This window comes from Diorhabda sublineata, chromosome 7 (genome assembly GCF_026230105.1).
Source record: "Diorhabda sublineata isolate icDioSubl1.1 chromosome 7, icDioSubl1.1, whole genome shotgun sequence".
In the NCBI taxonomy this organism is placed as follows: Eukaryota; Metazoa; Arthropoda; class Insecta; order Coleoptera; family Chrysomelidae; genus Diorhabda; species Diorhabda sublineata.
Genome location: NC_079480.1, coordinates 14636367 through 14708455, shown reverse-complemented (window position 1 = coordinate 14708455; position 72089 = coordinate 14636367). Strand labels below are relative to the sequence as shown.

The window sequence follows — 72089 nt, the reverse complement described above, 5'->3', positions numbered from 1 at the left end:
TGTATACCAGCTTAAGTTAGGTTTTAGTTTACTAATCTCTGAAGACGATAACTTGGTTATCGAAATGGTAATTGTCAGTATTGATGCAATGGTAGTTTAAACAGTGTGTTCACTATTTTCTATTTTTTTATTTTTGATTTGTTTTTTTATTAATCTCTCTCTTGTAGCAAATTTTGTAACTCAATTTGATAAATTTTTTGACTTGGAGGTCGTTGGATGTATATTTTGATGAATCGAATTTCCAAACTCTAAAACAAATTTGAATCGTTTTAGGTTAATAGGTAATTCAGATATGTTCAAAGCTTATTGTTTGGCCTATTTTCTCATATTTTGTTATTACTAATATTTTTGAAATATTTGTTATTCATTTATAATTGCAATAATAAACTGTTTTGCTAGATTTTAATATCAACTTTGTGCGTCTTTCATATCAAGTAGTACGTCATATTTTCAGAATATTGAATTATTATTTTGACCAAAACGTCATAGATAATGTAATTTATTATGTATTTGGTTGCATTTTAAAAGGAATAATGATATAAAAAATAAAATTTTTAAGCAAAAACAATTGAAAAAATTGTGTTGAAAACGACCTACTTTTATTAGATAACAAATTATTTCATTGCTGATAATTAATTTCAAATTCGACCTCGACCGACACGTCAATTCGTTAAAAATAAAATGGATTTTCATTGGAAATTGTAAACAGAGTTTCCCGAACACAGATAATCTCATTTTCTCGTAGAAAATTTAATTAGGTCGTCATAAATATGTTTGGCAGATATATTATGAGTTTTTAGAAAAATGATTATTTAATAAAATTAAACGAAAAGTTTACTCATTATTTTTTGTCTTAGTTATTTTTGTTCGTTGTTTCTTTTATATGGCTAATAATATACGATCCACGTCAGTAATTTAAGCAAAAAAATTGAATAAAATGGTTTCAATAATCTACTGTACTAGAAGGAAGTCAAAACTATTAATAACACATTATGCGTGTATATGCTATCTTAAATACTAATCTTATTTTTATCTATCAAATTTTGAACATTAAACACAAAAACAGGATGGAGGCTGTTTGAGGCTACTGGTGTCCACCATTTTCAATAATTGAAAGATGTTTCGTTTGGGAGGAGAATCATTTGCGGAAGGCTCGAATACATCCCTACAAGATGGTATGAAAACTGGTCTTCACCATCCCAGCTGCAGCTAGGCAAACACAGGACTAAGTCCTCTAAAGGACTTCAGCAGCTCTGAAAGATCTTGAAAAGTATCGAAAAGAATTTGGAGATTCAAAAACGCAAGCCTCATCGGAGGAATATGAAATGATGTAATTTACTTGGACGAACTTCTCCAAGATCCTGAAAACTTGTTTAAGATAAATATATTGTATCGTGTATCATCATGAATAAAAGAAAATGTTTCCAGTTTCAGTAACTTGTAGCCTACCATTTTGGAAAATTTTGAATGATACCGATTTATTGGAAAAGGTTGGTTGTATGATTCGTCCAGGTAAAAATGAGGTATTACCTCCGATTTCCATGGAATTAAAGTTGACTTACTCTTATCTTCAAAATCTAAGCTAAGCCGATACGTGTTTATTACTCTTAGGGGTGAAAACTACCGCTTATTGCAAAAAATCGATAAAACTATAAATAAAAGCATTTAATGAATACAAAAAACATTTAAGGCTTGAATAAAAGTTGTTTAATGTTTTATTATAGTATTTATAATTTTTCGACCTTGTTTGATGTATTTTATCCCTTATAAAGCATCTCCGGTTAAAATAAAATTAATTACTTTGTGGTAGCTTACTTATAAATCATGGAATTATTTCGAAAAAAATTGAAAAAAACATTTGTAACGTTTCCATTCTTTTTGATGATTTATTTATTTTAATAGACATCTTTTTGGCTTAAATTTTATGTATTTAAAATTTTGAATCCCTACAAATCATCCCTAATGACAAAAAAATGAGAAAATTATTTACATCTCCCATGCATAATTTCACTTATATTTCAAAATCTAACTGCTCGAAAATTTGAAAAAAAAGTGTATTTAGTTTTTTGGCCAAATCCCGGTTAATTTTTAAGCCAATTAGTTGCTCAAAACGTAGATTTATAGGAAATTTCATAACCTATAACTTTATAAACAATTTAAATTTCTTTAACCATTTATTTTATAAAGGGCAACGTTTAAAGGGTTCGAAAATTGTATCAGGGTATGATTTGTAAGGTCATATCTCAGTTGTTTTAGAAGTTACAAAAAATTTGGAAAAAGCAAAATATTTGATAAAAAAAATACTGACTTTTTGTTCCGTATCAATTTTTATGTATATCCTATAGTTTTTCAGAAATTTTGAAAAAAGGAGAAATTATTAAACATTTCCAAAATGATTTTTCGACTTTAAACATAATTTTATTCGAAATTATGCATTCTAAATAGTTCAAACTTCCAGAAATTATTATTACTACGTGAATAAAATAGAAAATCATTGGATTATATTTTTATTGCAATTTGGGTACTATTGATAAGGGGAAATTGAGGTTTTTCTCTACAAAAAAATATAAATCAATTTTATTTCGACCATAATTTTCTTAGTTTACATTCTACAGAATTCTAAAGTTCCCCGTTTTTCAGTTACACCACGTTGAATTTTGAAAAATTTTCGTTCGATAAAAATATTCAACCTTCAATAAATCATAACTAGGTTTGTATTATATCTAAAGCAAATTTAGAGAAATTAATCTCTTTGTTATTTTATAAAATTCGTTTTTGTTTCTCATATTTTTTCTGATAAAATCGATAAAATCGACAAAAGTATTTGTGTTAATAATGAAAAATTGTTTAACAACGTGGTTTTTTCTCTTTCTCTTTCAATCGCGTATAACTAAAAAACTATTGATTTTACAAAAAAAATACTAAGAATATTCTTTGCTTGAAATTCGAACCTCTATCAATTTCCATGGTTATTATCAACCCCCTAATTGGGGGTTGATAAACTCACCCCTAGTGTAAAATTTTGAGCTATTCCTTAAATATACTTCATCAAAATCTCAATAATAATCATGTATTAAAAAAAAATTGTGATTTTGTGGTGAAATTTCTCGTCATATTAAGCCACTGATTGTGAAATTAACTATTTATTTGCGTCTACTTTATATTGCAGATCTCACATGTTTCACAACGAATATTCCGTCCAACTACACTTCTTAAAATCGATTTAAACTAGACGGAGTAAAAGGTTAACGCACCGACCTTCAGACAGCGAAATGCACGAGTTCATATACATAATTTCAAAGTTCAACAATCGTTTAATAATTATGTATCGGCTTATCAACATTTTAATAAAATGATTCATGTACTTCAAACTTCAAAACGTTTTTATCGTATTCATATACACGTTATGGCCGTTTCACACTTATCCGACTGTTGTTTTAACAACCACAAGAACAAGCATACACACTTAACCTACAAATCTCGAGATCGGTTAAACGATACTTGATTCTCGTACTAAAGGCAAGGTAAAGACGAGATCCTCACTAAAAAAAAACGAATATTTACATGTATATCATCAAAAGTTGATATGATCATCCTAAAACCCCCATCAATTCTCAAGTTTTCGAAAAGTAAAAACGCCCAAATCCAGTTCATCTTCTTCAAACGTCTGTTCAGTATTATCAACGCTAAAATATCATTGCGATCCATTACTCAACGATAACCTGTATAGAAAGAAGATCTGGTATCATTTACTCGACAACTGACATCCAGGTAAATGTGAAAACATCCAATTTCCATGTCGGGGTTTGCTACATGTCGTTTAAACAGAGGTTGGAGGATGAAAACTGCAGGAAATGGTCAGAAGATTTGAGATAAATCCTGTTAGGGCTTACCATGATGGAATAAAACGAGATCTTGATACTACCTTGTAGTTATATGATATTAAAATTGGTATCTCCACATCAGCTTTTCCAAAAAAAGTTGAGGCAATTCTAAGAACCGAAAAAACAGATGGAGAAAGTCGTCAGGGTATAGGTATAGGAAAACAGCCTCAGTAAGAATAAAACTAAACCAGGAAACAGACAATCTGCTTGATGACTTTAATGAAACTGAAGATGAAAGTATTGAAAATGTAGATAATAAATAAGCAAAGAAGGTTAAAGCTTTATCTAATTCATGTTTTTTGAGAATAAAAACTCCAGACAGTAATCGAGGGAAAGGCTTTTTCTTCTTTTTTCGTTTTTCTCAAGACTCAGTCTTGTTTCTTCTACTATTCAGCCTGTTGAGAAGTAGATGTCCTCTTCTAGGAGGTCGACCAAGAGGTCTGTTCAAAGCTTGTTTTTCATCCTTTACCCATTTAGCCCATCGATTTTCCATAATTCCGACGTCGTGAGATCGATGGAGAGTCGATTTAAGAAACATTCTCTTGACAGTTAAGAATAAGAGATTTGAAAAATGTTTCACCAGAAAAGATAACGAACAGTCACTTTTAACTATAGGGCTATAAACGATAAAACTGTTAAATTAAATGCATTGTGATGTAACCAATGATGGTTGAGCGTATTCTTTGTATTAAGACAAAACTATTTATCATGTAAGAAAATAACTAACTAAACTAGGTTTTAATAATCCGATTACCGTACTCGACGAATGCCAAACTACAAACTACACAAAATCTATGAATAATTATATTTATAATCGTAAGAGTCACATCAATATAAAATAAAAGCGATTAATTTGATACGTTAATGGAACTTTAAATGTCTAAGGGACGCTTGGAATCGCTTAACTATGACGTTGGTTCCCATTTGGAACTGTCAGTGTACAATAAATCTTAACGAATTTATGATTCTTCATAGTCACATTAATATAAGACAAAAATTAGGTAATCCGAGACGATATGTTAAATAATGGACACTTAGTGTCACTTAACTAGATTATTAATAGATCGTGATGGTTCCCAATACAAGAGGCTGTATTTTTATTTGGATTACATTCGCGCAATGCAGCACTGAATCCAACCTCTCTTCCAACGTTGGAACGTGAATGTTCGCACTAACTTTGGAAGGACCATTTACTTTTTACTGTATCTTTTCTGATTTTATTATTAATAAATATTCTGAGCAAAGATCTCGAGCGGAAGCTTTAACCTTTTCACTGCGACGCCCTTGTATAGTTGGGCAACTGAAACTTTCCCAGCTTTTCCCCATTCTAGTAAGTCTAGACAGTCGATGTTCTTGATATATAACAAATCATCTCGGAGAATTTTTATTTGGAAGTGTTTAAATGTTTCCATTTTCAACTATTTTTTGTATGTTAGCCAAGGATCTGGTCACCATCGCGTCGTCGGTTTTCTCGATAACTGTCAAGAGAATGTTTCTTAAATCGACTCTCCATCGATCCCACGACGACAGAATTGTAGAAAATCCATGGGTTAAATGGGTAAAGGATGAAAAACAAACTTCGAACAGACCTCTTGGTCGACCTCCTAGAAGAGGACATCTACTTCTCAACAGGCTAAATAGTAGAAGAAACAAGACTGAGTCTTGAGAAAAGCGAAAGAAGAAGAAAATGCCTTTCCCTCGATTACTGTCTAGAGTTTTCACTCTCACAAAACATGGATGGAACTTTGAATTAGATAAAGCTATAATCTTCTTTGCTTATTTATTATCTACATTTTCAATACTATCATCTTCAGTTTCATTAAAGTCATCAAGCAGAATGTCTGTTTCCTGGTTTAGTTTTGTTCTTGCTGAGGCTGTATTCTTATACCAAAATCCCTGACGACTTTCTCCAACTATTTTTTCGGTCCTTTGATTTGCGACAGTTTCTTTTGGAAAAGCTGATGTTGAGAGACAAATTTTAATATCATGTAACTACAAGGTAGTATCAAGATCCCGTTTTATTCATGGTAAGCCCTAACAGGATTTATCTTAAATTTTCTGACCATTTCCTGCAGTTTTCATCCTCCATCCACGTAATGAGCATATTTTGAAGTCAGTAGATATTCGATACGTCGATTGACATTAATTTTTTTACATTATTAAGAAATAATCAGTATCTTATAAGGTTTTTAGGGCATTGTAGTGAATTTGTTAGATAAAATAATTTTCTGAAATCGACGAAGATAGTTTTACAAACTTTTCCTCTTTGGAAATATGAATGGTTTCAAGAGAGCCCCTTGCTGATACATTTCCGCAATATTTTCAAAAATTCGTTAAACATTACGAAGATGATTTCTGAAGAAAGAAAATTACGTAGACCCCTGTATATCCCTGAGGATCCACCTGGGAAATACTGATCTAGAAGATCATTTGTAATAAATTACAAAAAAATTCACTTTTCATGGTGATAAATGAATAAAAACACGAAAAGTCATCACGATTAAATAATCGTAAAAAAAGTATTAGTAAAAATCACATTGACGTTCATAGGATTTCCCGTTTGAATTAATATTGCTAGTACGTAAGATACCTGATTTTATTCTAATCAAGGTCTCAAATTTACATGAAAAGATTGTTTAATAACAAAATTTCACACAAGGAATTTACGTTACGTTTATTAAAAACCATTTTAATTTCTTTACACACTATACACACTACACTTAACTTACAATAATTTACTTATTATAAGGAAAAGGCACCTTCCGATGTTTCAAAGTTATGGTAAAACCATGGGGGCATTCCTCTAAGGGTTAATTCCTCTCTATAGAAAGATTTGATTGAGCTCTGTTCTGTACACTTTGAAGATTCTTTTTCTTTAGTACTTCCGAAGGTTTTTAGGCCCTCCAGCGAAATAATTTAGATGATTGATAAGAGTTTGATTCAACCCCCGGTACAATAACTCCGTACTTCATAAGCAAGTGCTGAATTCACAAATTTCGACATCTCGAACGATTACTCAGTGAAGTTGTTTTGAAAAACGTTTCCCGAAATCACCTGTAGAAGGAGAGGAAGGACACTACGTGCGAAACAAAATGACAGGGAGTGATAGATTGTCCTGTTTAACATTCAATCGTCAACTTCGTCCGGGGATGGATGCCTTAAGGAACGGACTCTTGCCCTCTTATCAAGCAGAATCAACCACCAGGAGTGAAACGATGAAAAATGATCATTTTAAAATATTTTTACGAATAATTTCGCGCCTTTAATCTACTTTTTATAAACGACGGTCGCGCCTTTGATATTTTCTTTTAAAACTTTTTATTATAGTAGGCGGTATATTTATAGTATTTCTTTTAAATCTTAAGAAACTCCATTTATTGATTTGTTGTGTTTTTTTTATTCTAGAGGTTTGTCAAAAGTAATAGCAGTAATTATAAGTAAATTGTACTGTATACTATGTAAAGAAATTGAGAAGGTTTAAATAAATACGAAAGATAAGATTGTTAGCATGGCGCCAATGGAAATGGAATCGCCATAAGGTTGAAATGATTAACAAATAAAATTCATTGTACATCGTATTCCACGAAACGATAAAAATATGAAACGACAAGCTTGAAGTGATAACAATTTTCAAAATTTATAATTCAGTGATAACAAACATATGAATTAATAATATCGTCGATATAATACAAAAAACGCAATGTCACACATTTTTTTTGTTTTGTTTTTCATTGTAATTATTGCTTTATAAATGATGAATGGTGTGGCAAAGTCTCTGTTAATTTAAATTTTAAAAACATCCATCATCACCAGTCGACAAAGATTATGTAATGTTTTTATTACTTACTTATACGATTTATATTCGTGGGGTGGATTAATAAACACTATCTTTTGCGTTCTTAATTTATTTAAACATTATACACTACACTAACTTATAATAATTGACTTATCACTATCACTATAACTAATTTATTTAAATTCTTTGATTACTTTGTTGATTTGATCTATTTACTATGACTATTTATTATAAACTAACTAAACTGCGCTACAGATACTCCTTATGTATATCCACGAAGGATTCTAAGAGTTTTAGATAAATAAATAAATAAAACAAATAAATAAATAGACCTTACTAGAAATTATTCGAAAGAAACAATGTAAATAAACCGCCTGCTATAATAAAAAGTTATAAAAAGACATTTTAGAATTCAACTATATCCAGGCAGGGTGGAGACTCGTTCGTAAACATTATATTCAAATAAAACAAAATTGTGAAAATGGACAATTATAAAACAAATTGTCAAATTACTTCAAAAGCACGAAAAAATGAAAACTTGTGAGTTTTGAGAGAAAAAAACGGAGAGGATCTTAGTCAGTTATCTATTAATTTGAAATACTTTGTCATTTTTAATAAAGTTTTGTTCATAGCCTATAAAATTCTTATGAGTTGTCTTTGGGAACCTAGGTTTGTGGATTTACCGATGTTAAAATGCATAACTTTTGAAATTTGTTGTATAATAATTGAAAATTAGAAAGAAATGGGGCAATTTTCATTAGCAGCTGTTCAATTACAGCAGTCGCTATTTAAGTTTGAAGATATGGCAACAGTGATGTGTCAAATCTGGCTCTGCCAAGTTTGACATTTGACATTCATCTTAGTTAAAGAATAGAATTAAATCACGTCAGTCATGTGACATACCGTAAAAAACAATTTCTTCGCATAAATCCAACAAAAGCTCGCGCACGACGCAAAAAAAATAAAGCCGTATTCAATTTATAAATATTTGTTTTTATTTATTTATCTCAAAACTTCAAGAATAGCCCTCGTATTCAGTGGCTTCAAATTTGAACATAAGAACTTTTTTCCTTAAGATTTGTAATAAATGTCAGATGACTCTTCTCCTCTTAACATGATGAAATTTCATATTACGAGGGCTCCTATTCAAGTATTGAGACAGAAAAATATTTATAATTGCATATGAATGTTTCAAATGTCTGTAAACAATCGAATAGCACTCGTATGACAAAGCATTCTGAGTACGTTCACCATTAAAAACGTCAAATGTCATGATGACAATGTCACATTTGTCATATTCACATCAGTGATGCCATATCTCAAAAATATAACTAGCAACTGTCGTTTATCTATTTAATCATAAGTTGATATTTTTTACCTTGCATAAAGTCAATACATTCATGTTATTCCGAATAAAAATGAGGTTATCTATTTAAATTTAAATTGTTTCATCTATTTTTAAGAATCATTGAAAGTTTAGTCTGTGTCAGGGTTTTTTTCGAGTCTAAAATTAGAAGCAGTTCCCATGAACTCACTACTAGAATTAAATAACTCAATTCACCAACTTGCTGTTTTTAAAAACAATTTATTTAGCAAACTGAGAATTTAATAATTTAAAGTTACAAATAGTTACACTAATCTGACTGGCGTACTAGACGAATATCAGTTGAATGAACAAAATAATAGTTTCTTCATATAGTTCTTATCTTATACCATAATAATTATAAAATTAGATAAATATATTTATGGTTCATTATAATCACATAAATAATAATTAACTGAAGATGATACTTCAATGTGGTTGAAGTGGAATCTATAAAACTTACAGACAGACTGAATACAGACAATTTATAGCAACGATAACTTAATGAGGTTAGAGTTCATAATAATAAAGTAATTGATGATGATGCGCCGCTGTGAAGAGGGTTGTTTTAGATTACTTAACTCCTCCCTCCATAAGTTCAGAAAATCTGGGTCCGCAGTTTTTTTGAGTTCCTCTTTGTATTTTCTGATCAGGTAGGCCATTTATCCAAAGAATAGCAGTAAGCGGTAAGCAGTAAGACGCGAATCTACAAGACCTGTATCAGACCCATACTAACCTATGCCGCAGAAACAAGGGCAGACACAACACAAACAAAGAGAAAAATGAGAACAGCAGAGATGAAGATATTACGAACAATAAAGGGTACCACACTCCACGATAGAATACCCAACACAGATACCTTAAGAGAACTGGGAGTACAAGATGTCGTTAGATGGGTAAGAGCAAGACGCTGACAATGGAGAGACCATGTAGAACGAATGGCTCCATAACGGATTGCCAAATGGGCCAAAACATAGAAACAAGACACAAGACGCCCAATCGGTAGGCCCCCAAAACGCTGGTACGATAACTGGACATCGACGTCACAAGAGGGCAGATGACAGACCTGACAGGACCTCGTCCTACTACAAGAAGAAGAAGAAGAAGAAGACCATTGCGTATTTTCCTTAAGTAATACATAAGGATGAGGTAATATAATAGTTTAGTTCAGGGTGGGTATATGGTATATTTTATACAATGTAAACGCGATAGGATTTATAATTGGTATATATATCGAAAACAATACAATACTTCTTTTTATTGTAACTTGCGTACTGAAAAGAATGTAATAATTTAATAGTTCCTGGAATTTAATTATTCTATCTTTGCCGTACGTTGTTTGGAATTATTTATTTAGCAAAAGATATTGCGTTATCTATATTATTGATTAAATATTGAATTTTATTCAGCTGGTTTATAATGTTGTCTAAAAATTAAGGATAAGTAAAATGCATGAGAAACATTTAACATATGTTGATCTGTTTGTTGGAATTTATGGGTGATTGTGTTTTGATTGCTTTCGTCAATATGGAATATTCTTTTGCATATTCATTTTGTATTGTTTCTTCGTCAGTATAATTACTTAAAGTTATTTTAATGTTCACTAATATGTGGTTAAACTGCTCGAGACATAACTCTATATTGCTAATATTAATATGGTATGAAAATGTATGTTGAGGATTATTTATGTACGTGGGACTTAGGGAAGCGGGAAGAATTGGATTTTGAATTTTCTTGATTTAAATTGCAGTCGCTATTTGAAGCGTTAAGAGTAGAAGAAACATTTTTGTCGGTTTGTTGCGGTTTTATATTATTTTTATGTATTTATCTTTTATTTTGGTCTATAACATTATCGTTTTCCTCGATAGGAGTAGGGATTTTAGATGTTTTGAGAGAATTTCTTTTCGTATAAATGTTTATCGGGCTCGATAGTAATATTTTCGCTTCTATTTATGTTTCGTTTATTCAATATACTGTTTTGTTGAGATGTTGAATGTTTTCTAAATATTATTGCACGTAATTAGAGATAATTTGTTCTTCATTCAATTCGATAATCAAGTTTTCCTCAAAAATTTTTTCTTTTCTGATTTTTGTTACATTGTCATTTGAATATATAAACACGATTTGATTTTTACATATGTTTAATGGTTTTTTTATGTATGGACCTCCTATTATGGGATTCTCTGCATAAGTATGTATAGTCTCTAATTGGTTTCGTTGATTCTCGATGTTTTTAATGGGGTCTTTAGCTTTGTCGGGTTTAATTGTTATATCTGATAAAATTTTGATTTTTGGTTCTAATCTCACATCTAAGGTATATAAGATTTCGTATAAATCGGCAGTATCTAGGTAAGGTAAATCATTAGAATCGAAATTTGGAAAAAGGGAAATAATAATGACAATTATAATTGATTCATATAGTTTCTATGACTTATCTTTAAACTTATTTTATTTATTTATTAAACATTCCGAACTTAACAGAGTCATCTATGATATAATAGATGAAGCTGCTTCATTGAAAAATGTAAATAGATGATGTTATACTATAAAAAGAATTATATAAAGTTAAATATACAACTTTCAAATACATTTGAGGTATTATCCAAATTGGAAGAAAAATTGCAACAAACGATAACTTATATAATTAAATCAAAATTAAACCTCAAACTTTTTACATTCCATTAAATATTGTGTAAATAACAGAGTCATCTATGAGGTAATAGTGGATGCAACATTCACGGCAAAGTAGTTTTATTTATAACGTGTTTTGAGAAATGCAAATGGATGCTAATGAGCAGTTTCCTACAATAATAATCACATAAATTTAAATAGTGACTTCTCAAACACATTTTTAGTTGACTAAATAATCACAATTATAATTGATTCATATAGTTCCTATGACTTATGTTTAAACTTCTTTTATTAAACAATCTGTATATAACAGAGTCATCTGTTATATAATAGATGAAGCTGCTACATTGAAAAATATAAATAGATGATGTTATACTATAAAAAGAATTATATAAAGTTAAATATACAACTTTTAAATACATTTGAGGTATTATCCAAATCGGACGAGAAATTGCAACAAACGATAACTCATATAATTAAATCAAAATTAAACCTCAAACTTTTTACATTCCATTAAATATTGTGTAAATAACAGAGTCATCTATGAGGTAATAGTTGAAGCAACATTCACGGCAAAGTAGTTTTATTTATAACGTGTTTTGAGAAATGCAAATGGATGCTAATGAGCAGTTTCCTACAATAATAATCACATAAATTTAAATAGTGACTTCTCAAACACATTTTTAGTTGACTAAATAATCACAATTATAATTGATTCATATAGTTTCTATGACTTATGTTTAAACTTCTTTTATTAAACAATCTGTATATAACAGAGTCATCTATTATATAATAGATGAAGCTGCTTCATTGAAAAATGTAAATAGATGATGTTATACTATAAAAAGAATTATATAAAGTTAAATATACAACTTTCAAATACATTTGAGGTATTATCCAAATTGGAAGAAAAATTGCAACAAACGATAACTTATATAATTAAATCAAAATTAAACCTCAAACTTTTTACATTCCATTAAATATTGTGTAAATAACAGAGTCATCTATGAGGTAATAGTGGATGCAACATTCACGGCAAAGTAGTTTTATTTATAACGTGTTTTGAGAAATGCAAATGGATGCTAATGAGCAGTTTCCTACAATAATAATCACATAAATTTAAATAGTGACTTCTCAAACATATTTTTAGTTGACTAAATAATGACAATTATAATTGATTCATATAGTTCCTATGACTTATGTTTAAACTTCTTTTATTAAACAATCTGTATATAACAGAGTCATCTATTATATAATAGATGAAGCTGCTACATTGAAAAATGTAAATAGATGATGTTATACTACAAAATGAATTATATAAAGTTAAATATACAATTTTTAAATACATTTGAGGTATTATCCAAATTGGAAGAAAAATTGCAACTAACGATAACTCATATAATTAAATTAAAATTAAACCTCAAACTTTTTACATTCCATTAATTATTGTGTAATTAACAGAGTCATCTATGAGGTAATAGTTGATGCAACATTCACGGCAAAGTAGTTTTATTTATAACGTGTTTTGAGAAATGCAAATGGATGTAAATAAGCAGTTTCCTATAATAATAATCTCATAAATTTAAATAGTGACTTCTCAAACATATTTTTAGTTGACTAAATAATGACAATTATAATTGATTCATACAGTTCCTATGACTTATGTTTAAACTTCTTTTATTAAACAATCTGTATATAACAGAGTCATCTATTATATAATAGATGAAGCTGCTACATTGAAAAATGTAAATAGATGATGTTATACTACAAAAAGAATTATATAAAGTTAAATATACAATTTTTAAATACATTTGAGGTATTATCCAAATCGGACGAAAAATTGCAACTAACGATAACTCATTTAATTGAATTAAAATTAAACCTCAAACTTTTTACAATCCATTAAATATTGTGTAAATAACAGAGTCATCTATGAGGTAATAGTGGATGCAACATTCACGGCAAAGTAGTTTTATTTATAACGTGTTTTGAGAAATGCAAATGGATGCTAATGAGCAGTTTCCTACAATAATAATCACATAAATTTAAATAGTGACTTCTCAAACACATTTTTAGTTGACTAAATAATGACAATTATAATTGATTCATATAGTTCCTATGACTTATGTTTAAACTTCTTTTATTAAACAATCTGTATATAACAGAGTCATCTATTATATAATAGATGAAGCTGCTACATTGAAAAATGTAAATAGATGATGTTATACTACAAAAAGAATTATATAAAGTTAAATATACAATTTTTAAATACATTTGAGGTATTATCCAAATCGGACGAAAAATTGCAACTAACGATAACTCATTTAATTAAATTAAAATTAAACCTCAAACTTTTTACAATCCATTAAATATTGTGTAAATAACAGAGTCATCTATGAGGTAATAGTGGATGCAACATTCACGGCAAAGTAGTTTTATTTATAACGTGTTTTGAGAAATGCAAATGGATGCTAAGGAGCAGTTTCCTACAATAATAATCACATAAATTTAAATAGTGACTTCTCAAACACATTTTTAGTTGACTAAATAATGACAATTATAATTGATTCATATAGTTCCTATGACTTATGTTTAAACTTCTTTTATTAAACAATCTGTATATAACAGAGTCATCTATTATATAATAGATGAAGCTGCTACATTGAACAATGTGAATAGATGCTGTTAAGCTATAAAAAAAGTTAAATACTCAACTTTCAAATACATTTAAGGTATTTTCCAAATCGGTGGAAAAATTGCAGCGAACGGTAATTCATATAATTTGTATTTAAATTAATCTTATACTTTTTCATTACATTGAATATTGTGTAAATAACAGAGTCATCTATGAGGTAATAGCTGAAGCCGCATTATCGGCAAAGTAGTTTTCACTATAATATTTATTGAAGAATGAGGATAAACACTCATAAGCAGTATCCTTCGAAAGTAATTATATAGAATTGAATAGTAAACACACTTCTTGATATTTTCCAGTGGTTTGAATAATGGAAATTATTATTGATTGATATAGTTTCTATGTAACCATCTTAAATATTCTGCCAAATATAACAGAGTCATCTATGAGATAATAGATAAAACTACTTTATCGGCAAGTAGTATTGAAAAATGTGAAACGATGATGTTAAGCTATTAAATATATTTGAGATATTCTCCAAATCTGTAGAGAAATCACAAATAACGTTAATTCATATAACTCAATTCAAATTAATCTCCAACTCCCTAAATTTCATTAAATTCATATTTTGTAAATAACAGAGACATCTATGTGGTAATGGCGAAATCTATTTTATAGGAACATTATAGAACATATTATTTCAAAAATTTTGCCGTAATATATATATTCAACTTCAAAGTTAATTGAATAATTGATTTTTATCAATTTTAATTATTATAACTTGAACAAAAATTCTTTAAACTTTTTTCTTATGTACTATTAAATGTAGCCATCTATAAGCGAATAGCCGAAGGAATGTTGTTGATAAAATAGTTTTCAATTTAAATATCATACCTTTCATAATAATATTTGATAGATCTAATTAAGATTATATAAATATTATTAAATAACTAGGTAACTAATTGAATAATTATTATTATTGCTAATTGCACTACAATGCTATCTGCGAGGTAATAGCTGGAACGGTTTAAGCCACCAAATAGATTTCAATGAGAATATTTCATACTTTAATAAAAATAGTGGATGTATTAGTTTGGGAATCGTAATGAAACGATGGAATAATAAATTTCCAAGCTTTCTTGAGGTAATTCAATAAGCAATAATTATTCTTCTGAATGTTACAAATTTCCATAATTCTATAATGCCATCTGTGAGATAATAGCTGAGGCTTTCTGCATATATGTGCCTTATTATACGTCGAGACTAAGGCGCATGATTGTGAGTGGATCATGCGTGAACAAAATTTATTAAAATATGTAAACTACAGTTGACAGACGCGACGCTTGCGCACGATATTTCTAATAAATTTCATGGTCACTCTTACAATTACTACCTTTAGCAATATAGTAGTATTATATATGAGGGTAAATCCATGCTCTTTGTCTTTTGTTTAATTGCACAATTCCATTTGTATATTGCTCTCTCTATCTATCTATATTAATTTTATATTTATTTTTGTGTACTGTGGGGCCATCTGTTTTATAATAGTTAAAGTATTATTATTTGTAGAGAAGTTTCGGATGTTATTTTAATTTCTGGTAGATTCCTGTAATAAATATTGATACGTAAATTAACTTTGCAAGGTTACTATTTTTTGGAAAGGACACCTGTCTTAAACAGAATACATAAAACTTGTAGAATCTTATTTAGATCACACAATAGGCATATATATATATATATATATATATATATATATATATATATATATATATATATATATATATATATATATATATATATTCCGTACATGTTTTTATCCCCAAATTTATCTTTTTACTTGGTTAAAAAGATTAATGCGTTTTACTAACCTCGAATTTTTATCTTAACAAGCTTTCAGAGGTAAACATTTGAAAGCGTACTTTCTATTTTTGATTTTTACAAATCGAAAAATATATTTAAATAATTTATTGTTTTTATAGTATTAGCGAGATATTTAGATTTATGTTTTGAGGTTTTCATAATATAAAATTAGATATTATTTATTTATTTCATATATATAGAATTATAAAAAAAAGATATTAGTCCATGGGCTTATAATTTGCTTGAGAAAAAGTTTATATATGAATTTTCGTGATTATTTTTTGAATTAATTCATCATAGAAATATATATATTTAAAAAATACGTTATTTCTGTTTAAATATTTAACCTACTCGGTATTTATTATTAATATTAGAAGTTTAATAAACTCGACTTCGATTTATAGTACGCGTTTCTTATCAAATACACCTTTTTGCATTAAAAAGTGACTAAAAAGGATTATATAGGAGTAAACGAGAAGCGCGACTGTCCAGGATAACGTGGAATCCTGTCAAATAGCTTTCGATGCGTCTCCCTATCCTTCGCTTAGTTTGCCATCAGCACCCCATCCCAACGCTAGCAAAACTCAAAATTCAACTATATATACAATCAAACTTTAATAAAACTCCGCTTAAACTTTTTTTATTTCTATAATTGATCCTAAATTCGCGACTGAAAGTTTTCGAGGAAGTTTGAGGGTTTTTGTCGAATTATGAAAATTTTGCGCTGATTGAATTCCGCGCTATAACTATGGAAAATTTACGTGAAAAAATGGCTGCGCATATTTACGAGAATTTACCTTTGAAAAAATTGAACAAAAATCTATCCAGATCGAATAAATTCACTTTTTCCGGTGAATATAAGAAGGAGATCGTCAGTCCGGAGATTCAAGATTCCTTAGAGACGCTGCTTGGAGCTAAATCTTCTGAATCGGTTGATAAAAAAAGTGTCAGCTCGAAAAACGAATTCGGAAATCTCAAGATGAATAACGAAGAAAATAATTGTAACCTCATTGTACAGAATAAAAAGGTTAATTCGACACCTGTTTCGAATTTAGACGACGGGTATGGTTCTTCCAATAGCACACCTCAAGTTTCAGGTAAATTTTTTGTAATAATTAATTAATTAATTAATTAATTTTTTATCGATATTTTCTACGAAGTTATGAAAATATATTCAACGGTCAATTGCTTTATAGATAGTTCGAATAAGTTTTGATTTTTTATAGCCAGATGGAATTTAATCCTAATAGTAAATAATAATAATCTACAAGGTGTTTAAAAAATAAGACTCCGTTTGTGGAATAGTTGGAAAATTGAGATTTTATAAGTTGAAAATGTTCATAACATTATTGACACGAGTGCCATTTTGTAAATCGACTCGAAATAAGTCGAAAATAAAGAATAAAATTTTTCGATATCTTGTTTCCTTTTCGAGATATCGTTGGAAGTTAGGAAAATTTATTTTTATTTAATATTTGTATATATCAACCTAACCTAACCTAACTTGTGTAAAAAGTTCAAAAATCGTGAATTTTTTACAGCCAAAATTGTCAAAAAAAATTTTCTTCGCGTGAAGATTATTTTAGTCTTATTTTATTATTATTATTTTTTTCTTATGGAGGGATTCGCTCCCTCGCTAAAATATCTTTTGTTTATTGAATTACAAGATTCATATTGAATTTGAAGTGATAAAATATTCATTTGAAACAAAGTATTCAATCTGCCATCTGTTCAATAAAGAGAATTTTGAACTAACGTTTGATTATAACTTTAAGTATCGATATCTGGAAAACGAAGCGAGATATCGAAAAATTTCATTCTTCTTTTTCATTTTATTTTGGCCTAATTAAGCCAAATACGCTGGTTAAATCGCCACGAAAATCGTACTCTTCCCACTTTATTCATATTCAAGATGAAAATATATCTCATGAATTTGTTTTTATATTTAACTCTCATAGAGGGCGCTAGTTAGACAGTTTGTACGAAGAATATTTTTAAGATTAAATTTATTAACTAAAATTTCAAACATTACTCAATTTTATACCAAAAACGTATTCTTGGTGGAAAGTAAACAAAAAATTTGTTTTTTCGTTTTGATATTTACCATTTTCCTCCATATTTTTTTGTCCTATACTACTATGATCATTTTATTATCTTTTCTTGTTTCCTTGAAGGTTTCTGTACCTTAGAATGTCCCATATTCCACTGTTTTTCAGAGTCCTTATGATTGCAGTCTAATTCCAATTTTTACTACTAGATTTTCTGCATAAAGATTCTAAGCCTTAAATTTTAGATTAGGTCTATAGCCTTGTATTTTCTCTCCACTTCTTCCAGTACCTTACTGGATCTTTTTCTCTCTAAGGTCTTCTTCTACCCTCCACCGTTTTTTTGGTCTAACTATTTACCTCTTGCCTTCTGTTATCTTCCATGCAACTCCTTTCAAGAGTCTGTTTTTGTCCATTCGTTTTACGTAAACTTCTTGTCTTTATAAACGCGCTGATTGTTGACTCATTGAAAAATGTGTAAATTCCATGGTTTGATCTGGTCATGGTTTAGTTTTATTCATCATTATTCGTCTTTACTAATGTTCCATCATGTTTGTATACTTCCATAAACTTTGTCTTGTCATTATTGTAGGCCCATCTCTTCTGCTAGTGTTTTTAGTTGTTTTGTGGTGTCTTCAAGCTTCTTCCTGCTTCTTGTTATCTTGGTTCTTCCAAAGCTAGATTAAATAGTACCGTTGATACGGGGGTCGCTTTGTCTTAATCCTTGTTGTGTTTTGGGAGGTTCATTCTGCTTATCATTAATTTTTGCTATCTCTAATATCATCTTAAGTAGTTGTTGGGAATATCTAATTTTCGTAATATTTGGATCAACTTTTTACTGTTCACACTATTATAAGCTCTTTTGAAATCAACACAAAGCATCTGTGTTGGTATCTAATATTCATAATAGCCAATAATCAGCTGTTTTATTATAAAAAGTTTATCGGATGCTCTTCTGAATTTTCTAAAACATATTTGGTAATAATATATCCAAAATTGAACATTGGGGGGTAGTTTTCCATGAAAAATTTTATTTTTTCTCTCATTTTTTGTTTTCGGAAATGAATTTATTATCCATTTACCTTTTTCTCCAATATTTTTCTGTCCAATACTACTATCATCATTTTCATTATCTGCTATCTTTGTTTTCCTATATTTGCTATTTCTTTTTCTTGGTCTACATCTTCTCTTTCTTCCTATAGTTCTTGCTTTCCCTATTCCTTCTTCTAATCTCTTATTCCATCTTTGTTAAACGTCCAAACAAGTTCAAGCGTCTCTTATACATTATTTCTAGTTCCTCCTTCTATTTGTCTTAACAACTCCAAGATAATCTTAAGTTGTGACTTGATCTTCTTTTCCTATTAGTCTGACTTCCTTCCCAATTTCTATCTATTCTATCCAAACTTTCGTCAATGTTTTCATCTGTCTGTGATGTTCTTCTATAATTACGATGTCATCTGCATATAGTAAGTTTATTGGTATCCTATTTTTGTTTGTGACTCCTTCGTTTCTAGTATTTCATCAATTATTTGTATTAGCAACGACTTTCACCTTGTTTTATCCATTTTTCCATCATAGAACCATTCCCTTTTACTCTTCTAAATACGCTTCTTCTGATAGTTAGTTTTCCACGTGTTGTTTCTCTGGATTGATTAGAACGTTGCTTTTAGGTCTATGAACGTTAAATTTCGTAACGTCTTTCTATCATATTTCTTAGTATTTTCTGTATGCTGCTTTATCTTCTGCAACTTTCTTATCTACTTCTTCTCTTAGACTTCCTTCTAGTGTCCTCCTGTTAGACATATTAGTCTGTAGTTTTAGCTCTCCTTTCTTGTGGATTGGAACTAGCAAATTCTCCTCCAATTCTTGTGGTCGTGCTTGCTTTATCTTCTCCCACATCCAAGTTTATTTTCTTCTGCTCTTTGACTTCTTCATTCCAGATTTATTCTTGTCTTCTTCTTCTCTTCGACTTCTTTATTCCTGATTTCTTCCACATTTTCATTTTCTGTATCTTCATCTTCTGTTATGATGTATGTTTGGTCTGTTTCTTCATCGAATTTCTTCATGTAAAAGGAGTTTAACATTTCTTTAGGTTTTATTTTAAGTTTGTTTTCTGTATTTAAATTAGAAGATTCGTAGAAGGCTCTCAAAAGTCCTTATGATTGCAGTCAAATCGTAGTTTCTACAACTAGATTTTCTGTATTAAGATTCGAAACTTCAAGTTTAGAATTAGTCTAAAGTCTAAAGTGGAATTAGTCTTTAAAGAAGGTCGATTGTACGGTTGATACGTATAATCAATAGAACCCCAACTGGGTTCAGACTTCTTTAGTTGAGTTTCGTATCTAGAAAAAGAATTGTTCCGAGCTCTTTCCGATATCAAGCTCTAGCTCGATGTATTCGCGTCCTGCAGCCTTGAAACTAATAGACTGCACCACTGATAATGTGTGACCTTTACATTGTAGTGTATACAGTATGAATATCATCAACGGTTTCAAATATTCCAACAGCACACATAAAATAACAAATCCCATTACTCTGTATAAGTTGAAAATATTATTAAAATAAAGTTTTTTTATAGTAGTTGAAAATCTCCTGTAGTTTTACGTTTTATTTTATTATTTATATTGTGAAAGCAGTCGTGGAAAAGTATGAAATCGAGTTGCGGGATAGCTGGACAGAAAGCCCTTTCTTTCAATTAGAAACGGAATTTCCAAGGGACAGGTCCGATTGCACCATTACTGCATTCCAGAACACCAATATCAAGCGAGGTATTTCCTTCCCTAACTCAATCACTATAGCCTTGAAGGTGTGCGCAACTTGAAGGTCAACTCAAGGTATTAGTACATACCACGGCTAAATCAAATTCAATCAATTTAATTTATAAATAAAAAAACAAAAAGATTCAATTGATTAGATATTTTTTATATTTAATTGTTGTTATATTATTTTCTTTAATTTCTTTTCTTATTTACTTGTGAAACTGATTATCGCGACACAATTTTGATTTTATAATATTTTTAACGACGTTTTCGAGAAATTGGAGGCTAAAAAAATAAATTCCAGTAAGCTAAAAACAACCAGAACCATAAAGAAAATATAATTTTGGATATAGTTGATCAAAATCCAACAATTAGCGTGAAGAACGTGGTAAGACAAACGAATATGTCTTCTTGTATATTAAAACATTTTAAATACAGTTAAAATAATCATAATATACTAGAAAACTACTCAAAGGATCAAAACAAACTACTGAGCAAACTATAAATTTCTGTTGCTAATACCATGCAAATGGAAATCAAAATGCAGAAGCAACAATTAATAAACGGAACCAGGATCAACAAAAAAAAAAATAATAAAAAGAACGACGGGAATAATTTATCCCAATAAAAAGATTTGTAGATGTTTTAGCAATAATCCAAGAGATTGAACAGCATCATTATGAATGAGTGCTGTGCAAAAAAATACTAAACGTACTAAAAGGAAAATCTACTGAATGAATAAGGCCTATGGATGAGTATCGATGAATCTAACAGAAGCTGATGAAGAAAAACGTAACACCATCGAAAAAAAAATATATATGGGTCAAAGAAGCTAGATTATGAGCAATAAAGAATCCTTATGAACGCTGAATTTAGAGGAATCTTAAATGAAGAAACAATCACTGTATTCGTAAAAGTTTAGAGCTGATCCATTAATCTCAGTCTTTTTAAAATGTGGAATGGAGATCTTTGTCTTCTATTCCAAGCGCTCTGAGGTGTTTATTAAGGCAACAGTGCCTCGATAGAGCTCCTAATAGTATTCGTAGATCGTTCTAACTTACATTGATACATTCAGCAGATCTTCTCTTGTTATTGTTTCCCCAGAAGAGTCTCAGCGCCTGTAGCTGGTCCCAATAATTGGTTTTGTTCATATCTACTTTCTTTTCCAGTACTGCGAATTTGGACTTTATGATATTGGAGCTTAGAGCTCTGATAACTGCTTGGATGATGATCTCCTGTTAGCGATTAGATAGAGCTAAACACATTTTTCAATTTCATAAATATCTGCTGGGTGCGCTGCCAAGGCGTTCATAGTATTTGATTCTGGACCCGTACACCCCAAGCTAACAGGAAAGTCAATTAAAAAATGATCCGAAGGAAACGGGAGTCCGTGGATGGTGGAGTAATATCCAGGACAGGAAAAAATGGAGGAAAATAAAGAAAACAATCAACACATGCAAGTAATTACTTCTTCTGTAGTTACTTGGACAGGATTTGGAATTCGACATAAACATGATTTAGGATAATCCATTATACAGTTTCTTAATTAAAATCGCGCTACCCGAATCTCGTTACAAATAAAATTCGCGGTATCTAGAGGTAATTAAAAACGGAGGCTACTCAACGAACTACCCTTGGGTAGCGTATAATTTACCTAACCAATTTTCCGTTTTAATCTACCCGGGTATTAAGTAAATTCCAGTATCATAAATGAGACGCATTTATCACTAAAACGTTGATACCATTCACACTATAAACAATTTCATAAAAACGATAACCTGTAATCAATTGTTTTCTTCACAAGACATACGTAATAGTAACTTTAAATTGAAAGAAAGGGACAACGATATAATTAACGTAAAGTGGATAAAGACCGATTCATAAATTTGACTTTCCGTTTGTCGTTGCCGTTCGCGAGTGACGTTTGACGTCTAACTAAAAATTTTGTTATTGTTTTTGACGTGTGTACTATTAGGTATAATCTAAATCACTATGAATGGTATTATGCATTTTGATGTTTTTAATTTTGTAACAGCGAGCAGCAACGGCAAATGGAAAATCAAGTTTTTGAAACGGCAAAAGGCGACGTCAAACGGCAACTTTGAATGTTCTTATGCATTTCAATTCTAGTTAGGATACTGTCAGAAAAACATCTTTATTTCACAAAACACAACTTTTGAAATGAGAAATAATGAGAATAATTATTATTTAAAACAATGTTCGTGATTCAAAACATTGGTACTAAAACACAATATGCAAGCTAGTAATGTAGCTAAACAAAAGTATTCAAATATTGGAACCACTCTTATTTGGCAACGTGAAACATAAATTTTCAAAAAATGTTTAAGTCACATAAAAGTATCCATTTTGGATTATAGAAAATACGTATTTACCCTTTTTATTATAGGGATTTCCTAAGTGTTTTCCGAGAACCATATTGCCCCTAAATTGAGCAAATCGAAAAATATTCCAAATTTTTATATTTTTCCTCTTAAATTTTATGATTCTTCCCAATTCCCTATCGCCTTTTCTCTTCCAGTACCTATGCAATCTCTAAAGTTCTGCCTTCCTAGAATTTTTTAAAATTTTCGGATTTACCAGACTAGTTTTTGGCTTAAAAATAACGCACATTTTGTGAATATGCTAAATGTGCCAGCTAAGAGGAATTCCGTGTTGATCCATGAGTTTGGAACGAACTTTTGGCATCATCTACATCGTTATTAATATTGTATGAAGCGGGCTGGGTACATGGATTTCTAAGTAAAGTAAAAAATCGCTATAATCGCTTTGCCCATGATAAACTTGTCCATAAGATCCACATTAAATTCCGACTCATTATTTTTGGTTTGTTCACCAAATCCTAGTCATCAGCAAAAAATCGTTTTTCCAGTAATATGCCAGAAAGGCTAATACTAATTCAGAATCTTGAAACATAATCACCCTGTATATCAATATTTTTTCGCCACAAATGTTGATCATATAAATAAAGTACAAACAATTAAAAAAATTCGTAAAAAACCGATCTTTGGAATATTAGTGATAACGATTATTTCTACGATGTACACAGAAATTTTTCATATGATTCAGATGAATTTTGCTGACGTATTAGTCACGTGATGAAAACACCAATCCTAAAAAATCATTTCTTAGTTTCCGAATTTTATTTATAAAATATTCTCATATTTAATTATTTAATAATTAACCTTATATACAGGATGTCGCTTATAACAATCCACACCAAAATATAGAGTTCAAAATAAGACGATTAGGGACAATTTAGTTCTATAATAAATTTCATCCCTAAGAAATTATAGGGTTCCAAAATATGGTGCAAGATTAAGGAAAAAAATATTTTTTTTGCAACCTTTCAACTTATAAACATCAAATTTAGTATAAGAGCTATTCGGAGGGTTAATTAGGGGTGACCTAACCTTAAAATTTTGAAAATATATCTTTTTTTTCGACTTTTCATTAAAAAATAGTTTTACAAAACGTTCTATGTACTTAAATTAAGTATATCAAATCTCATGTTTTAAAGTTAATGGGATGCAAAGAGAAGTAGCAAATTGCCAAAAAATATTCTAAACTAGCTGCCTAAATCGATAAATAAAAAACCTAAACTTTTGTATGAAATAAATTTAAAACAAACCAAAGGAATCCCTAAGCTTCCAACGACTGGCCTTGCGCCTTATTTATAGTTATCGCAATTGCCATACGTACCGGAAATTGTAAACTTTTAAAATCGAATGGTACATCCGTTGGAAACATCCCCTCCTTTGTATTTTCCCTTTATGATTGTCCTCAATGACGTCGAGGTTGATGATGCAAATCGTGAGGTGGTAATTCTAGTGAATTTGAGAACCACTGCTTAGAAAATACATTTGAAGTTTCATCTTTGCAATCAAAGGATCGGGGTAAGGGGTAATCGCCACTCTCAAAAATAGAAGGATGCATGAAAAACTCTGGACTGCCACAAATAATTCAACACCAAAGTTAACCAAATCGGTCCAGCCTTTTTCTAGTTTTAGCGAAACTAACGAACAGCCATACATTTTTTTTATACGGTATTTCAAAAATGTAAGTCGTTGAATGAAATGGAAAACGAAGTTTTTTTTTATTTCGATACGGTAATACAAAAATGATCGGTTCTCATCAACGACGTTTATTTGACCATGCAGAGAAAGAGAGAGAGAAAAAACGAAGACGCCGATGCCGTCGTCGGCATGGATATAGCAGCGTCGCGTTTGTCGATTCGTGGCAGGTACAGTTATTGAAATACCGAAGGTGATAGTTCGCTGGGATATTCATTTACATGTAATTGGTTGTGAAGCGGCATCGCTTTTTACAAGGACCGTATTACACATTTTTTTTCACACTACAACAATATAAATAAATTTATTGAACTTCTAATGTGATTTTCTGATATATACAATAACGAATTCATTTACCCATATCTACAACTTAACTACTTCCAATTAAATTAATAGTATCTAGTAAAACTAGATGTATACAGCTTTCAAATAGTTGAAGATGGCGATCCGCAGTCCCAAAATACTGATAGAAGCTTCCTCCTCAACCTAGCTCAATCTAGGTGTCCATTGAAAAGAAAATAACCTTATAATTCTGATGATTTTCACTCAGAATACATTCCATAGATAGTTTCCCAGAAGTCTTATATCCTGTAGGTTGTTTCAATAATTGTCTTTTCCATCGTATCTACTTGTTTATCTAGTGTTTTCTCCTCTTTGTCTTATATTGACATCCATCAAGTTTGTCTTCTATTTCATTCTCTTCCGCTCCATTGTGTACTGGAACCCAGTATTCTTGTTCAGGTTTACTCAGACCAACTTGGATATTACCACACTGAAGTTCAGAAAGCTACTTCGTTGAAGAAACTATCATATTTGCGATTAATTCTTGTACACTTGATGTATTGCACATTCTTCCAGATGTTTGCACACTCCCAGCTCTGTTTTATTTGCTTCTACGGCTTAGTTTTGAGGTGAATTCCGTTCCAAAGCTCAACTTGATATTTCGTTACAGATTTGAGAGAGGTTTGGTTTTATCTTTGGTGACTCTGAACATTTCACCTCGCTTTCCAATAATATATGGAAAGATCGAAGATTTTTTGCAGTCATTGGGTATGTTATATCTGTATTTTTGAAAGATTGATTATCATAGTATTTAGATAAGCTCTTATGCCTCAGACTACTAACTTATTCATGATAAATGCCGTAAAAATCCACAGTAAGATCTTTGGAAAACAAACCTAATTCTTTTCTGCGATAGTTCTCTACACCATCAAAGTTTTACTGGTTATTTCCTTTTCTTCCAGAGGGGTTTACCATCTAGACTGAATCTCAAATATTTCCTACATGTTTTCTTTCCTATCCTGTCTTGGTATTGAATTTTTCGGTTAGGTTGTGTTAGCTTAGGTTAGGTTAAGTTAAGTTACATTAATTTTAGGTTAGGTTCGGTTACGTTAGGTTAGTTCCGGTATGATTAGGTTAAATTAGGTTCGTTCTAGGTGTCGTTTCAAACTATCTGAGTTATTTCAAGCAATTTCTTTGGATAACGAACCTAAATTCTTTTCTGCGAAAGATCTCTACACCATCATAGTTTTACTGGTTATCTCCTTTGTCCCCAGAGGGGTTTACCATCTAGATTCAGTCTCAAATTGATAAAGTTGCAAGACATTAATTAACCTAAGGTTCTGGATTCGAATATAGAATCTTAAAAGACAAAAACAATTTTTTAGGTTAGGCTAGGTTAAGTTACATTAATTTTAGGTTAGGTTAGAGTCGTTCTAGTCTGAGAATTAACAAAAAGAAAATAAATATTAATTTTAGTGGCAGTTATATGGCAGTTTATTATTTATCATATTATGCAAGGTACCTATGACGTTTTCCACGTTACTTTTGGAAGCCTGCCCTGGATAGTATTCAATAAGGCGACAAAAAATTTAATAACTACGTTTATACGTTTACTGCGTGTAATTTTTGACTTGTTAAACGTGGATAATTAGGTTATAAAAAAGTGTATCGGTTTCCAAACTGATAAATCGTAATATCTTTTTCTTTTTTTGTTATCGCTTCTTCTTGTACATACGCATTACGTATAAACTTCCAGGAATTCCCGTAGCATTCGATTTTGTGGAACATTAACTTTATAATTAGAATTTTAAATCTATTTTCATGTTCAATAAAGTTGGTAAACTTAGTTTATTTAACTTTGTTTTATATTAATCTACAGTCATGAGCAAAAAAAATCGACCAAGGCGACAACCAGTCATTGGCAAAAAACAAAACAATAAATTTTATATCTCTGCAGCTGTTCCCACCCGCCCCACATTTAAATTTGGAAAAGAAACATGAAATTTTCAAAAAAACAAACAAACAAAAAATCCTCAAACATTTTTTAAGGGCTTCCTTCCACAATTTTGTCACTTCAATTTTCGTTTTCGTAAACAAACAAGTCGGGAAATTTCATTTCTTTTATCGTTTCCCAGTTGTTTATATAATAGCTTAAGTTCACTATTTTCCATAATCAAACAATAACCATAAACAAAATCGATGTTAAATAAAAGCTGTAAAGCTGTTTAAACAACAACGAAATATCTCAAACAACAAATCGTTGTTTGAGATATTTCGATTTCTAATATGAGTAAAACTATACAAAGAAATGATTAAACTGCAAAAAAATGTTGTATTATGTCGTATTCTTTCGAAAAAAGTTTTCAAAAACTTCAAGCACCGTTGTCAAACAACACCTCCTCAACAGTCTCTTTTGGGGTGCGACTCAATTTGAGCGAATACTCAAACTACAATTAAGAGCAGTTAGATATTTACTCGGACTAAACTGCAGGACTAACTGCATGGCTTAAAAGTTTAAAAATTCTGACTTTTACTTATTCATTAACCTTTGAATCCGTTTGCTTGACTAGGAACGCGGAGCAGGACCTTTACTTACCTAAGGCACGTTCTAAATTAGTTGAGGGCTCAATATTTTACAATGCAAAAAAATGCACAATTACTTGACAATTGAAATCAAATTTAAATAATCTTTTCTCGCATTTTTCAATATTTGAGGGCATATTCACTGGAAATTACCTTCTACTCTGTAAAAGATTTTTATTCTATTAATTTTTTATCGTACTGCTTGGTATCACTTGTAATAGGGTTGCAAAAGGGCTGAAATATTATTTATATTATATATTATTTAGCACAATTTGTATTAAATTTATATTTTTTTTCTTTTATAGGGAAAGGAAATTCCAAAAATCAATACTATTCTTCAAATTTAGAATTATCATGCTCGTTAAGAAAAAGTAAGTACAATTTTCAAAATTTTTACCCCACAATCTATTCGTTAAATTACAAAATAATTAATAAAAGTAAATTTGTTTTTCATATTGTCAAGGTCAAACAGTGTATGTGTGTTTGTGACTAGTTTCTTTGATGTTTATGATTGTAGTTTAGTCCCAGTTAGCTCCGTGGATCCAGATATCTTTTTGCGAAATTCGTATGCATCTCGGGATCTGCCTTTGAGTACTTCTACAATGAAAAGGAGATTAAGAGAAGCTGGATTTTTTGGAAAAGTCGCAGTGAAGAGTCAAAATAAAATTAAGAGTTTGCTGTGAACTGAAGAATATAAAAATTGGACGTGCGGATAGTGGAAGTTTTATGAAGTGGTGAATCGAAGTTTGATGTTTTTGTAGCTCGGTAGTGGTTTGGGGATGTTTTGGTGTAAAGGCGATTGGGAACCTAATAACAATTGAAGAAATTTTGACGAAAAAAGATTAAAAAAAATTTTGAAGGAAAATGTAGTACGTTCTAGCCAGCGCTTGATCATGGCGACGATTCCAAACTTTTCTCGAAGTTATGCAAATGGTATTTGACAATTTTGGAAAGGAAGCATTTATGGAAAGTAATGATTTGGCCGATCTCAATCCCATTGAGTTGTTATTAGACAAATTGAACAAGGAAGTCAGAAAGCAGTGTCTTACTTCTACTTGAGATCTTTGGAATATCCTGAAGAACGAATAGAACCAAATAAACACTGGAAAAAACCAACGCCATGAAACTTGCCGGCAGTTGGACCGATCTTCGTCTTCTTTGGAGCCGGTTCTCCCTTTTAAGTACATTGTTTTGATTGTTATTTTCTTTCGAGTGTGAAATTATAAACCCATGTTCCATCTATGGTTATGAAACGGTACCAAAATTGATTTTATTTTTAGTAAAAAAGAAATGAATGGCAAAAAAACTCCTTGTTCAACTTCAAACCGAAATAGCTCGGCTCCTAGTAGTTCTATTTGAATGATATTCGCACCAAACCCACTAGCTGATCTCAATTGAATGATAAACTATCAAAAACTGACAATGGATAACTTTGGATAGAAGTACAACTTCAAAACGAAATATCTGCATTCCTAGTGATAAGATCTGAATCTCAGATATCTGATGGGCTTCCAAATTCTCCCTCACTGAAATTATATTTTTAATTTATCTCCAAAAAGATTTTCCATCAAAGAAGAAGTGATGTTGGCAGTTGGAGGCTTGATGATTCTTAAAATTTTTGTGTTTTCTTGGACCAGCTACTTCTTGGACTATCCTCTTAGAATCCTCAATTTTTCAGTTATCCAAATAATTCTCAGTACAAAGATTTTAGAGTTATCATAAATTACATCGCCAAACAACAGGTTTTACTTCTGAAAAATCGCAGATAGCACCCTTCTCTAGATGTTGCTACTACTTCTTCAAGGTACTTAAGCCTTGATAAAGTAGATGCTCTATTGTTTAGATGATTTCCTCTGCAGTTGTCCTTTGCTATGCCCATCGATTTGCAGTGGTATTTGACCTATCGGAAGACCGATCATGTCGTTTCTGGTCATCGAGAAGAGTTCTTTAGACTTTTTGGTTGATATGACTCTGAAGTCTGGAGTTTTAAATTACGAGACACCACCAAGTTTTTACAATTTGGGAATTGACGTTCGGTGTAGCATAATAATTAAAATACACTGTTGAATAGTTTTATAATGAAAATTATTTAATTTTAAGTATCTTTTAAATTCAGAAAGTGCTACGAAAATTTTAGATTTGTGTTTGTTTATTAGATTTTTTAAAGTGATTTGAAACAACTAAAAAACAAACACTTACTATTATAAAAGTCATATATATTTTAATGAGATATTCCACGAATAAAACTTTGTGATTGCAGAAGATCTTCACGTTCAAGTTGAAGAGGACGAGCGCGAATCCTTTGTCCTTTCGACGAGTTCTAGTCAAGCCGCCGACGTGGATCCGGATTCCATAACGGGCGGTCCAGATGATAATCGCGAAACTTGGGGCTCCAACACCGACTTTTTATTATCCATCATTGGATTCGCGGTCGATTTGGCAAACGTCTGGCGGTTTCCATATCTTTGTTATCGAAACGGCGGAGGTGAGCTGCTGCTGTAATTAATAGTTTTATTACGTCGTTTTCTTTTTGTTCTCTTTTTCCAATTTTTCTTAGATTCTTTTATTTTTCGGAAGAATTAAACTCTTAAATCCATCCTCTTAGAAAATGGAAGTTGTTAAATTTCAGTCGCGGCGGTTGGGTAACTAAATTATACACTGCTAGAAATTGGAAGTTGAAAACAATACAAATGAACTACTAAGTGCTTACAAAGAACTAAGCTCTCTCAAAATTCATTTTTTGAATACATAACTGAATTTTTTTCTAAAAATTCAGGTTTAATTAATGATTAATATGCGGAGCGCTTCGGTCAAGACATTTCTACTTTGGAAAAACGATTTTAAGACAAAAGGAATGCCTGTGTGCTTACTAGAGTTAAAAAAGCGATTTTGGAATTGTTTGCGTGAATTTTTTCGAAAATATGAGATCTGAAAATAAAGGAAATCTTGTATATGAACTACTTGATGCTTACAGAAAACTGCGCTCTTTCAAAATTCATTTTTGGAGTACGTAACTGTGTTTTTTTCTAAAAATTCAGGTTTAATTAATGATTAATATGCGGAGCGCTTCCGTCAAGACATTTCTACTTTGGAAAAACGATTTTAAGGCAAACGGAATGCCTGTGTGCTTACTAGAGTTAAAAAAGCTACTTTGGAATTGTTTGCGTGAATTTTTTCGAAAATATGAGATCTGAAAATAAAGGAAATCTTGTATATGAACTACTTGATGCTTACAGAAAACTGCGCTCTTTCAAAATTCATTTTTGGAGTACGTAACTGTATTTTTTTCTAAAAATTCAGGTTTAATCAATGATTAATATGCGGAGCGCTTCCGTCAAGACATTTCTACTTTGGAAAAACGATTTTAAGGCAAACGGAATGCCTGTGTGCTTACTAGAGTTAAAAAAGCGATTTTGGAATTGTTTGCGTGAATTTTTTCGAAAATATGAGATCTGAAAATAAAGGAAATCTTATATATGAACTACTTGATGCTTACAGAAAACTGCGCTCTTTCAAAATTCATTTTTGGAGTACGTAACTGTGTTTTTTTCTAAAAATTCAGGTTTAATTAATGATTAATATGCGGAGCGCTTCCGTCAAGACATTTCTACTTTGGAAAAACGATTTTAAGGCAAACGGAATGCCTGTGTGCTTACTAGAGTTAAAAAAGCTACTTTGGAATTGTTTGCGTGAATTTTTTCGAAAATATGAGATCTGAAAATAAAGGAAATCTTGTATATGAACTACTTGATGCTTACAGAAAACTGCGCTCTTTCAAAATTCATTTTTGGAGTACGTAACTGTATTTTTTTCTAAAAATTCAGGTTTAATCAATGATTAATATGCGGAGCGCTTCCGTCAAGACATTTCTACTTTGGAAAAACGATTTTAAGGCAAACGGAATGCCTGTGTGCTTACTAGAGTTAAAAAAGCGATTTTGGAATTGTTTGCGTGAATTTTTTCGAAAATATGAGATCTGAAAATAAAGGAAATCTTATATATGAACTACTTGATGCTTACAGAAAACTGCGCTCTTTCAAAATTCATTTTTGGAGTACGTAACTGTGTTTTATTCTAAAAATTCAGGTTTAATTAATGATTAATATGCGGAGCGCTTCCGTCAAGACATTTCTACTTTGGAAAAACGATTTTAAGGCAAACGGAATGCCTGTGTGCTTACTAGAGTTAAAAAAGCTACTTTGGAATTGTTTGCGTGAATTTTTTCGAAAATATGAGATCTGAAAATAAAGGAAATCTTGTATATGAACTATTTGATGCTTACAGAAAACTGCACTCTCTCAAAATTCATTTTTGGAGTACGTAACTGTATTTTGTTCTAAAAATTCAGGTTTAATTAATGATTAATATGCGGAGCGCTTCCGTCAAGACATTTCTACTTTGGAAAAACGATTTTAAGGCAAACGGAATGCCTGTGTGCTTACTAGAGTTAAAAAAGCGATTTTGGAATTGTTTGCGTGAATTCTTTCGAAAATATGAGATCTGAAAATAAAGGAAATCTTGTATATGAACTACTTGATGCTTACAGAAAACTGCACTCTCTCAAAATTCATTTTTGGAGTACGTAACTGTATTTTTTTCTAAAAATTCAGGTTTAATTAATGATTAATATGCGGAGCGCTTCCGTCAAGACATTTCTACTTTGGAAAAACGATTTTAAGGCAAACGGAATGCCTGTGTGCTTACTAGAGTTAAAAAAGCGATTTTGGAATTGTTTGCGTGAATTTTTTCGAAAATATGAGATCTGAAAATAAAGGAAATCTTGTATATGAACTACTTGATGCTTACAGAAAACTGCGCTCTTTCAAAATTCATTTTTGGAGTACGTAACTGTATTTTTTTCTAAAAATTCAGGTTTAATTAATGATTAATATGCGGAGCGCTTCGGTCAAGACATTTCTACTTTGGAATAACGATTTTAAGACAAAAGGAATGCCTGTGTGCTTACTAGAGTTAAAAAAGCTACTTTGGAATTGTTTGCGTGAATTTTTTCGAAAATATGAGATCTGAAAATAAAGGAAATCTTGTATATGAACTACTTGATGCTTACAGAAAACTGCGCTCTTTCAAAATTCATTTTTGGAGTACGTAACTGTATTTTTTTCTAAAAATTCAGGTTTAATTAATGATTAATATGCGGAGCGCTTCCGTCAAGACATTTCTACTTTGGAAAAACGATTTTAAGGCAAACGGAATGCCTGTGTGCATACTAGAGTTAAAAAAGCGATTTTGGAATTGTTTGCGTGAATTTTTTCGAAAATATGAGATCTGAAAATAAAGGAAATCTTGTATATGAACTACTTGATGCTTACAGAAAACTGCGCTCTTTCAAAATTCATTTTTGGAGTACGTAACTGTATTTTTTTCTAAAAATTCAGGTTTAATTAATGATTAATATGCGGAGCGCTTCGGTCAAGACATTTCTACTTTGGAAAAACGATTTTAAGACAAAAGGAATGCCTGTGTGCTTACTAGAGTTAAAAAAGCTATTTTGGAATTGTTTGCGTAAATTTTTTCGAAAATATGAGATCTGAAAATAAAGGAAATCTTGTATATGAACTACTTGATGCTTACAGAAAACTGCGCTCTTTCAAAATTCATTTTTGGAGTACGTAACTGTATTTTTTTCTAAAAATTCAGGTTTAATTAATGATTAATATGCGGAGCGCTTCCGTCAAGACATTTCTACTTTGGAAAAACGATTTTAAGGCAAACGGAATGCCTGTGTGCTTACTAGAGTTAAAAAAGCGATTTTGGAATTGTTTGCGTGAATTTTTTCGAAAATATGAGATCTGAAAATAAAGGAAATCTTGTATATGAACTACTTGATGCTTACAGAAAACTGCGCTCTTTCAAAATTCATTTTTGGAGTACGTAATTGTATTTTTTTCTAAAAATTCAGGTTTAATTAATGATTAATATGCGGAGCGCTTCGGTCAAGACATTTCTACTTTGGAAAAACGATTTTAAGACAAAAGGAATGCCTGTGTGCTTACTAGAGTTAAAAAAGCTATTTTGGAATTGTTTGCGTGAAGTTTTTTGAAAATATGAGATCTGAAAATAAAGGAAATCTTTTATATGAACTACTTGATGCTTACAGAAAACTGCGCTCTCTCAAAATTCATTTTTGGAGTACGTAACTGTATTTTTTTCTAAAAATTCAGGTTTAATTAACGATTAATATGCGGAGCGCTTCCGTCAAGACATTTCTACTTTGGAAAAACGATTTTAAGGCAAACGGAATGCCTGTGTGCTTACTAGAGTTAAAAAAGCGATTTTGGAATTGTTTGCGTAAATTTTTTCGAAAATATGAGATCTGAAAATAAAGGAAATCTTGTATATGAACTACTTGATGCTTACAGAAAACTGCGCTCTCTCAAAATTCATTTTTGGAGTACGTAACTGTATTTTTTTCTAAAAATTCAGGTTTAATTAATGATTAATATGCGGAGCGCTTCCGTCAAGACATTTCTACTTTGGAAAAACGATTTTGAGGCAAACGGAATGCCTGTGTGCTTACTAGAGTTAAAAAAGCTACTTTGGAATTGTTTGCGTGAATTTTTTCGAAAATATGAGATCTGAAAATAAAGGAAATCTTGTATATGAACTACTTGATGCTTACAGAAAACTGCGCTCTCTCAAAATTCATTTTTGGAGTACGTAACTGTATTTTTTTCTAAAAATTCAGGTTTAATTAATGATTAATATGCGGAGCGCTTCCGTCAAGACATTTCTACTTTGGAAAAACGATTTTGAGGCAAACGGAATGCCTGTGTGCTTACTAGAGTTAAAAAAGCTACTTTGGAATTGTTTGCGTGAATTTTTTCGAAAATATGAGATCTGAAAATAAAGGAAATCTTGTATATGAACTACTTGATGCTTACAGAAAACTGCGCTCTCTCAAAATTCATTTTTGGAGTACGTAACTGTATTTTTTTCTAAAAATTCAGGTTTAATTAATGATTAATATGCGGAGCGCTTCCGTCAAGACATTTCTACTTTGGAAAAACGATTTTAAGACAAAAGGAATGCCTGTGTGCTTACTAGAGTTAAAAAAGCTATTTTGGAATTGTTTGCGTGAATTTTTTCGAAAATATGAGATCTGAAAATAAAGGAAATCTTGTATATGAACTACTTGATGCTTACAGAAAACTGCGCTCTCTCAAAATTCATTTTTTGAATACATAACTGAATTTTTTTCTAAAAATTCAGGTTTAATTAATGATTAATATGCGGAGCGCTTCGGTCAAGACATTTCTACTTTGGAAAAACGATTTTAAGACAAAAGGAATGCCTGTGTGCTTACTAGAGTTAAAAAAGCTATTTTGGAATTGTTTGCGTAAATTTTTTCGAAAATATGAGATCTGAAAATAAAGGAAATCTTGTATATGAACTACTTGGTGCTTACAGAAAACTGCGCTCTTTCAAAATTCATTTTTGGAGTACGTAACTGTATTTTTTTCTAAAAATTCAGGTTTAATTAATGATTAATATGCGGAGCGCTTCCGTCAAGACATTTCTACTTTGGAAAAACGATTTTAAGGCAAACGGAATGCCTGTGTGCTTACTAGAGTTAAAAAAGCGATTTTGGAATTGTTTGCGTAAATTTTTTCGAAAATATGAGATCTGAAAATAAAGGAAATCTTGTATATGAACTACTTGATGCTTACAGAAAACTGCGCTCTCTCAAAATTCATTTTTGGAGTACGTAACTGTATTTTTTTCTAAAAATTCAGGTTTAATTAATGATTAATATGCGGAGCGCTTCCGTCAAGACATTTCTACTTTGGAAAAACGATTTTAAGGCAAACGGAATGCCTGTGTGCTTACTAGAGTTAAAAAAGCTACTTTGGAATTGTTTGCGTGAATTTTTTCGAAAATATGAGATCTGAAAATAAAGGAAATCTTGTATATGAACTACTTGATGCTTACAGAAAACTGCGCTCTCTCAAAATTCATTTTTGGAGTACGTAACTGTATTTTTTTCTAAAAATTCAGGTTTAATTAATGATTAATATGCGGAGCGCTTCCGTCAAGACATTTCTACTTTGGAAAAACGATTTTAAGGCAAACGGAATGCCTGTGTGCTTACTAGAGTTAAAAAAGCTACTTTGGAATTGTTTGCGTGAATTTTTTCGAAAATATGAGATCTGAAAATAAAGGAAATCTTGTATATGAACTACTTGATGCTTACAGAAAACTGCGCTCTCTCAAAATTCATTTTTGGAGTACGTAACTGTATTTTTTTCTAAAAATTCAGGTTTAATTAATGATTAATATGCGGAGCGCTTCCGTCAAGACATTTCTACTTTGGAAAAACGATTTTAAGACAAAAGGAATGCCTGTGTGCTTACTAGAGTTAAAAAAGCTATTTTGGAATTGTTTGCGTGAATTTTTTCGAAAATATGAGATCTGAAAATAAAGGAAATCTTGTATATGAACTACTTGATGCTTACAGAAAACTGCGCTCTCTCAAAATTCATTTTTTGAATACATAACTGAATTTTTTTCTAAAAATTCAGGTTTAATTAATGATTAATATGCGGAGCGCTTCGGTCAAGACATTTCTACTTTGGAAAAACGATTTTAAGACAAAAGGAATGCCTGTGTGCTTACTAGAGTTAAAAAAGCTATTTTGGAATTGTTTGCGTAAATTTTTTCGAAAATATGAGATCTGAAAATAAAGGAAATCTTGTATATGAACTACTTGGTGCTTACAGAAAACTGCGCTCTTTCAAAATTCATTTTTGGAGTACGTAACTGTATTTTTTTCTAAAAATTCAGGTTTAATTAATGATTAATATGCGGAGCGCTTCCGTCAAGACATTTCTACTTTGGAAAAACGATTTTAAGGCAAACGGAATGCCTGTGTGCTTACTAGAGTTAAAAAAGCTACTTTGGAATTGTTTGCGTGAATTTTTTCGAAAATATGAGATCTGAAAATAAAGGAAATCTTGTATATGAACTACTTGATGCTTACAGAAAACTGCGCTCTCTCAAAATTCATTTTTGGAGTACGTAACTGTATTTTTTTCTAAAAATTCAGGTTTAATTAATGATTAATATGCGGAGCGCTTCCGTCAAGACATTTCTACTTTGGAAAAAACGATTTTAAGGCAAACGGAATGCCTGTGTGCTTACTAGAGTTAAAAAAGCTACTTTGGAATTGTTTGCGTGAATTTTTTCGAAAATATGAGATCTGAAAATAAAGGAAATCTTGTATATGAACTACTTGATGCTTACAGAAAACTGCGCTCTCTCAAAATTCATTTTTGGAGTACGTAACTGTATTTTTTTCTAAAAATTCAGGTTTAATTAATGATTAATATGCGGAGCGCTTCCGTCAAGACATTTCTACTTTGGAAAAACGATTTTAAGGCAAACGGAATGCCTGTGTGCTTACTAGAGTTAAAAAAGCTATTTTGGAATTATTTGCGTGAATTTTTTCGAAAATATGAGATCTGAAAATAAAGGAAATCTTGTATATGAACTACTTGATGCTTACAGAAAACTGCGCTCTTTCAAAATTCATTTTTGGAGTACGTAACTGTATTTTTTTCTAAAAATTTAGGTTTAATTAATGATTAATATGCGGAGCGCTTCCGTCAAGACATTTCTACTTTGGAAAAACGATTTTAAGACAAAAGGAATGCCTGTGTGCTTACTAGAGTTAAAAAAGCGATTTTGGAATTGTTGGCGTGAAGTTTTTTGAAAATATGAGATCTGAAAATAAAGGAAATCTTGTATATGAACTACTTGATGCTTACAGAAAACTGCGCTCTCTCAAAATTCATTTTTGGAGTACGTAACTGTATTTTTTTCTAAAAATTCAGGTTTAATTAATGATTAATATGCGGAGCGCTTCCGTCAAGACATTTCTACTTTGGAAAAAACGATTTTAAGGCAAACGGAATGCCTGTGTGCTTACTAGAGTTAAAAAAGCTACTTTGGAATTGTTTGCGTGAATTTTTTCGAAAATATGAGATCTGAAAATAAAGGAAATCTTGTATATGAACTACTTGATGCTTGCAGAAAACTGCGCTCTCTCAAAATTCATTTTTGGAGTACGTAACTGTATTTTTTTCTAAAAATTCAGGTTTAATTAATGATTAATCTGCGGAGCGCTTCCGTCAAGACATTTCTACTTTGGAAAAACGATTTTAAGGCAAACGGAATGCCTGTGTGCTTACTAGAGTTAAAAAAGCTATTTTGGAATTATTTGCGTGAATTTTTTCGAAAATATGAGATCTGAAAATAAAGGAAATCTTGTATATGAACTACTTGATGCTTACAGAAAACTGCGCTCTTTCAAAATTCATTTTTGGAGTACGTAACTGTATTTTTTTCTAAAAATTTAGGTTTAATTAATGATTAATATGCGGAGCGCTTCCGTCAAGACATTTCTACTTTGGAAAAACGATTTTAAGACAAAAGGAATGCCTGTGTGCTTACTAGAGTTAAAAAAGCTATTCTGGAATTGTTTGCGTGAATTTTTTCGAAAATATGAGATCTGAAAATAAAGGAAATCTTGTATATGGACTACTTGATGCTTACAGAAAACTGCGCTCTTTCAAAATTCATTTTTGGAGTACGTAACTGTATTTTTTTCTAAAAATTCAGGTTTAATTAATGATTAATATGCGGAGCGCTTCCGTCAAGACATTTCTACTTTGGAAAAAACGATTTTAAGACAAAAGGAATGCCTGTGTGCTTACTAGAGTTAAAAAAGCTATTCTGGAATTGTTTGCGTGAATTTTTTCGAAAATATGAGATCTGAAAATAAAGGAAATCTTGTATATGAACTACTTGATGCTTGCAGAAAACTGCGCTCTCTCAAAATTCATTTTTGGAGTACGTAACTGTATTTTTTTCTAAAAATTCAGGTTTAATTAATGATTAATCTGCGGAGCGCTTCCGTCAAGACATTTCTACTTTGGAAAAACGATTTTAAGGCAAACGGAATGCCTGTGTGCTTACTAGAGTTAAAAAAGCTATTTTGGAATTATTTGCGTGAATTTTTTCGAAAATATGAGATCTGAAAATAAAGGAAATCTTGTATATGAACTACTTGATGCTTACAGAAAACTGCGCTCTTTCAAAATTCATTTTTGGAGTACGTAACTGTATTTTTTTCTAAAAATTTAGGTTTAATTAATGATTAATATGCGGAGCGCTTCCGTCAAGACATTTCTACTTTGGAAAAACGATTTTAAGACAAAAGGAATGCCTGTGTGCTTACTAGAGTTAAAAAAGCGATTTTGGAATTGTTGGCGTGAAGTTTTTTGAAAATATGAGATCTGAAAATAAAGGAAATCTTGTATATGAACTACTTGATGCTTACAGAAAACTGCGCTCTCTCAAAATTCATTTTTGGAGTACGTAACTGTATTTTGTTCTAAAAATTCAGGTTTAATTAATGATTAATATGCGGAGCGCTTCCGTCAAGACATTTCTACTTTGGAAAAACGATTTTAAGGCAAACGGAATGCCTGTGTGCTTACTAGAGTTAAAAAAGCTATTCTGGAATTGTTTGCGTGAATTTTTTCGAAAATATGAGATCTGAAAATAAAGGAAATCTTGTATATGGACTACTTGATGCTTACAGAAAACTGCGCTCTTTCAAAATTCATTTTTGGAGTACGTAACTGTATTTTTTTCTAAAAATATCTCTAAAAACATCTCCAGTTTAAGTCATAAGAAAATAACAAATTTTTGTACATCAAATAATCTTTTTAAATCTAATTAAATCTATTTTTTTTTGGTCATCGTCAATATTCCAGGTGCTTTTTTAATACCTTATACTTTGATGTTGATATTCGGAGCCGTGCCATTATTTTATATGGAGCTGATTCTCGGACAGTTTTACAGACAAGGTCCAGTCAGTTTATGGCGAATATGCCCTTTATTCAAAGGTAAATATACAATAAATCATAACATTGTTAATATTATTAATATATATTTTAGGAGTTGGATTTTGCGCTGTTCTTGTTTCATTTTACGTATCTTTTTATTATAATGTAATACTTGGTAAGTATACAACTAATTATATTTAATATAAACTAGTAATAATTCGAACCCGGTTAAATAGAATCTATCATTAAACTAGATCTAGAAACGTCTATACTTTAATAAAAAGGAAGACTGATTAAAACCATTATAATCCTTCCTGGTTGAATTTTAATATATCTAGAAGATGCAACTGGATTGACTGGATGTTTCTCGCGATAGTACAAAAAAAATCTTCCAAATAATCTCTTCTTCATCATCAATGTTCTTTGCTATTCCTCTCCAACCTTTCCTGTTATTCCCATTCTTCTCAAATCTGATGTTACCTCCTTTATCCATCTCTCTTTCGGCCTGCCTCTTCTTCTTCTGATTTCCTATTCCTTCATGTGTACTCCGTTGGAAATGCCGTTTGCGTTCATTTTATACACAAACCCCAATCGCCTGATATCCCTTGTAGTATAAATAACCATAAGATGTTTTTCAGCATGGGCTTTATATTTTATTGGATCTAGTATCACATCAGATTTGCCATGGTTACATTGTAATAATACATGGAATACTGAAAAATGTTGGGACAGCATGAATTCTAATAATAATTCCCACAATCCCCATAGATTCAGCAATGAATCAACCAGAACCAATAAGCATACTCCAGCTTCAGAATTTTTCAAGTGAGTAATTTTTTTATTTAAAAACATTATTTAGTGTGATATGAATTTGGCAAAGACAAGAAACTTTTCTGAGAAAAGCAGGGATGATCTGTAGCCTTTAACTGTGTTAAGCTAGTGAAGATGTTAACAATTTTTATGGTATAGTTGATGATGGTTTAATTTAACTTTGTATTACTTTAACCTGACAGGGATAAGATAAAGACACAAACGAGTAGGTAGAATAGACCTGTATAGAAAGGAACTTATGCTTATATAAAAATAGATTTTTTTTAAATATATACCGATATAAATCTGTTTTGATATAGTCGTTTTGTTTTTCATATAAATAAAAAATAAATAATAATCAAATTATGGAAAATTGATGGTTTAAACACAATATAACAAAGAAAGATATTAAAAATATTCAAGAACAAATATAAAAACTTTATTAAAAGTAAGTTTTAACCTGTTGTCTTCAACTCGAGATTGAAATTTAATTAAAATTTTCGGTTTATATCTCAGATTTCCTTCAAGACGCATCGACAGATATTTGGTTTTACTTTGGGGGTGGATACACGCCAAGACAAAAAGCATTCTAAGCACCAATTAGTCTATGGAATTTTTTTGAAAAATCAATAATTTTTGACTTATTCGTGATTGAAATTTTATTACAAAAAAACATGTACTGATCGATTTTTTACAAATAAATTTTAGACTTTTTCAAAAAAACTGTGGAGAAGTAGAATTTTACTTTAAGTAAAATGAAAAGTTTTTTTTTGTTCATAGACAATACAAACTGAGTTATTATTTATTGAGGATGGAATTTATTTAGTGGATTTACATTTTGAAAAATTGAAAATTGAATAAGTCGAAAACGGTTAATTTTATGAAAAAAATATTTTAAATCATTTTTAAAGGGCTCCAAAAAATCAATCAAATGAGACTTTATTAGACTTTATAGTGCGAACAATTAGAGAGTTATGATGAAAATAAGATAGAATCCTTTAATTTCATGGAAAAAACGTCATTTCAAAAGCGATTTCGAAATACATAAAATTCTCTACAAGGTGTAAAATTAAAATTTTTACATGTATTTTAAATGATAATTTTTTTTTTTTGGAAATGAATGACCCTAATGGATATAAAATGGGTTGAAATACAATAATTAAGGGGTGAAAAACATAAATAATATCCTAAAATACCTTTCGATCTTTGTTTTAATTCTAAAAATGTTTTTTTAATCTTTCTAAGAGTTTTAACTTTTATTTTATCGAATTTTGACAATAAGGGTTAGTTTATCACCCCTTATAATCATTTACACATATTGGCATAGGGTAGATCTTTAAGTGAAACGTAAGTAAAAAAATTTCACGCAAATCCATGCGTCTTCATGGAATTCCGAAGTGCTATCATATTTTTAACGTTGTTCACTGGACTAATTAAACCAGGAATCGACATAAATTTTTTTTTTAATTTAAGAGTGACTATGATAATGAATTAATTTGACGAAAATCTTGAAAATGCCAATTGGTATGTTTGATACGAGTATTAAAGAACACGTTATTCGATTTGGGTTATTTATTTTATAAATTCAAAAATTGTTTCGATTGTATGTAAAATTTGACAATTATTTAGTCGAGCAGTATTAGAAATGCAATGGAGCGACGGTTTACACGAAATGGGATCTCCAAAATGGCAACTAGTTCTATGTTTAATGGTAATTTATTTTTTGCTATACATATCATTATTCAAAGGAGTCAAATCCACTGGTAAGCAAAAATAAAATTGAAACTAACCCCAAATGATTAATTGATTTTAAGGAAAAGTCGTATGGGTCACTGCAACGATGCCATATGTTGTACTTACCATATTATTAATAAGAGGATTGATGCTACCAGGAGCGCTCAAAGGGATCTCGTATTACCTCCAACCTGAACTATCAAAATTGAGTAAAACACAAGTTAGTTATATTTGTTAAGCATTTTTCTTTATATATTTGAACTATTTTCGTATCTAATTTTATATAAAAAAATGTATCCATCACTTTGAACAGTTGGAAACGTTTTTTAGGTTTGGATGGACGCTGCCGTTCAAATATTTTATTCAGTCGGAGCCGGATTCGGAGTGCATCTCTCTTATGCCAGTTATAACACGTTTCATAATAATTGTTACAGGTAGGTGAAACTTTTAATTACTACATTCACAGAGCCCACTCACAATTTGTTTGAGCCGATGAGTCTTCTTCAACTGACTCAATTTTAAGATCACAATCGATCACATTGATTGTGATTGAAATCTTTCAAGAATTACTACATTTGAGTTGAACTCAGTCCACGATAGTTGAATACCATACCTCCAAATGAGCTTCAGTGTTGTTTCTACAAACAGTTTATTGAGTTCTAGTTCTAATTGCTGTCTGATGATTAATACGTGCGTTTTCCAAGATAATCGTCATTCCGGATGAATTCCAAGTTGTTTTACACTTTTTCCACTGCAGAAGACGCCAATTTAACATTACAATTGGATAGGTTCATCCTTTATTAAGAGTATTGGTGAGATGTTAACGCAGCAGTATATCAGCTCTACATAAGATAGATGATCGTGCCAAACTAGATAAACATCTTCATATTTTCGTATTTTCTGGTTCATAGTAGATTTTTTGGTAATCACAGCAACGGAGAAGATACAACTCCACTCTGTACTGATCCTTCGACGATCTTGCGATGATTTGTTTAGTCATCAGTCTTTCAATCATTCTCATACATCTATCTGACGGATAATTCTTCACCACTAGGGTCAAACAGTCTGGGATCCTTCAATATCTAAGATATTTATACACCTGGCCGTGTTTAAGGCGTTCCGAATGTTTAGGTTGCTAATAATGTTAGTCACGAAGCGTTGCCAGTTCCAAAAGATGTCGATCATCTTCTGGATTGCTCCCATTGTTGATTAACTCTTTTTAAAGTAGAATTGCTGGTCTGAAATGCCACCCCCGGCTTGTTCCCGTCTGTTATTCTGTTATATATATATATATATATATATATATATATATATATATATATATATATATATATATATATATATATATAAGCGGACTCTTATTGGGAACGTGGCAATAAAACACCAAAGTGGACTAACTTTAATATAACTTTGGTGTTTCATTGCCACGTTCCCAATGAGAAAACGCTCAATAGCTAGCTGGCAAAGACTGGCAAAATTTAAATATTTTGCTTTCCATTGATATTAATTTTTTTTTCAGAGATTGTATTATAACGACAATAATAAATTGTTTTACAAGTTTTTTTTCGGGATTTGTGATATTTACGTACCTGGGATACATGTCGTATAAACAAGGAGTGCCTATCGGAGACGTAGCGACCGAAGGTAAAATTTTCTCATTTATTAGCATCATTCAAAGTGTTTATAAGCTTCTTCTTTCTCTTTTCTTAAGACTGGGTCTTGTTTTTTATACTATTCAGCTTGACGTGACCTAGATATGTCATTTAATTGTTGTCCAACTGGATTTGACTTAAGATCTATTTCCTTACACAGCTCCCCATGGTGTCATTACTAGGATGGTACCAGAAGTACCAGGTCTGACCTAGAGATGGCGGTAGCTGCTTGAAAACTACCACTGTATTAGAAAGTACACAATTTTGAAGACTTTCCACACAGTTTTAACTTTTCTATTTTCCTTCATATATCTTTGTTGATATTCTCTTTTATTTTAGAAGAGCGATGTTCCAAATTGTGTGTATTTATGTTGTAGGACCTGGATTGGTATTTCAAGTTTATCCAGAAGCAGTAGCTACTCTACCTGGATCCCAATTGTGGGCAATATTATTTTTCTTCATGTTAATAATGCTGGGAGTAGATTCAGCAGTAAGTGTTAAAATTTTATTTAGAATGTCGATTATTATATTTAGTTTTTAAATCTAATTCCCTTGAAAACTCTACTTCGAGAATTAGATCTTTTAGTTCCAAAACGTTATAGAAGTTAGAAATTTTCCTCACGAATTGTAGCAGCTTTAGAAGACTATGGCACCAGTTAGAAGAGAGTGATTTGCTCAGGAAGACCTGAGACAAAGCGTATAGTAATGCCACCATTTGGTGGAAGATCAGTTATGGTATGGAGAAGCTTAAGTTAGTCTTTATCGAGAATGGGACGGATCTAAACAACAACCTAAAAATCTGCAGATATCTATAGAAAAAACAGAATCAAAGGTAAGATCCTACAAGATGTAAACTAGCTGGAAACGACAATCCCATTCACCAGTGGATGTAATGTAAATACTTAGGAGTCGAGATCACGAGCGCCGGAAATTTACAACAAGAGGTGCGAACCGAAGTACATAAGACTTCAGGATTCTCTTCAGAAAAGTCTGTATTACTCGAAAACTTTGAATACTATTGAAGGGATGAATCTAGCAAAGAATGAAAAACCAACTTCGATTAGATCTCCCGGACGAGATGGCACTGAACATCTACTTCTCAAGAGGTTGAATAGTGGAAGAAACAAGATTAAGTCTTGTTTACTGCGCACAGGTTCCTGAGAGAAATTCTAAAAGACCATGCTGTACCATTCAACCTTTATACGTGATAATGCACAGCTCGGATAACTCCCGACTATCGAAAAATGATTCCTTAGGCCGGTTCTGTCTACTATGGAATTTTAGAAATCTGACGAATTCGCGCGGCGCTTTTCGATCGGCGTTTTTCACATTTTTTTATAAATCATGAAACTCGTTTGATGTTTATTTGTATTTTTTAATAGCAGGCAGTTTATTTACAGAATTTCTTTTGAATAATTTCTAGGAAAGTCTATTTATTTATTTATTTTGTTTTAGAACTTCGTAGAATTTTATTTAAGTACATAAATCATTTGTGTACACGCAGTTAGTTTAGCTTTAATTAAATGAAAAGAACGAATTAGTGAAAGTATTTGTAGTAATTATTTAAGTAAATTAAAGTAAAGTGAAGTGTATTGTATAGTGTGTAAATAAATTAAGAAAGTAGAAGACACTAATAGAAAGAGTGTGAATAAATACGAAAAACGTTAAATTAACTTCAAATTCAAATAACGCAATTTGCTTAGCCTGCTAATAGTCCAGACTTAAATCCTATTGAACTCATTTGGTATGAGATGGATGGACATGTGCCAGCCTCCAGATACTGGTGCAGGAATGGTACAGTCTTCCGCAGAATGTGAACCAAAACGTGCATCGTCGGTTTCAAGGTGGAATCAACGGAAATCATGTTGTTGGTGTAGTGGTCACTATAAAATTATAAATGTACCTATCCAAAAATTTGGGATATTTTTCGAATTGTATTCAAGAAAAAAATTGATTCAATTTTGGAATCGAACATTTATCGATTTTATTATCAGAAAATAATAATAATGAGTTTTTAGATGGGCGGATTGGAATGTGTCATCACCGGTTTAATGGATGAATTTTCAAATTTTTTTAAAAATAAAAAATATTCAAGGGAAATTTTCACATTAGGTATAATAATCTGTTCGTTTTGCGTTGCTTTAATCAACGTTACCCCGGTAAGTGTTTCATTATCTTAAAATAATACCTAAAATAATAATTATTGTTGTTTTAGGGTGGTATTTACATGTTCCATTTATTCGATACATATTCTGCGGGTATATCGTTGCTGTGTTCAGCAATATTCGAAGCCGTTGCAGTATCTTGGTTCTACGGTAAGATTAAAAACCAAATTACCAAATTTTTATTAATAGTTCAACGCATGACATACTACATTTTAGTATGACCATTCCGAAAAACTTCTATACATCATAACATGTAAATAATTAGGCTCTAAGTACTTTTTCAATAACTACCTCTATTGACAAATTCCAGAGGTTCTTAGACATTGCAACAAACTCAATTCAAAAAAGATTAGGATATAAAACAAAGAACAAAAGTTTTAATTTAACTTTAAAAGAAATTTGATCGCAGTTACGGATTAGTTTCGAAGTTATTTCGTCTCATCAGAGTAATTTAACAACGCTCGGTCGAGCTTAAGACCCGAACTAAAGACAACGTCAAAAAGCGTCACTATTTGGTTCATGTAGTTAAATATTCCCCATCAAACGCTAATTGGCGCCATATTCACTTACAACTGCGAACCACTAGTCAGGTAGAAATCTAGCGTAGTCGCCGGTAATATAGATTCCGATGGTAAATGAGATGTGTATATCAAAATTAAAGATTTCTACTATTCACCTTTGAGATTATTCCGAAATTCAATATTTCGAAAATGTTTTCAGGCTTTTTTTAAAGGAGAAAACAACTACTTTCCTGGCTAATACTATTGGGGATGTCAATATCGACAAAAAGGTCGATTGAAATTAAACTCTAAATGTTAATAGTAGGAGACGTTTATTTTTATATAATTTCATTCAAGTAAATTAAGTATATTTGTTTAAGGGCTGGATAAATTCTCGCAAGATGTAGAAGCAATGCTCGGTAAGAAACCAGGATTGTATTGGAGAATTTGCTGGAAATTTGTCAGTCCTTCTTTTATTATAGTAAGTTTTTATTTTCTTTTAAACATTCTCTCTCTTTATTGGCGACGCAGTTCATTTTTATAATAAATAGAACGGATTGCAATAAATATGAAATTCGTCTATAGATTTTAATACCAAAAGTTTAAGTAAGTTTGGAAGCAGCACCCTCCAAGTCAGTGCATCGGTTCAGAGGAAAGAAAAAAATCATTCAGTGCAAGGTCGGGGCTATATGAAATGTCCGATTGGAATTACTGAATTGGGCTACACGAGCGTTGTGGGGACGGGCATTTTCGTGTTAATGAGCTAATGACGCTTGAAGTTTACGCTCAGGTTGTTCTGGGTTTTTCTAGCTAGTTAAATTCAGGGTTTTTATTGTTAATTTCTAAGTTTTATAGATAATTTCTAAGTTTTATAGATAATTTCTAAGTTTTATAGCTAATTTCTAAGTTTTATAGCTAATTTCTAAGTTTTATAGATAGTTTTTGGGTTTTTCTAGATAATTTCTGGAGTTTCTATCTAGATTTTGAGTTTGTCTAACTAATTTTTAGAGTTTCTAGATTTTTAGCTGGTTTACGGGTTTTTATAGTAAATTTCCAAGTTTTAGTTAAATTCAGGCTTTTTGTAGCGATTTTTTGAGGTTTCTTACTAATTGTTGGGTTTCTCTAGTTAAATTCCGGGTTTTATAGCTAATTGTTGGGTTTCTCTAGTTAAATTCATGGTTTTATAGCTAATTTTTAGGTTTCACTAGCTAATTTCTGGAGTTTCTGTCTAACTTTTGGGTTTTCTAGCTAACTTCTAGGGTTTATATAATATATCTCAAGTTTTTAGTTAGTTTTTGGGTTATTCTAGTTAAATTCATGGTTTTTATAGTAAATTTCCGGATTTTTTAGTTAAATTCAGGGTTTTGGTAGATAATTTTTGGGTTTTATAGCTAAATTTTGGAGTTTATTGTTAATTGCTGGGTTTTTCTAGTTAAATTCAGAGTTTTTATAGTTAATGTCTAAGTTTTTAGCAAAAATATGGTGTTTCTAGTTAATTTCTGGGTATTCTAGCAAATTTTTGGATTTCCTATATAGTTTTTGGCTTTTTATAACTAATTTCTGAGTTTTTAGTACTAATTATTATAGATTTTACAGCTAATGCCTGTGTTTTTCTACCAAAATCCTGTATTTTTCGCAAATTTTTGGACTTTCCTAGCTAATTATTAATAAAACTAAAATTAACTAGAAATACCATATTTTGGCTAAAAACTTAGACATTAAAAAAACCCAGCAATTAACAAGAAGCCCCAAAAGTTAGCTATAAACCCAGAAATTATCTAAAAAACCCTGAATATAACTAAAAAACCCAAAAATTAACTTTAAACAACAAATTTTCGCTGGAAAAACTCAAAAATTAGCTACAAATCTCAATAGCTAATTATTATGGATTTTTATAGCTACTTCCTGTGTTTTCTACCAAATTTCTGGATTTTTAGCTAATTTTTGGGTTTTTCTAGCTAATTTCTGAACTTTATATCTAATTTTTGAGTTTTAAAGCTAATTTCTGGAATTTTTAGTTATTTTATGGGTTTTTTGACTTAGTTCTGGGTTTTCTAGTCAGTTTCTGGTTTTTTATAACTAATTTCCGAGTTATTTTTGCTAATTTATGTATTTTTATAGCTAATGCCTGTGTTTTTGTACCAAATTTCTTGATTTTTAGCTAATTTTTGAGTTTTTGTAGCTAATGTCTGTTGTTTCTAGCTAATTTTGTTTTTTTAGTTAAATTTAGGTTTTTGTAGCTAATTTCTAACTTTTAAAGCTAATATCTGGGTTTTCTAACTATTTTTGATAGTAAAATACATTTTAAGATCTTCTCATATATTGTCATCAGTCGACTAGTAGCTTTTTTTTAATGAAGTCAATCTATTTTTAAATGGATTAAAGATAAGGGGATTGCAATTATCTGACCGATTTATAGACATTACAATAGACTAGTTAACCATTCAAATTCTCACTAATTTGTCTTGTTTCCAGTGCGTAGTTATGTTTGGCTTGTTTCATCACGAACCTCTTCAATATAACGATTATTTTTATCCAATTTGGGCGGAATGGATCGGTTGGGCTCTAACTCTTTCCTCCATAATAATGATACCGTTGTTCGCGATAATACAAATACTCAAAACCAAAGGATCTTTAGCAGAGGTAAGCAGAATCATCATTATAATTAACAACATTACACATTGGTAAATTCACCACGATGATCATTACCAAGACAAACTCAGATTAGATTTAGTTTTCGAAGTCTGCTTTGACCAACACGGAAACCTACTTTTCTTTAAGTCATCAATTAATACACATCGTCGATTCCACATTTTCCTAGATACGAGAAGGCGTCTTGCTAACTAACTCTTCATTGAAGCTAAGAGCAGTTTTTGCGCGTTTATTTGGCTCAAGTACCGCAGGAAATTATAGATTCTGGAAGGGGTATTAACAATTGTCCTGATGTAATGTTTTGGCTGGATTCAGTGTCCTGTCAATGAGGTAATTCAAAATTGGTTTGATGATTAAAATGATATTCCGATAGACAATAATGTACCAGAGAAGATAACCCAGCTAATTTACTTCAATCTCGTCCAAAATGAGGAGGTTTACAATGATCAACAGATAGAAAAACTGTTCAAGGTATTGAGAAGTTCATTTGAGATTCTTTTTGTGCTCAAAAGCTTGAGGAACCGCTTGTATTCGGACTTTAACTTCTACGAAAATTGTAGTGCGTTTGGTGACGAAAACGGCATAGAAATTCCGGATATGGAAGTAATGAAGCTATATTAAATCAATGCTGATGCATTTATGCTGGATCTCATTTCAAGGAATCATCAGGAACGCTATAGAAAAGGCAAGCAACTCGTCAGAGAGATGTATAATGTTATATAACATCATTGAATGTCATTTGACGCATTTTTCGATTTTATCCATCAATTTTATCCCGTTCAAGAGCAATGCAAACATTCCAACGCTTCTATAACTTCTCGATGTCGTACTTGTAGAAGGATTTGTCTTTTGACTCCAAGTAAACTTCAGTTCCAGCAATTCCTTCTTCATTTGACCTGAATTTCTTACCAGCGAGGATCAACGAATAACCAGTAACCACTGGGGGCCGGATCTCGACTATACGGTCGATAAAGAAGCAATTCAAAGTGTGATTTGTTCAATTTGCCATCGGTGCATTATCTTGGTGAATTAGTGATTTTTTCTTCTCTTTTTTTCAACTCTTCAGAGATAGTTGTTGAACAATATTCCATGCGGATTCCAAAACACTGAAGCCATAACATTCCTAGCTGACTTTTGAAAGTTGGTACTTCATAAACGTCAATAACAGCGCCATCTGTGTGTCAGTCAAACGACTTATTAAGTGGTGTAGTATATTGAAGGGCAATTTTGAAAATTAAATGCTAAATTTGCATTTTAGTTTTTGTATGTGGTAACATTAAAAACATCAACGACGTTTCTGCAATTTTCAATTTATAGGTTATGGTGATTAGTAATTTTGTATTTTAGAGATTAGCATTAAGTATTTCACCCATAGAAGAACATGAAGAAATCAGAAGGACTAAACTTGCAAAAAGGTTTAAAGCAAAACATTGGTTGTACGTGTAAATGTTTAAAATTATTGTTAATCGAGTTAATGAGAAGCAAAAAAAGAAGATGTTTCAGCCTACAACATCTTCTTTATATAAAATGGAAGAGATTATTAGAAATTTATAACGTAGAAGTGATAATTGTAGAAAAATTAGACATAAAAAGGATTTGTTGGACCAAAAATTATCGATGATAAAAGATTTATTGAAAGTATAGATGATATAATATTATTATAATAGAAATTTATTTTTTAATTGTCTAAAATTATGATATTTAAGAATATTTTAACTAAAATAATGAAAAAACTCTACGATATTATACAAAAACGAACAACTAATTCAATAGTCCTAAATTTGATTTCGCTTCTAGTCAACCATTTGCTACCAACTCTTCTTTATTTAATATTTTCTAACCAAATAACAGTTTTTATTGCCACTAAGATTGAAAAATGGTCAAATATCTTTAAAAAAAACGTCCTAAACATTCCAAATTCCATATTCCCGGAATCGACTCGCAGCATTTATGCTTGCAGCTCTACAGTAAACTTCAACTATGAAACTATGTAACCGATCTTCCAGAATGTTTTTTCAACCATTTGTTAGTTGTACGTTGCCATTAATCCTTTTTTTCCTCATTTCATCCACAGGGAATTCATCCTTTTTCGATATCCTACCATAATCATCATGCAACGTTTTTTTGTCTTGGTTCCACGGAAAGCCAACATGGAAGCGAGAGCGGGAGAGACATGTCGAGACGAAGCGACAGTACACTCTCCACTCGGTATTTCTCGTGGTGTCTCGCAGCCTGGGACTTTCTCTGAATCCGATTTTGTCCCACAGCAACTTTTAGTACATTCAATCTTTCCAATTATTTCAAATACAGCTCCGAGGAATGCTTGGGATCGTTGTCATGCTGAAAGGTTAATTTTCTGCCCATCAGGCACTGGCCAGAACGCTACCTTTGGGCCCATGAGTCTTCGATCACGTTCACTAATCAATAAAATTATTTTCAGAGATTTCTGCCAGAATTTACTACATTTTCCTTTATTATTTTTTTATAGCCTTGTTTCTTCAAAATCTCTCAAATTTTTACCAGATCTGCAGTAGCTCTTCCTCAAGAACATCACCAAACCATCAACGAGTCTCCGCCGTGTCTTACAGTCGAGATTACACATAGATCTAACATCTGTTCTTCATTTGACCTGCGCACAGATCCAAAAATCTCAAACTTTGACTCATCACTCCATAAAACTCTCTCCCTTTCCCTTAATATCCTTTCCATCATAGAAGTACTCAGATTCACTGATGTGAGCTGCTACTTTTGGGCCCATGAGTCGTGTATCACGTTTACTGATCAATACAATTATTTATAGAGGTTGCGGCCAGAATTTACCACATTTTCCTTTATTATTTTTTCAAAATCTCTCCATTTTTTACCAGATCCGTAGTAGCTCTTCCTCTAAAACATCCCCAAAGGGAAATATTATTTCAATTCTGGAGCCTGCTGAGGATCACGAAGAAAGCAATTCTTTTATTGATAAACACTCATACATTTTTAAACAATTATTTTGAATATGAGGGAAGTTTTCAGGAATTTAAAAAAATCAGAGTCAAAAATTGCTGGATTTGAAAAACAAGGAGATATAGCGCTGTAAATTCGAACGTCTTTGTATCGAACCTGGAATTTAGTCTAAAATTAACAACAACATTCTCCGATGAGATTCAAGCACATTAAGTTTACTAAACAAGCAGATTTGGTTCCAAATTTTCATATTTGGCTCTTTGGCTTATAAGTTTGCCGATTACTGTCCCAAACTATGAAGACTAGCAATTAATAAACTGATTTCGACCATTAGTTTCTTGATTTTACATATTTTTTAAAACATCCAAGTCTGAATTTACGAGAAAGAAATCAACTCGTATACGAACTTCACAAAAAGACGTCTTGGTTCAAAAAGTGTAAATCACTGGTTTAACTAGGACTAAAATACAATCATAAACAGAGTTTAAACAAATATTTTTACTATTATTTTTGGTTTTGGTTTGTTTCGACCTTCGATAATAATGAGAAACTTGGACAAAAACTTTTGACCAGTAGTGCAGTTTCGTTGCAACTTAAAATATACAAAGTAATCCGCATATTGATGTTGAATATACCCAAAGTTTCGTATTCATTTCCTATATACGGTGCGATGGAAAAATGCGTGTAAATCTATTGTACATAAATTTTAAAAAATCGGTGGCAATCATTTTAATTAAAATTTTAGAAAATGTATACTAATCATACAAGGTCCCCTTTCATATATAGTTTGTTAAAAATATTTTGTAAATATATAAAAACACATGTACAAAATTAGATACGTAAAACTGCTTTTTACGTATATTTATATATAGAAAAAGATAAACAAAAAAGCTTTTTTTAATACAACGTAAATTTTGTATTAACAAAGTTTATTCATTAATAAAAAAATTCCATTCATTCCGGAAGTAAATTCTTCATTTTAAAACACCCTGTATATTATATTACGTATACGAACATACATAATATAACCAATTTTATCACACAATTCGATTTGGAACAATTTCAAATAATGTAAATGTTAATATTTTTTCTTTATAATGCTACAATTATTAATGAACCCTGTATGATGCAACACAAAAAATTAGCGTCTCTTTAACATTCAACTTGTGCCTTCCTTGTTAGAATGTTTCCAGACACATAAAATTATCACATTTTATTGTAAGATAAAAAAATATTTGTAGTGAATTATATAAAATAAAAAGTATACAAAAAAGTTTTTCTTTTTTTTAATACAATTAAGAATCCATTCCATTACTTGAGTAATACAATTTTCAACCGATCTAACGATAAAATGAAGGTGTCTGAAATTTTACAAAACTTTAGAGGAAACTAGTTTTCTTTTAACGCCATCTTTCAAATTTGAGTAGCAATTAAAATGGCGCTACCTTTACCTTTAACGCTTAAAATTACAGTTCTCTTGATAATATAGCAACAGTACTGTAAATGGAATATAGATGGCAGTAAACAAAAGGTAATTTATAATTTTAATTTTAGTTAGATTTACGCAACAGATAACTTAAAATCACTATATTTCATGTTACCACTCGTAACTAATATAAATAACTACAGTCATCCCCCCAAGTGAAAAACTTTTATTTTTCTATTACAACAGTGGCTTTATAGAAACAATGCAATTACATGAGAGTGGTCGCCATTTTTAACCCAATCTATCACAAAAGAAATTATTTCCGTATTTTTATTAGTTAAAACTGATACTGAGACTTCAGAAAGTTTTTATTTAAGTATTTGAGAATATAAATTATGATTTTATAAGCGTTATTATAAAAAGAAGAAATTCTTAATTAAGAGTTTGGAATAAACATGGCGGCCTATCATTGCTGGATTATGCTGCTCTCTATTGATTAAACTTCAAACTATATATGACTAAGTTATACGTCTCATCACAAATATTTAAGCGGATAACACATAATAAAAATTATTTATTTTTGTTATACCTTAACTGAAATAAAAATTTAATTGACAAAATTATCAAAAAAATAATAATTGAATAGCGGTATTCATATTTGCTTTTCTAAATGTACATAGGTTACTTTTAAATACTATAAAAAGTATGTTGAATCGATTGGTGTTGGCATTGTTGAGTTTTTACAAAAAGAGATAAGAGACGCCCCACTGTGAAATGAATAACATAGAACTTGTCCAGGTCCGTAATACAATATTTAATTTTCAGAATCAGTGAATTATTAAAAAGTATAGATAAACAACAAATTAATCGCTTGGAATTCCTATATAAAACCGATTCCTAGGAAAATGAACGTAAATATAGTATTATACATAAAATACTTTTTCTATAATTATCAAGTACGTACTTTTAGTAAAGTTTCCAGTTCACAGAAAGAGGCTAATTAGTTGAAAAGAGACGCAACATCTTGGAGACGGCAAATGAATGCTCAAATAGTGATTTTAATAGACTTAGTAGTCGGGGAATCTCCAGAAGGGATGCTATAAAGAAAATGAAAGATTAAACTACGTCGCGCGTGCTGAATCTCTGGAGACTGCGTAACTTCGCGGAGATCTCGGCGTTCGAGATATGATCGAATGGTGTAGTTATTTTGGCACAACTGATTTTTTAAACACGGATATGTTTTTGATTGATATTCGAACAAGTTTGAAGCCTCGTATATCCAATTCTATGGACGCTATCCACGTCCTAATTTTTTTCTACATACAACTAACCTTCAAAAATACCCCACTGAAATTTCAACCCAATGCTTCAATTATTTTGACGCGAGTGATTTTTTAAACACGCATATGTTTTTGATTAATATTCGAACAAGTTTGAAGCCTCGTATATCCAATTCTGTGGACGCTATCCACGTCCTGATTTTTTTGTACGCACAACTAACCTTCAAAAATACCCCACTGAAATTTCAACCCAATGCTTCAATTATTTTGACGCGAGTGATTTTTTAAACACGCATATGTTTTTGATTAATATTCGAACAAGTTTGAAGCCTCGTATATCCAATTCTGTGGACGCTATCCACGTCCTGATTTTTTTGTACGCACAACTAACCTTCAAAAATACCCCACTGAAATTTCAACCCAATGCTTCAATTATTTTGACGCGAGTGATTTTTTAAACACGCATATGTTTTTGATTAATATTCGAACAAGTTTGAAGCCTCGTATATCCAATTCTGTGGACGCTATCCACGTCCTGATTTTTTTGTTCGCACAACTAACCTTCAAAAATACCCCACTGAAATTTCAACCCAATGCTTCAATTATTTTGACGCGAGTGATTTTTTAAACACGCATATGTTTTTGATTAATATTCGAACAAGTTTGAAGCCTCGTATATCCAATTCTGTGGACGCTATCCACGTCCTGATTTTTTTGTACGCACAACTAACCTTCAAAAATACCCCACTGAAATTTCAACCCAATGCTTCAATTATTTTGACGCGAGTGATTTTTTAAACACGCATATGTTTTTGATTAATATTCGAACAAGTTTGAAGCCTCGTATATCCAATTCTGTGGACGCTATCCACGTCCTGATTTTTTTGTACGCACAACTAACCTTCAAAAATACCCCACTGAAATTTCAACCCAATGCTCCAATTATTTTGGCGCGAGTGATTTTCTAAACAAAGATATGTTTTTGATAAAGATTCGAACAAGTTTGAAACCTCGTATTTCCAATTCTGTGGACGTTATCCACGTCATGATTTTTTTCTACGTACAACTAACCTTCAAAAACAACCCTTTAAAATTTCATCTGAATGCTCTAAATACTTTGGCGCGAGTGAATTTTTAATACTGTTCTGTTATTTTTATATACATTTAACCTTTCTCTCAACATTATTTCCAATTATCTCCGAAATAAATTGAATTTGGCAGCATAGCATATCGTTGAATTTATTTTTCGACGATTGATAGGGAGAAAAATAAATAAATTGATTGAAGAAAAACATTTTATTAAAAAAAACATTTGAAGTAATACAAAATATGAATTAAACCCAGATAAACACGTTTCAAATTTTCTTATCCAATCGCACCCCTTCTACCCCGAAGTTGGTGTTGATTACGTCGAAACCTTGGGTTCCCAGTTCCGCCACTGCTTTTTTCAGCATATCCGAATCGAATTTTGGAGGAATTAAACAAATAGCGTAACCACCTCCACCGGCTCCAGTTAATTTAGCGCTGAGATTATAATTTGATAAAATTTGAATTATTTTGGTTAATTTTTTGTGACCGACGCCTATGGCGTCGAGAAGACTTTGATTCATGGACCAGATATCGGCTAAATCGTTGTAAACGTCCATTGCATCATCCAAAGCTGAGAAAAATGATTAATGACAATTTTCAATATAAAAATCGATTTTTCTAGGAATCGATTTTACCACAAAATATAATTTCAAGGTTTTGGGATAAAAATCGAATTTTTAAGTAATCGATAATTCTATAAAAAAAGTCGATTATTCTGAACAAAATTTTTAGTGAATCGTAAACGTTACTAATTGTAAGTTAAATCATTTTAGAAAAAAACTAATTTTTAATAAATCGATTATATACAAAAAATCTAATTTTTTCTAATCTAATATCATTTATGAATACCCACGGAACGTAATTTTAGTAATTTTTTGGTAAAAATATCAATAAATCGATTATTTTAGTTTTTTAATTAGTTGATTATTTAAAACAGAAAATTCCGCACATCAAGAATTCTATACAAAAAATGATAAAAAATGGAATTTTTAATGAATCGATTTTTGGATACAAAATAAAACGAATAAATCGATTTTAAAACACTACAAAATGTAAATCAAATAATTTTAAACGAGTATTCAATCGATTATTCGATAGAAAAAAATCGGTTTTGGTAGAAAATAGTGTTTTAAATGAATCGATTATTCTATAAAAAAATCCATTTCAAATTACCACCAAACATATCAATGATTTTCGATACACGAAATCGATAGGCTATAAAGAATAGATTTTTCAATATATCGATTTCAAAACGCCACAAATATAATTTAAATCACTTTACGAAAAACGAAGTTCCAATAAAACTTTCATTCTATACAAAAAATCGATTTTTCGATTTCAAATCAATGTAAAATAAAATATAATCGGTTTTGCTAAAAATCATGATTTCCAATGAATCTATTATATTACACAAATAATCGATTAATCGCAACGAAATATATCAATAATTTTCCGTACACACATCATCGATTCACAAATAATCGATTATCTATACCAAAAATCGTAATTTTTTTATTAATCGATTACAATTCGCTATAAAATCGATTCTTCGATTTCAAATCAATGTAAAATGAAGTTTAATCGTTGTTACTAAAAATCAAAATTTCCAGTGAATCTATTATATTATACAAAAAATCGATTAATCGCAACGAAATATATCAATAATTTTCCGTACACACAGCATCGATTCACAAATAATCGATTATCTATACCACAAATCGTAATTTTTCTATTTATCTATTGCAAATCGCTATAAAATCGATTTTTCGATTTCAAATCAATGTGAAATAAAATTTAATCGGTTTTGCTAAAAATCAAAATTTCCAGTGAATCGATTATATTATACAAAAAATCGATTAATCGCAACGAAATATATCAATAATATTCGGTACACAGCATCGATTCACAAATAATCGATTATTTATACCACAAATCGTAATTTTTCTATTTATCTATTGCAAATCGCTATAAAATCGATTTTTTTTTGGTTAATCATTTACAAAATGTCACGGAATGCATCTAAAAATTGGAAAATTAAACTGAAAACTGAGAATTAATTTTCAAGAGAAACATACTCACACGTCAAAGTAGACAATTGCTCCATTTTCTCCAGCACAGTTTTCGATACTGCATCCATTGCGTCCAAAATATGATCCAATATTAGAGGAAATCGTTTACGCCGTTCACCTACTTTCATAACGAGCCGTTTCGTTTCTCTCGGTACATTCGAATTTATGAGCAAAAGATTAAGCGCCCGGTGCATTTTCACCTTAATCGGACTCGCACCTTTCCTATATTCCACCACGGCCCCGTACGTACAAATCGTATTATCCAAACCTGAAGGGGTACCGTGTATTATTTTTTCCACCGAAAACCCCCAACGACATATAAAACTCAATTCCCTATCGGAAAATCCCGTTAAATCGAAATCCCATTCGGATGTTTTGTAACGAGATTTCGATAAATTCGATGATTTCGATTTTACGTAATGAATCAAACTAGCGGCTGCTGCTACGGCAAAAGAGGCCGAACTACCCAAACCGGCCCCTACAATAAAAAACCATTCAATTATTCCATTATCTTCAAAACCTTTGGTGGAATACGAACCTGTATTTAAATCTGTACTACAATCCATTAAAAGAGGCGTTAAATGTAAATCCGTCGTTCCGATAATCCCAGTAAGAAGATAAAAAATTGATTTAAGTGACACTAAATGATTTTCGATCAAATCTATCTGATGGAATCGTTTTAAAAATTTATCAACTCGATTTAATAAATTATCATGATCTAAATATTGAGGATATTCCAAATTATAATCCTTATCATCCCTTAATAAAGGAAGGGGAACGTTTAAAAGAAAATTTTCAATATCCTAAAAATTATTCTATAAAATACGAAACGCTTTTTTTAAATATCTTATTTACCATTAAATTGTATTTATAAACGAATTTCAAAGTACGGCACTGTATTATTAAAACATCCGGTATATTAATTTCTGTTACTTCAAAAGTTGTTCTTAAATCAATACTCGCTGCTATAGCTAATTTCCCATAAACAACTGAATGTTCCCCGTTCAAAATTACTTTACCAGGAGCTGAAATTTTAAAAGTTGAACCTGAAAATAATTAATTCCATAGAAATTCACTTTATTTATATTTTTATTTGAGCAAACATTAATAATATTATATATTATTATATCTAATAACATGGTTTAAGACTGATGCAAAAAATTGTCGTACATTTTTTAAGGTCCATTCACAGTAGATTATATTTTCGATAAAAGGTGAATATTGAAATATTTGTGTGGATTGTGGTTTGATTTCCAATAATCAATAACAAAAAGAATAATAAATAACCAATAATAATCAACGTTTTTATTTATAGTAGGTGTTTCAATAGTAAATGTGATTACTTGACCCAAGAATATCTAGAGGTCATCCCGAGTATATTCTACATGTACAACATTTGTGGGGTTTTACAGTCTTCTAACAGAGATTCGGGTTGTTTAGTGGATTTGTCCATTTCTTTCTGTGGTCAAAATTAAGAGCTACTTTGTATATATTTTCTTGATAACACATAGTCCAAATGGGTCGGGTACTAGTTATAAAAAAATAATTTCCAGAAAACAAAAATATTAGAATGTGAATAATGTTCCGAAGCAACACTATCATACTTTTCAACAAACATTTTGAGAATTTGAAAAAGTTTTAAAATTACAATAAATTTACTCAATTTGTTGGCCATTCGAATTTCCCACTAACAATGTTGTAGCTGTAAACTGCACAAGGAATATATACAGGACCGTACTACATGTAGTTTCTGATAATTTTTTCAAATGCTCAGTCTATAATTATTATAATTTTATATCAACAATGTCATAAAAAGTGCAGTTATTATTGTTACTTTATTCAATATTTCTGTTCGAAATTTTCTAATAAATTCATTTACTAAAACTTTGAGTATTTTATTTAGTTATCTAATATGAAGGATGCAATTACCTCATAGCAAAAATCCCTCATTCCTAACGTTTACGCCAAAATCTAGCATTTTTTTATTTACATTAGTTTATTTCAATTTATTCATAATGTACTTCATAACTTCATAAAAAACATACAAAATAGCCAGGATTCATTTTTTCGCCTCTTCAAAATATCATCAAAATATGAAAAATACATTCATGACCGAGGTTCAGAAATCGCAAATTCATATTATTTCAGTCACCAAAGGAAAGTATATATATTTTATATACTTTTGTGCAAGGATCCTTCTTTCTATCCCAATTTTAAGTGATTAACAGATTAATGAAAAATTATTTGTTTCATTTGCTAGTGCTACACGAACTCATTACAAAAATCTTTTTTTTATTCATTGAAATTGGTGACAAATAATTTGTACTGAGACAGGGCCGGATTAAGCTAGGGGCTTGGGGGGCTATAGCCCCGGACCCCAGGTCCAAGAGGGCCCCATCATTTGGAAATCATTCTGTATTTTTTGATTTGTTGATACCACAAATCTAGCATATTGATATTATTTTGTGAATTTTTCCGGGTTTTCGAATTCCTTAAGGGGGCCCCGTCATTATTTTAGCCCCAGGCCTTATAAATCTTAATCCGGCCCTGTACTGAGATTAAGTTTATTTTCGGTTCGGGATGAATAAATTATTAGAAATACGCCCTATATAGGTAATTTGTGTCACTTCGTAATAAAAAGTACAATCGGCAACAATGTACTGTCGATTCGAATTTCGAAGATAAAGAAACCTTCACATTTAGTTGGGATCTTACCAAAAAAATTTAGTTGTTGAAAATAATGCTGTTTATTTAAGATGGCACTAAGCTACGGGTCATTTTTATGAAGAACGAGCGTAAAAGTAACTAGATGGCGTGCAAAATTGCCTCAAATGGTTTTAACATTGTCCCTGTTCTACTATTCTTTATACAATGCTTTTATATGTAACATCGTAATCTATACAGTCAGACAGATTTCTACTTTATCGACGCGAGAACGCGGCAACATTCATAGAGTTTACACGGGAGAAGGTTTTTTGGTGGGAAAATTCGGTATCGAAACGCATGTCAGTCGGTGTAATTGTGATTGTTGATTTTGTGGTAGTGTAAAGTGTGTATTCCGTATGAATATCACGAACGGTTCCAAAAATTCCAGCTTAGCAATGATCTCATAGACTGGGCGATCCATAAAAGTCGTATACATCGATCAGTTCGAATCGCATCGAACCGTCACGTAACTACACTTTTTATATTAATGTTTCACGACTATATCCTGTATAGAATCCAAATGAAATTCATAGACCTTTTTTCGAAGTAGGTTTATGTTACTGAATTTACAAAACTGACTTGTTGTTTTACAGCTATACCTTAGACCAGTCTGTTTTTTTTTTCTAATATATAGTAAGTATATTAATTACGTAGTCTAGTGTTACTGTCTGTGAAATTGATAAAATTATTGGCGAGATAGATAAAATTTGAATCGACATTGCTGGCAACGTTGCTGATAACTTCGCCGTTTACTACTTGACAGTGTTGTCAGAATATGGTTAAGGAAAATATATGAAAATAAGTGTATTAATAATTATAAAATATACCAACGAAGATTATGAAAATATTTCGATAAAAATAAATTTAGAAGTTTCAATACCAAGTACCATAATTTTTGCTAAGAAAACACCTTCTAGATAATTAATTTCCATAGTTTTGAATGTTTTTATCCCCACTTAATTTTTCATTGATATTAAAATAATTTATAAACAATATCATTAGTTTCAATGAATATTAATATATCTTGGCAACGCTGCGATAATTGCGATGTGTTCGGTTGCAGATTGGTAAACGTTGTCATATTTACAAATCTTATATACGAGGATTGTTTCGTTTTTAAAATATTAATGTGATTTGAACACAACAACCGGGTGTAGAAAAACGCAATTTTTGATCTACGAGAATAAGATGAAATCAGTGGGTGTCAAATAAGGACTGTACGACTGATTTTTTTGAACACTTTTGGTTTTTGATTAAAATGAATGTTTCAAGTATCTCTAACAACTAGAATAGCACTCGTATGACAACAACGTTCACCATTAAAAGTGTCAAATTTTATGATCGCGATGTCAGATTTGACATATTCACATCAGTTTTGGCTTATCTCAAAACTTAACTAGTAACCCTCGTATACATAATTATAGATTTATATTGAATTTTAATAAAATTTTTAAGAAATAATTTTCGTTAACAAATAAATCTGGCAACGGCGCGATAATCCGAACTAGGAACAAACAATTTCATCTCAGTCGTAATATCTTTCGATGTTGCCACGTTGTAATTTTTTTCTTGTTGTTCATATAAAATGTTTTTGTTTATAATTAATATTTATTTACTTCGAAAATGTAATGATTTCTACATTAAGATGAATAATATTTTGAAACGATAAAAAATTTGCTAAAATAAATCAAGAAAAAATGTTTTGGAGAAATAAATAACTTTACTCGCCTGTGGTAACACTGGAGGTATCGAAAGGATAATAGTTAATCATTTTATTTTTTCTGTTCCTCCCACTGTTCTGGAGTATAAGTTTTCTGAGAAAAAGCGTGAATAGTCTTCAATTCTTCTTCCAATGTCGAGTTAACTAACCTAATATAAACCTCACGAAAATTACCAAAAATACGTGAAAATATACAAAATATAACTAACAAAGGCGATTCACAAAACAAATATACGAGTTAATAATTTCGTATCGATTAAATAATATATAGGAGTGTATAATGGCGGCAATTACTCGTTGTTTTGTGCCACCGCCTTTGTAAATTGATTATTCGGTTAAATAATTTACCTGTGCCTCGCTAATAAAGGTTTTCCTTTAAATTTTTCCGAAACTATCACACATGCAAATTTTCCACCACATCCATCAGACTGATCAATGACTTCCTAGAATATAATCGCGTATAAAAATTTGCATGTCAATATAGTTCACGCTAAAGATCATTTCACGATTTAACTTATTCACTTGGGTATATAAAAAGAAAAACAAAACAAATTTACAGGGTGTTTATTTTCATTTTTCAACGAATAATATTTCAAAAATATTTTTCACGTTCATTTTGATACTACTGTCATTTTTCACGAAATTGCAGAATTACGAAACATCCGACAACAATGTAAATACTGTGATATTCACCGTATTACAAGATAGGTATATTTATTTGTAAATATTTTATAGTTCAGCAATTAAAATAATTGTAAATTACTATTTGACATCTTCTATGGACATTTTTTTCATACTAAACATATTTTCTGGAATTTAGGATTCAAAACATCCTATTAAATAAGTTTTATTAATCATTCAATCAAAAAATCTGGCAACGATGTACTACGAATTACTTTAAATAGAACAAAAAAGAAGTAGAGATTAAACATAGATAAACTAATAGTGCGTACTGTATCTATTAGTAGACGTAATAAATTTTCTTTAAAGGCCGAAGTAGGTCGAAACGTCAATTTTTACATGTTATTTTAAAACTGATTTGTATAGCAAATAAAACCTAAAATCAAGACAAAGCCTTGTCCGTACTGAATAAATTTCTTTTACTAAATCACATTAATCAATGAATAAAACTTTATTTCCATTAACGAAATGAACCAAATAACTTTATACAAAAGAGTTATTAAATTATAAAAACAATAAAATCTAAATTTATTATAAATAATGGAAAATGTGAAATTTTTAAGCACTCGTTATTAGTTGATTCTCATTGATTTTACAAAAATGTTCTTATTTGACCAGCAATCATGTGATTGACATTTGATTGTTAACAAAAGTAACTGGATTTTACGCTAGATATGTAAATCACCAACAACAGAGGTGGTATTAAACTGATTAAAGTGAATGAATTATTTAAAATAATTTTGTTCTAGATGAATAAATATTAATTTTAAACAAACACCTACTCAACTACTTCAAATTAAAACAATTTGAATTGGCAACGTTGCGATTTCTACGTTCGTAATAAATTAGATATATGTTGTCGATGTTGCCATATTTACTATTGTAATGCATTAATGTTTAGATTTATATGGAATTTTTTAACGTCGAACTTATAATGTAAACTTTAATTAAAGAACAATTTAATTAAAAATATGTTTTTTATTTGAATAATATTACGGTGTTTTTATAGAACATACTTTATAAAATCATTTTCATACAGATAAATCCGACAACTACGTACTAAACCCAATTAGAATGAATTTTTGGTGAGAGTAAACAATCAGTTTACATATCTGCTTTACAAACATATAAATGTTTTACAACGTTGCCGCATTGTACTCATCGCACACGCGATCGGTCTTAAACTGATTCAGAATTTGACTCACGGTCAAAGCTGTCGATTCGTAAATGTTGCCATATTCACAGATGATTTTCTAGGATTTGTAATCAATTTTAATAAACTTATATTGTGAACTTTTAAAGACAATATAATTAAAAATATGAATTTACTTTATTTAATATAAAACTAATGTGGTTATAGTCATAGAATCTTTTTTTTCCAATTTTATACACATAAATCTGGCAATGACGCAAAATTTCTGTAAGCAGGTAAACAACTTGATATCTTTGTTGGTATTTGACAGATGTTTTACAACGTTGCCACGTTATACCGGTTCTTTAAATAAAAGTCTTTTGATTAAAATATTTAGTTTTACTTCACATTAAGAGGTTTTTAAGCATTAAATTCACCAGGTATATAAAAAGATATTGAAAAAACGAAAGTATGATAAGTTGAAAATGTATTTATCTCGAAAAATCAACAAAATTAACAAAAAAACATTTCTACATGATTTTTAACAAACAAATCAAACAATTTGGTAATTAAAGGAATTTTTCAGGATTCTTTAACTCGAATATCTTCGAATTGTTGCGGTATTTTGAGTTGTTTGATGTTAAAATACAAAAAAAATCCGAGGAAATGTATACAAGAATAAACGGAAATGGCAAGAGGAAATAAATCTGGATATTTAGTTGGAGGTTCTAATAACAAACTTATAATAAATAATATCAAACAGCCGATTAAAGAAAACACCATAACACAATGGAAAATTAGTATTTTTAAAGCATCTGAATTTTTTCTAATTTGTTGTAACGACGCTTTTATTATTCCAATTTGCGTCGCTTTTTTATATTCTATATTCAACAACGAATGAAGGAGGCTTCGATAATATTCTTTCAAACCGTCTTGATTATTTAAATAATTTCTATAACAATGTTCAATAGAAACTCGAAACGTAACGCCATAGAACAACATTAAAGCCATAAAGGCAACAGTTAAACCATCTTTCAACAGTAAAGGCGTCATACTAAAAACAGACAAACAAAGAAACCAAAAACATGTGAATGGATCATAAGGAAAGTACAATAAAACAGGTACGGCAACCAATAATATACTTTTTTCATGTACTTGAAAACTAAACAAAAAAAACGCCAACGACGAATTAATTTGACTCAAGATAAACTTTTTCAAATTCGGTCTCAAAAACAAATCCACTGAGCTCGGTAATAGAGCGTAAAACGTCGTAAAAAGACAGATCCTCATCATCTGATAATCATCGAAGGTTTTTTTAAATTTAAAAATGACATTTAAGGCACACCAAACGTTAGAAACTTTGTCTTCGAAAACTCCCCTAGCGAAAGGAAACTGTCTATGCACAACTTGAATAAAATCATCAAAATCATATAAAAACGGTAACCAAATCACACAGAAAGTAATTATAACAACCGCGCTTATTTTAAATAACTTCAAAAAACCCCAAACTGATTTCTGACCGGGTTTAGGCACACAGGAACTTAATAAATACAAAAAGAACGGTAACGAATGATAAAGTTCCATTTGTTTGTAATTCAAAGCGAAACAAAATAAAATCGAAGCTAAAACATCGTACTTTTTCAATAAAAACGTTATAGAAAATATCGCGAAACCTAAAGACACGCAATTATATTGAAAATGTCCGTGATCTACGATTATAATTCCGGGATATAACAAACCTAAGATAGTACAGAACGAACTACTCATTTTAATATTGTTCTGATTCTTCCATTTCTTTTTCTTCGCTCCGGATTCGTGAATCTCTTTTACTCCAATACACGTTTGGTAATATATTATCAACGCTGGTATATACAAAAATATATCACAAACCATCACTGTATATCTCATAAATAATTTATGAGATTCACTTTCATAACCTCGGGAGTCGTGTAATTTTGTGTAATTATCGTTTAGATACTGAGCTATTTTTCCACATATGAACATATGATATGCGGATAGGGGTGGATAATCCAATCCCCAATAGTTCAAATCGTTATCACTAGTATTGTGGTACCATTGATTTATTGGTAAATTTGTTGTGATTTCCATCCAATGTCGTTGCGCTTCGTAATCTCCATACATTGGTGGTGAGGCTTCTCCGGAATACGAGTGTAAATTTGTACAAGCTCGCAATAAAATTGATAATAACGTTCCGAACACTATTAACAAAGTTTCAGCTGTTATCCTAATGTACATTTTCGATATTTTTTAGTAATAATTATGGACGGCTTTCCTAACTGTGGCTTCACATACGAATTATTTCATATTTTATCAACTTTTTTAAATCTACATTATAAAATGATGTGGCATCATATCGCGAAAATCGATAATGAGGTTATGTACTAAATTGACAGTTTTGAGAAAAGAATTATTTTGGATATTTCACTTACCACGTAAGAAGCGTTCAATTCTTTCAAAAGTTTATTTTTTAAATATTCTTCTGTATACGTCATAACGTAACAGTAAATTGTAAATTCAAAATTATTAAATAACTGTTAAACATACATCACTTTATATAAACGTTAAACATAGGAAATAGTTCCATATAATAGAATAATTTCAACCATAGAATATTCGATTGTAACTATTATTTCTATGATTATATATTTCTCAGTCATTTTCGTTCGTATATTATAGTCCTGTATATAACTATTCGCTAGTATTGTATAGAAACATTATATTTCTTATTTATTTTCAATATTTATAATGTTTCTAGTTCACAGGTGCGTTAGCCCAGAGTAATTCGAATCATATCATTATCATAAAAGTTTATTGCAATAAAAAATTGTAACACGATTTAACCCATTGATACCAAAAAACAATTTTACGAAAATCTAACTTAAAAATTATTAAATAATTATTTAACACATATCACTTTACATAGGAGGCGATAATCAGAGGAATATATTCCATCATCTGCGCATGCATTATCTTGCTATGAGGGTCGGTCGGAGACATCGGTCAACTTTTGTAATTTATACGAGAGGCTACTTATAAGATCCTAAATTGTGCGTTATGCTTTCCGTTATAGGTATATTAGGACAAATAAATGTATATGTTGAGATTTCAAGAGGTAGTTGGTTTAAATTAATTTAAAACCATCGCTTCCAAAACAAAGTCAGTTTATTTGAAAGAAAAATTTCAAATATCGATATAAATATAGGTACGGGTATAAACAAAATGCTTCTATAACTACATCAAAGTAAAAAAAAACAATATTGATGATCATTTTCTGCAGTGTTTGACTTGGCTAGATCTGAGTTAACAAATTCTTCTAATATTTTAAAGTCCTCCTTAGAAGCTTACGAATATGCCGTCTTCTTTTGGTTACCTTTCTTCTTAGTTGAATGGAACGACTTCTGTTTTGTGATATATGTATTAGCTGGTTGTTTCATATTTTCCTCCTTTACCAGAAATTTATTTTTATTTCCATCGTCTACAGAGCATAAAGCCAGGCATGTTTTAGTATGCTGTAACCAGAAATCTAGTTGTTCATCGCTAAAATTTTAACAATCGAGCATTTGCAGCATTTCAAAAATATTACTTTTTATTTTTTCCTTAATGCTTTCTTTCTTAACAAACAACTGTGATTTCAAATCCTGAACTTCTTTAGTATTTTCATTATATGATCCGGCTGGTGACCAGTGGTATATTATTATTATTTTGCTGCTCACTGTTTATAGCTACGTAGTGGATATGCTTGCATATAGTTGTTCTTATGCAAAAATCAATGCAGCTACACTTGAATGGGTGTATACATATATTACAAAAAGGGCATTTTATAGAACAACACACATTATTATTTTCCGATTGTTTAGTAACAATGTATTCATTACTGTCATTTTTCAAAGACCAATTGAATAAATCCTTTTGCATTAAATTGAACTTTGATATAAGAGCAATTCTGTCGGGATATTGTGTTGTTTTTCAAGTGCATGTTAGTGTTCAAATCGCAGCCACTTCTGTAGCAATAAGCCCACTGCTCAGATATTGGTATATAATATTTTTCCAAATAATCACCAAATTTTTTTGTTTCTTGATCTTCAATGAGAGTCTGAGTGAATTCGATAACTTTTTTTTGAAATACTTCAGTGTCTGATATAGTCTGTATATGTTTCAGTATTTTATATAGCCAAGATTTTTTCTCAGAATTATTTATTTTTGCGAGATTTGTCTGCCATGCTCTATCAACATGCCAGGAGCAAAATAGTCTATATTAGTCTATATAGCCATATAGTATATATCAGTGATATCAGACATGAAAACTGTATTTTTAATCAGACCAACAACGTCTTTCACTTTAGAGAAAAAAAACTGATAAACAGAAGTATCTTTACAATTTGTGAACTTAAAAGCAACTGGATAACCCTGTCTAAACTCATCTAATGTCAACAAAGTCGTAAGTTCAAAGTCATAGGTATTAAGCCCATGTGTTTCATCTATTGTGATAACTTGATTCCCAAACTCTTTTAGAATACTTCTCTGAACACCAGTCATTATTATCAAACAAAAGTCACTTGGTTCAAAGTTCTCAATTGACTGTCCTTGCTGTTTGTAAAAAAGCAGTGGATTATCCTCAGCTTCAGCACATTGTTTGACCCAAATATTAACACTGGTCGCATCATCTTTGTGGTAAAATCCATATTTCAGATCTATATTATATGCCCGCTCAATATTTCTTATGTCAGTACTTGTAAGGAGATCATTTCTCTTTAGGTCTTCACCTATGTTTGCTCGCACTTTCTATAGTATCCTAAAATAAATTAGAAATCAAAATCCTGAAAATGAACATATTATGTGTAAAAACAACTGACAACTACCATCACCCAATAATTTTTATAAATTGTTTAGCAAGTTTTAGTAAGTTTGCAAAATACAGGGTGTTCTCAAACATCATGTCAGTATTGAAGGAGATAATTCCTTGGCCTATTCTATGATTAAAACTTGTGTCCTGAATTAATGACACCCTTGAAGTGATAATTTTTTTTTGTTTAATAGTTGATACAAGAGAGAATTATTTTGTTTTCATAGAAGTACTTGATATTGGAGTTTTAGCTACTTACCCTTTAGATGGAACCCCTAAAATTAGTTTGGGAGCAATCATCTGCTTATCACTTTTTGGAATTTGTAAATGTTGTATTTCATGTGATCCATGTAAATAATGTGATTTATAATATGTAATATCACAATGGTCTGACTCAAGGTTTCTTTTGTTGACAATTTGGCTAACACATTATTTATTTAACTTGCAAGATCCCTGTGACTTTAGGTTCCGTGTCCGATTTTGAAATTATACTAAATTTTGTTTCTTATAGGAGCGTTTGAATTCAAAATAAACATGTTCATAATTGTTTCGAATTTTTTTCAGATATACTGGACATTGTTGACTTTTTGTTCTTCAGAAAGCCATTGGTTGAATTCTTAAGAAAAAATAAGTAAATCCCTCCGTTAACACTGAATTTATTCAGGATACATGTGTCTTCCCAATCTAATAAAAATTATTATTTTATACTCACCATCAAAACTTGGAAACTGTAAATGTATTATATTATTTTTAAAATTGTGTTAGTGCTCCAGATGACTTCTCAAGTCTCCATTAAATTTAAAAAAGAGACTGCATTCCACACACATATATTTTGTTTCACTTCCATATTCAATCCATTTAGATGATTTATTATGAATGTTTCTTAAATGTTTATTTAAGTTTAACTGGGCTGAACAAAAACTTGTCACATTCAAAACACAATACCGGTATCTTAAAATTATGACAAAAAAGATTCAGATTTAGAGTATTTTGAGAAAAATTAAAAGTATTCAAAAAATCAAAACAAAACAAAACCGAATTTAAAGTTAGGTTATGTTATATTATAATTCATTATTTAGTCGCACGCGCAGATGATGGAATAAATTCGTCTAGTTATCGCCTACTTTACATAGACGTTAAACACAGGAAAGTGTGCGCAAATATAATAGATAATTTTATCGTAGATTACTGAAACTGTTTATGGTTATAAATTCGTTAGTCATTTTCAAATATAAATATAACGTTCTTAGTTTTCAGGTATATATTTACATAGTTTGTTAGATATGAACTATTCTTATAAGATTATTTTATTATATTATAAATCTTTTAATCGAAAATAATTTGTACGTGGTTTCCAAATCTGGAATGAACAGACATTCTCGTAGAAGAAAAAGAAGAAACTAATAATCTAACCTATCTTCTGAAGGTTGTAGTGATATATTTAATTATTGAATTTTTTAATTTAGTTTTGAAATTGTTGGATGATTTTATAGTATATTATGTAACTTAGATATTTCTAAATGTTAAAAATTAACTAGTGATAGTTACCTTAGAACTAAAAACATGTCAGAGTCTCAAGAAAAAAGACAATTTACAGCTGAAGAATGGGATTACCTCACGAAATATTTCGTGGGAAATAATTTCAGGTATAGACAAAACATTATAATTCCTAAAAGTGTAGGTCCAATTCAAATAAAGACTAATGAAGAAAAAATGGTAGAATCGTTTTTTGAAAGCTGTATGTTTAAATCAATGATGAGCTGCGTAGTAGGTACAATAATTTAACAGTTTTTTTACAATTTTATATCAAAATATCTCCTCTTCCAAGGATACGGATTAGGAGCTGCTATAGGTCTGTTTTCGTCGAGTATGGGGCCCGCTTCTGTTACAGATACAGCGGAACCTCAAACTGCCAGACAAGTATTTAGGGAAATGAAAACTACTACATTGGGGTATGCGAAGAATTTCGCGTTGATTGGGGCACTTTTCTCTGGTGTTGAATGTGTTATAGAATCTGTAAGTGATTGATATTTAAAGTAGATAATGTTATTGAAGTATATTCATGAAATTTTCAATTTGGATTGAAATTTTAGACTAGAGGTAAGTCGGATTGGAAAAATGGCACATACGCAGGAGCAGTAACTGGAGGATTGATTGGTTTGAGAGGTAAATCCACTAATTATTGCAAAAATTTGTAAAATGTTATAATTTTTTGTGTTAATTTATTGTAGCTGGTGTCAAAGCTGGTGTAGTGGGTGCAATGGGATTTGCGGCGTTTTCAACAGTAATAGATTATTACATGCATTCGAGGTTTTAAATAATTATAATTCTTATTAATATTGTAAATATAATATAATAAATAATTGACTTTCATTTCCCTATAATACTCAGAACTTTGGACAAATTGGCAACATTATAAACAGAATGCTCATATATCGCTCACAATTGCTAAAACAATATATCTTTTATTTGAGTTTTAATTAACAGAAATTCTGTTGCCTTTCCCAAATTCATTCTTTTGTTTTAAACATTCCATTGGAAGATGAAATAAAAGTAATTATTTAAAATATAAGAAATAACTGCATATTCGGAATTAATTTATCTTTGCAAGAAGGGCTTAGCTCAAGATACTTCAATGTAAAACTTTCAAATTTTATATTTCACTGACATAGTTTGACATATTCCAAGCACCTCATTAGAAAGTTGGGAAAATAACGTCATAAACAAAAAGCAGCTTTTTAAAACTTGAAAATTTTTCTTCAAACACAGAAAAATTATCAGCTATTATCTGAAAAGAGGTGATGTATAGTAAAAAAAATCAATTGTAGTCTCAAACATTATTTTGAATTCAATTTATTCTA

The 72089-nt window shown here is 30.6% G+C and overlaps 5 protein-coding genes across 6 annotated transcripts; 2 read left to right on the top strand and 3 right to left on the bottom strand.

The window, feature by feature from the left end:
* Positions 1-16752: 16752 nt before the first annotated feature.
* Positions 16753-53461, top strand: LOC130446359 (sodium-dependent noradrenaline transporter-like). The gene is made up of 16 exons (XM_056782576.1): positions 16753-17266; positions 28235-28300; positions 30190-30414; positions 39728-39859; positions 39912-39974; positions 40438-40624; positions 42239-42372; positions 42424-42563; positions 42674-42777; positions 43863-43987; positions 44373-44485; positions 46014-46154; positions 46211-46310; positions 47041-47141; positions 49136-49303; positions 50660-53461. Exons 1-16 carry the CDS (start codon positions 16918-16920, stop codon positions 50756-50758), a joined length of 2247 nt encoding a protein of 748 aa, XP_056638554.1. The 5' UTR covers positions 16753-16917; the 3' UTR covers positions 50759-53461.
* Positions 53462-56248: 2787 nt separating this feature from the next.
* LOC130446536 (mevalonate kinase) lies at positions 56249-62992 on the bottom strand. The gene is made up of 6 exons (XM_056782852.1): positions 62900-62992; positions 62560-62700; positions 58981-59171; positions 58664-58928; positions 58136-58603; positions 56249-56627 (listed from the first exon to the last, which is right to left on the bottom strand). Exons 2-6 carry the CDS (start codon positions 62600-62602, stop codon positions 56323-56325), a joined length of 1272 nt encoding a protein of 423 aa, XP_056638830.1. The 5' UTR covers positions 62603-62700; positions 62900-62992; the 3' UTR covers positions 56249-56322.
* Positions 62993-64834: 1842 nt separating this feature from the next.
* LOC130446535 (dolichyl pyrophosphate Man9GlcNAc2 alpha-1,3-glucosyltransferase) lies at positions 64835-66942 on the bottom strand. The gene has a single exon (XM_056782850.1). The coding sequence runs from the start codon at positions 66618-66620 to the stop codon at positions 64947-64949; it is 1674 nt and encodes a 557-aa protein (XP_056638828.1). The 5' UTR covers positions 66621-66942; the 3' UTR covers positions 64835-64946.
* A 1026-nt stretch (positions 66943-67968) lies between these two features.
* On the bottom strand, positions 67969-69657 carry LOC130446885 (uncharacterized; the record flags this gene model as incomplete). Its single annotated transcript, XM_056783390.1, has 4 exons — positions 67969-68340; positions 68650-69167; positions 69369-69375; positions 69488-69657. Coding segments are annotated over 4 exons (990 nt in total), but the record flags the coding sequence as incomplete, so codon positions are not given.
* Positions 69658-70646: 989 nt separating this feature from the next.
* LOC130446602 (mitochondrial import inner membrane translocase subunit Tim22) lies at positions 70647-71591 on the top strand. 2 transcript variants are annotated; one of them, XM_056782966.1, is made up of 4 exons: positions 70647-70999; positions 71120-71244; positions 71322-71394; positions 71460-71591. In XM_056782966.1, exons 1-4 carry the CDS (start codon positions 70792-70794, stop codon positions 71543-71545), a joined length of 492 nt encoding a protein of 163 aa, XP_056638944.1. In that variant the 5' UTR covers positions 70647-70791; the 3' UTR covers positions 71546-71591. The 2 variants fall into 2 exon arrangements, with proteins under 2 accessions (XP_056638944.1, XP_056638943.1); XM_056782965.1 differs by having other exon boundaries at positions 71057-71244.
* Positions 71592-72089: the final 498 nt, after the last annotated feature.

Coding starts and splice junctions, on each gene's coding strand:
- LOC130446536 (XM_056782852.1), bottom strand. CDS start 62,602: ATGATTAACTATTATCCTTTCGATACCTCCAGTGTTACCACAG. Junction 59,172..62,559: donor TACCTCCAGTGTTACCACAG/GCGAGTAAAGTT, acceptor AATTATTTTCAG/GTTCAACTTTTAAAATTTCA. Junction 58,604..58,663: donor TAGTACAGATTTAAATACAG/GTTCGTATTCCA, acceptor TTTTTATTGTAG/GGGCCGGTTTGGGTAGTTCG.
- LOC130446535 (XM_056782850.1), bottom strand. CDS start 66,620: ATGTACATTAGGATAACAGCTGAAACTTTGTTAATAGTGTTCGGAACG.
- LOC130446359 (XM_056782576.1), top strand. CDS start 16,918: ATGGAAAATTTACGTGAAAAAATGGCTGCGCATATTTACGAGAATTTA. Junction 17,267..28,234: donor TAGCACACCTCAAGTTTCAG/GTAAATTTTTTG, acceptor TTTCTTTTATAG/GGAAAGGAAATTCCAAAAAT. Junction 49,304..50,659: donor CCAAAGGATCTTTAGCAGAG/GTAAGCAGAATC, acceptor TTTGTATTTTAG/AGATTAGCATTAAGTATTTC.
- LOC130446602 (XM_056782965.1), top strand. CDS start 70,792: ATGTCAGAGTCTCAAGAAAAAAGACAATTTACAGCTGAAGAATGGGAT. Junction 71,000..71,056: donor AATGATGAGCTGCGTAGTAG/GTACAATAATTT, acceptor TCCTCTTCCAAG/GATACGGATTAGGAGCTGCT. Junction 71,245..71,321: donor TTGAATGTGTTATAGAATCT/GTAAGTGATTGA, acceptor TTGAAATTTTAG/ACTAGAGGTAAGTCGGATTG.